Source organism: Camelina sativa, chromosome 7 (assembly GCF_030686135.1).
Source record: "Camelina sativa cultivar CO46 ecotype springtype chromosome 7, ASM3068613v1".
Classification (NCBI taxonomy): Eukaryota; Viridiplantae; Streptophyta; class Magnoliopsida; order Brassicales; family Brassicaceae; genus Camelina; species Camelina sativa.
Genome location: NC_141886.1, coordinates 3082590 through 3149217, shown reverse-complemented (window position 1 = coordinate 3149217; position 66628 = coordinate 3082590). Strand labels below are relative to the sequence as shown.

Below are 66628 nucleotides of genomic sequence, written 5' to 3'. Positions count from 1 at the left end.
TACTTCTGATCATCACATCAAGATTCTTGATTACGCTGGTGATACCCCGGTAGAGATCATCGAAGAAAACCCTTATTTGAATCATCCGTTTAACTATGATCCGAAACCGTGGGAATTCATTTGGAAGAGGAGATTAGCGATCACGACTTCAGGAGATGTTCTAATCATTCTGAGCTTAAAAGGATTCCTTGAGTACGAAGAGAAACGTTTGTTCTACATCTTTAAGATGAATCTACAAGGCAAGGAATGGGAACGAGTAGATTCTCTGGGCAATGAGATATTGGTTTTTGGTGATGGGATCACATTGGCAGTAGCATCAGGTAAAGAAGAGATTCGTGGAGGAGACATCTATTTCGTTCCTGATGATGTTTGGCCGCCTCAGGCCAACCTTCAAAATAGTACCGGTGCTTTTGATCTTGCAACAACCAATATAGGATGGACTCTACCTCTACCTTATTGTTACATTTCCAGCATTCGCTTTCGCTGGATTGTTCCAGGGATCTTATAAGAATGTATCAACCGCGGTTTCTTTTTAGTTTCCAATTTTATTTCTATTTATTTATTTCATTACTCTTTGATGTCTTGCTTACATACATCCACAACTTTAATTAGTTAAGCAGAGTTTTCAAGAATCATAGTATCTATGTGAATTTTGCATCTCTTCATTCTAGTTGAAGTAGTCAAGAATCGTTTATTTTGTTCTGACTTCACCAGAGGTGGATTATGTTCTTATTGGAATTTTATTATGAAAGTACTTGCTAAGCAAAACTTTTAAAGAACGTAAATTCAAAAATTTGAGCAAGGTTGACTTCATCTATCTATCTGCTGACTTATGGTGTTGTTGGCTGATCAGGGTTGTTCATGAACTCTAGGCTGCTGTCTCACAATAGGAGTAATCAACTTCAACTTCCAAACTGTGTATTCAAATCCATAAAAACCCCAAAATCAATATTAAAAAATGAAAAATGATTGTCAGCTACTTGAAGTATAAGCCAACACATGGCCACACTCCTGCGGCAAATCATTCATCTACTAACCTAAGCCATGTGCTTGTCTACCAAAACATCAGTTCTAGTCATAAAATATTGTAGTCATAAAACACAAGGATATTTTGATCAACATTTGAAAATAGAAAGTTACAAAGAGAACAAAAAATATTGCATTGTAGTATCTCTCTATTTCGGACCAATTTGTGATGGTCCATGGAGTTGATTATTCTTTCTCACGTTAAGTCGAGATTGCTCATGACCGAGTTTCAACCACTCACGTTTATGCTATACACCTTAGATATCACAATTATACCATAGACTATATAGTATATGCGTGTATCAGGATTATTTTGAGTTTGGCTTAAAAAATTATGGGATCGAAACAAAAAAAACGGTGTTAATATAGTTGATAGAGGTCCCAAAGGACAATTCTTGGGTGAACCACTCTTATTCACCCCTTTAAATTAAGGAAACAAATCTTAATTAAGAAAATAAATTATGTAGATTCATCAATTTTAAAATTATTAATTTAAATATTATATTACATTTTTAATTATTACATCTAAACCCTAACATTTTATAAACTCAAACCGACATATGATTTTGTTTAATTGTAAAATCTAAACCCTAACCACTCTTTTATAAACCCAAACCGACATATAATTTTGTTTAATTGTAAAATCTAAACCCTAAATATTCTTGTATAAACCCAAACCGACATATAATTTTGTTTAGTTGTAAAATCTAAATCCTAAACACTCTTTTGTAGACCCAAACCGACATATAGTTTCATTTAATTGTAAAATTTAAACCCTAACCACTTTTTTGTAAACCCAAACCGATATATAATTTTGTTTAATTATAAAATCTAAATCGTAACCATTCTTTATAAACCTAAACCGATATAAAAATTTTAAAATTACAAATTTAAACCTTTTTTTTTTTTGGCAAACAAATTACAAATTTAAACTATAATCCTCTTTTATAACCCAAACCAACATAATTTCCTTAATAAAAGATTTACATAATTTGTTTCCTTAATTTATATTATCTTTTTATTTTGATTTTGATTTTTTTTTAATATGATATGACATGACATATTGTTGTATTCTGATTGGTTAATTAAGAGAGGGTGAATGATAGTTGTTCACCCCTAGGGTGAACCCAGGAAATAACTTACAAACAATACACGTTTCAAAAGAAGGACAATTCTTGGATTCACTCCTAGGGGTGAACATTTCTTATTCACCCCCTCTTACTTAAAGAAACAAATTATTGATTAAGGAAACAAATTCTGTATATCAATTAATTTTCAAATTATTAATTCTAAACATTATATTATAGTTTTAAATTATAACATCTAAACCCAAATCACTCTTTTTATAAACCGAAATTAAAATTTAAACCCTAACCACTATTTTATAAACTCAAACCGACATATAATTTTGCTTAATTTTAAAATATAAACCCTAACCACTCTTTGTAAAGCCAAACCGACATATAATTTTGCTTAATTTTAAAATCTAAACCCTAACCACTATTTTATAAACCCAAACCGAAATATAATTTTGCTTAATTTTAAAATCTAAACCCTAACCACTCTTTTGTAAACCCAAACCGACATATAATTTTGCTTAATTTTAAAATCTAAACTCTAACCACTCTTTTGTAAACCCAAACCGACTTATAATTTTTCTTAATTTTAAAATCTAAACCCTAACCACTCTTTTATAAACCCAAACCGAAATTTAATTTCGTTTAATTGTAAAATCTAAACCCTAAACTCTAACCACTTTTTTGTAAATCCAAACCGACATATAATTTCATTTAATTATAAAATATATCCCCGAAACTCTAACCACTCTTTTGTAAACCCAAAACGACATATAATTTTGTTTAATTGTAACAACTAAACCCTAACCACTATTTTGTAAACCAAAATCGTCATATGATTTCGTTTAATTGTAAAATATAAACTCTACTTTATAAATCTAAACCAACATCATTTCATTAATAAAAAATCTACAGAATTGGTTTTCTTAACTTGTTTTGTCTTTTTTTTTTTTTTTAATTTTGATTTATTTTATAAATATGATATAACATGAGAGTTTGTTGTATTTTGATTGGTTAATTAAGAGAGTGTAAATAATAGTGGTTCACCCCTAGGGGTGAACCCAAGAATTTTTCTCAAAGGAATTCTCCTCATATTTGATTTCCATACAATTAAAGATGTTTAAACACAAGGAAAAAAAGAACTTCAAAAGAACTTATAAACCGATTGTTCTCATCAATTCAGTGATAACAATATCATCATCAAATACGTTTTATTTAAAAGAGAGAATTACCCATGATAACCCACTTTTATTAATGATTAGCCATGGTAACCTCATTTTATTTTTATTGTTAGACTAACTTACTTTTTGTGTAATAGTTTTCATAACACCAAAACTATCCTTTGTCTTTTTCTTTCTAAAATAAAAATGTCAAATGATTTTCTTCGTAAAATTATTAAATTAAAATCTAATTTCTAATTATTTATGGAAATATATTAATTGTTTAAGATCTAATTTGGTATTAACATGAGTCAAAGAAACTTTCTTCATTCTCCATGTGCTCGCCGCTTCAAAACGTGAAACATCCTTCTCTTGTTCTCCATATACAGCAAATTCAATCACTACCAACGTAAGATCTCTTACTCCATCTCTTATGCCTTTTTCTTTATTGACTAATTTTAGTTGTTAAGTTAATTGGATTTTTGGGCTGGGTTATTTTTAATTATAAAATCCTATTCTCTGATTTCATTTCTAGAATTCTCTGATTTCGTTTCTATAATTCTCTGTTCTAGTTTAGATTAAAACTTCTATTAAACAATTCAATGCTCTGTTATCTGTTCTTATTTTCTGTTCAAGGGTATTTTACTTCTAGAATGACAAACTCTATCATGCTTTTTTCCTTATTGACTAGTTTTAGTTGTTCAAGTTAATTGGATTTCTGGACTGGGTTATTGTTAATTATTAACCTCTATCCTCCGATTTCGTTTATAGAATCCTCTGTTCTTGTTTAGATTAAAACTTCTATTAAACAATTGAATTCTCTGTTTTCTGTTTTCTGTTCTTGGGGGTTTTACTTCTTTTACTTCTAGAATGACAAACTCAATCCAGCTAAATTCTTACACTTTTATCTATGGATATATTCTATTCTACTTTTCACTTTATCTGATTATTTATTAATTTTATGGATGTTTTACAGGATGGAGGCACAAACAAACATCAATTTAGGATTTCCTTTGCGTTTGTTTTCACTTGGTTATGAACCAAAACCCAAGAAAAGCATCAATTATCACAGTAAAACTGACTTTTTGGAAGATGTGGAAAGTGCAGTTGGAAAAGAAGTGTGGAACAACATCCGTGAATCCCCTCTTGGAGTCATCGTACGGTTTGTTGATAATAAATTCACATGGTCTTCTAAGGTTGTTGAAAATCTTCTTGCAAAACAACTTGTATGCAAGAAAAAATATGAGATTTGGTGTTTGTTTGGTGATAAACCAGCTCGATTCTCTTTGTCGGAGTTCGAAGAGATCACAGCTTTGGATTGTGCACCTTTTCTAGATGATTGCGAGGTTGACGTAGAAGCTAAACTGCATAAAGAATTGTGGAAAAAGTTGAAAATCAAAGGAAAGACGAATCCCTGCAAAAATGATTTGAGAAGAGTGTGTGAAGATGTTGCTACTTGGTCAGATGACGACGACAAAACTCGGTTTGCATACTTATCTATTGCATCTGTGATTTTAGGCTATGATGATAAGAAGCGGCTTAGTTCTCCAATAGCTCGGATGGTTTTTGATTTGCCCAAGTTCAAAAAATATCCCTGGGGTAGAATGGTTTTCAAACAGCTTATTGAGTCTGTGAAACGAATCGATTATAACGCGCAATCATACACGATACATGGATTTACACAAGCGCTTCAAATATGGGCTTACATAATTGTTCCTGGTCTCGGAACAAAGATTGGTCGCCCATCACATGTTGATGGCCCTCCCCTTCTAAAGTTCAAAGGTACAAAGGGGAAAAGTAACATTGATATCCATACCATTGTAGTTAATGATGAGGTATGTATATTGTTACTTGTGTTTTTTGTCTTGATTTAATCTATCATAGCTTGAGACAAATTTTATTATTGGTTCTGATTTAATTTGTCTCATCTTGAGAAACATTAATATGTGTTTTACTTTGAATTGCAGAATAATATCAAAAAAGTTATAGTCAAACATTTAACTTCTGCTGTTTGGGAGGATGTTGTTGTTGACAAGGAAATTGATGCTCTTCTTGAAGCCATATGCAAAGAAGGAAGTTTGCAAACTGTTACTTGGGTGAAAGATGGTTCGACTGATTTACAATTGGAAGAGAATATAAAGGAAGAATTATGTGGAAAGGCTGAAGAGGAAAACAGATCAGACGATGATACAAAGATATCATTGAAACGTAAAAGAGAGGTGGATACAATGTCTATGAAGAAGACATTGGATTCAAGAGCATCAATTATTTCTAGTGAATCTGTTGAAACATTACAGTTGAGGATCGACCAACAAACAAAAAAGATTGAGGTGCTTGACGCTCAATTAGAGGCTATGAAAAACCAGCAACAAATCATTGAATTGATGCGCTTAAGAGTTGATCTTCTCGAGAAAGAAATAACATTGTTAAGTGAGAAGTTAAAGACTAATGAGGTAAGTCATAGTAATAAGAATCTTGTTTTGATATATTTTTCTGTTCTTTAATATGAAAATTTTAACACCGCGTAGGTGTTATTTTTCATGGATTACTATTTAATATTTAATTTCATGGTTCTTGTATATGTAGGTTTTAAAAGAATACAAGCTAAGAGATTTTAGCGACGATGAAGAAACTCATGTGGGTGAAATGCATGCTAACTTAGATGTACTAAATGGTACAAGATAAAAAGTGGTCAATTCAGATGAAGAGAGTATAGTGGATGGACGAGACCCAAAAAAAAACTGCAACGAGCAGCCGCAACAATCTTCTCGGGTAAAGATATTTCAACCCACTGCTTCTAATATAGAGACATTTAAACAGATGAAAATCGGTAAGACAATCAAAATCATGGAAACGAACCATGATACTAAAATTGTGCGAGAGAAGAGTAAAAGGGAGACGAAGCCGGGGCCGTCTCTACTAACACCATATCGAGGTACGCAACCTGCTGTAGGTATCACAAAAACAGAAAACCAGTCAGTGGCAATTGTTGGACATGGATATGATCCATTTGCACTCGTGGATGATCAAAAAGTTAAAGTTTTAGACGATTGGTTACGATTGGACAAGTATGTTGTTTATCTATGTGACTGTCATGTTACTAATGTAGTGATTCTTTTGCATTTGTTTTAATAAGTAAACGTTTGTTACCTTGTAGTGAATACCCTATTGGCTCCCAGCAAAGTGGCGTGGAGTTTTTTCATCTTCTGCGAACTCCTCAAAAGTGGCTAAATGAAGAGGTTATTATTGCATTCAATAATAACGTGTTTCAGTTTTTTCCAAGTATATTATGCTTTCTTATGATAATCTATTATGTCCTTTTTTTAACAGCATATTAACAGTGGCATGAACTTGTTGCGATTAAGATTAATGAAGAATCCAGAAGTGTTTAGAAGTGAAGGATTGCTTTTACAGATGCTTATTTCACAACAATTTGGTCCAAAAGTTACAAGGATTTTCTAGAGTCAAAAGCACTTCCTATTTTTCCTAACGGAGCATTTGAATACGTTAGTGGGGAATTACCTGCATTTGCTAAAACAGGAAAGAAATGGAGGACAAAGGTGGATGATATTTATGGTGTTCTCCATGTCAATAAAAACCATTGGGTAGGACTGTTCATTTCTATCCCGAATCGCTATGTTGATGTCTTTGATTGTGGGTATAAAGGTAGTACGAATGAAGATATTGTCACAGCGGTGAAGCCAATAGCTCATATGTTACCACATTTACTTCGAGCAGCTGCATCATCAATAGAAAAGGCAAAACTGAGTGTCGAGCAATACAAAATCCGACGGCCGCGGACCAAGATTCCCCAAATGCATAAAGTGGGTGACTGTGGAATATATGCTATAAAGTTTGTCGAATGCCATGCATTAAACGCTGAGTTTACGCAGCCTCTATCTGATACAAGCATCAAAATGGTTAGAGAGAAGCTTGCAGCTGAGATTTTTGACGAGACAGAGCAAGATGGTCGAACAGTCTCTAACCCAATCCCAATTGGAACAAATGACCATGAGTGATTATATCTCTATTGATTTTTCATTTATTTTGACTAGTTATGGCTGCTTCATTTCTATCACAATATTCATATATTTTGTGCGTTTCAGATTTTTACAGACTTTAAATTTACATTTCAAATGATGATTATGCTTTTCAATGATGCTTTGAACAGTCTTCCATATCTAATAATCAAATTTAAGCAGGACATTCATGTGCCTCTATAAAGAACAACAAAAAGAAATTTAAGCAGGACATGCATGTGCAAGATACATAAACGACTCAATATATATAAAATAAGAGAGTATTACTTGTAAGTTGTAACAACACGTGTGGTAGCCACCACATGCAACTTCATATGAATATGACACTTCACTAAATTAAATGAAGAAAATAATCTGAAAACCAAAGCATAATTCTCAAAAACAATATGTTAAAGTACCTGAAGAAAATAATAATTAAATGTTATTGCAAGTTGCACGATTATGTCCAGCCATTTTACATTGTGAACATGTATGATGTTTATGTAACTTCTGGGTTGATGATTTCTCACATAACTTCTTATTCTTCTTCTTTTTTTTGAATAGTTTTTTACCCATCGCCTTTTCAAGTGCAAAAAGGTATCTTGACTTCTTTGGTCTACCAGCACCACGAATTTCCTCCGGTGGAAGACATCTTTTGTTTGCTATATCAAGCGGAGACTCCAATTCAACATCTTCTGGATTAATAGACTCAACATATGCATTGTACCAATAGATTTTTGTGTAGTAACGATGTATGAGTGTTTCTTCGGATAGATTGGGACGCTTCATAGCAGCAGCAAGAGCGTGTTCACATGGAATCTTATCAATATTATAAACGCGACAAGTGCAACGCATCTATTACAAGTGGAAAAAGGATTTTAGTAAATTAAGTCTTAACATATATGAATTACGAAAAGAAAAAAAAAGGTACCTGTTGTAGATCAACGACACAAGCAAGATCACCGCCAGTGACATGGCTACGATGAGCATCTATGTGTTGCACATAAAGAGTATTGGCAATAACAGTTCTTATTTTCAATGTTTTTTCAACTTTCGGAGTGAACAGAGTTGGTTGTGACATAGCGCGCTCCCGACGTCTCATAAACCACTTTGAAATCAACTTTCGTAACTCATCTAATAAACAAGCAATAGGATATTCACGTGCATTTAAAAGAACTTTATTCATAGACTCGGCGATGTTGCTTGTCATTATACCATACCTATTTCCTGGAAAATTTGCTCGAGACCACAAACGAACATCAACCTTCTCCAAATATGTCGCAAGCTCAGGCTTTTGAATTCGAATGTCATTGAATATCGTAGTGAACTCAGAAACTCTGTAAGCTCTCATGGCTCTTTTTACCAAGATCAATAAACTACTACCTTTGTAATTCTTGAGAAGATTTTGATGGAGATGATATGTACATATTCCCCGATGAGCTAATGGAAACACCTTGCTAATTGTTTTACCAATCGATTTGTGTCTATCAGAAATCAAAACCAGCTCTTGATGGTCGGGGCATATTGTACGTAACTGAGTTAGAAACCACTCCCATGCAACATCATTTTCAGAATCTACAATTCCAAAAGCTAGGGGGAATATCTTACCATTTCCATCTTGCCCAACAGCTACAAGCAAAACACCCAAGAACTTTCCTTTCAAATGAGTCCCATCCACCACAATCACATTTCTTATAAACTGAAAACCATTGATACATGCACCAAATGCAATGAATAAATACTTAAATCTATCTTCTTCATCGCATTCAAGTTCGGTAATTGTACCTGGATTTGCTGCCTTAATTCTATGCAGAAAAGAAGGCAAATCAGCATACCCACTCTCCCATGTACCTCTTACCATCTCACGTGCCTGCACTAATGCTTTGTATGCTTTCCAGTAATCAATGTCAATACCATACATTGCCTTCATCACATCCATTATATGCATAGGTCTTATTCCTACACTAATTTTGCCAAATACAACTCTCCAAAGCATTTTGATGTTGCTTGTCGATGACGAGAACACCTTTTAGTAACAGGACATGTATGAATATCTATGTACTTTCGTACCTTAAACTGAGAAGATCTTCTAATCGTTGATGCACGGATCCTCCAAGAACAACCAGGGACATAACAATTCAGCACTAGCAAAGTTTTTGTAGACTTGATGGTTGTATAATCAAAATTCTGAAAAATTGTGATCATACGTAACTTAAACTGCAACTCTTCCTTACTATCATATATTTGCCCTACCCATATACGCTCAAGAGTCTGTGCAGTGGTGTTTAGACCTTCTAAACCTCGAATCATTTGCTTTTCGATCTTACCACTAAAAGACATATCTGAAGAAGACGCTTCATTACCATCAATTGAACGACAATAATATTCGTCTTCGTCGAATTCAGCAAATGTAAGACTTTTTTTCTCATCACCACCACATCCAGCAATTATACCACTTTTGACCTCTTCGTCACAGACATTGTATTGTAAACAACTTTCGACTTCCTCTTCACCACATCCATCAAGAGTGCCACTTTTTTCCTCATCTATACAATATCCATCAAGAGTACCACTTTTTTCTTCATGTTCACCACCCTCATCAATGGTGCCACTTGTTTCATCATTGTTTTTAGTTTCCTGTAAAATAAAAGAATTTGATTAGTAAAGTGAATCAAGAATGATGGAGCATGAAAAGAAATACTAACAAACAAGTCTGCTAAAATTAATATTAGAAGTCTCCCAAAACACAGAATACCATCCACAAACTAACTACAAGTCGGCAGACTAACTTGACAAAATCTATTTAAGAAGTCTACCAAAAATGCGAAGAATTCACCGAAGTCTACATGTATCTCCGCAGACTAACTATAAGTCTAACAAAATATTTTTTTGAAGTCTACCAAAAATACGAAGATTTCACCGAAGTCTATGAATCTCCGCAGACTAACTATAAGTCTGACAAAATATATTTAAGAAGTCTACCAAAAATGTGAAGACTTCACCGAAGTCTATATATCTCCGCAGACTAATTATAAGTCTGGCAAAATATATTTTTGAAATCTACCAAAAAAGAGAAGACTTCACCGAAGTCTATGAATCTCCGCAGACTAACTATAAGTCTGACAACATATATTTTTGAAATCTACTAAAAAATAGAAGACTTCACCGAAGTCTATGAATCTCCGTAGACTAACTATAAGTCTGACAAAATATATTTTTGAAATCTACCAAAAAAGAGAAGACTTCACCGAAGTCTATGAATCTCCGCAGGCTAACTATAAGTCTGGCAAAATATATTTTTGAAATCTACCAAAAAAGAGAAGACTTCACCGAAGTCTATGAATCTCCGCAGACTAACTATAAGTCTGACAACATATATTTTTGAAATCTACTAAAAAATAGAAGACTTCACCGAAGTCTATGAATCTCCGTAGACTAACTATAAGTCTGACAAAATATATTTTTGAAATCTACTAAAAAAGAGAAGACTTCACCGAAGTCTATGAATCTCCATAGACTAACTATAAGTCTGACAAAATATAATTTTGAAATCTACTAAAAAAGAGAAGACTTCACCGAAGTCTATGAATCTCCGTAGACTAGCTACTAAATCTGCTGATTATCTATAGACTTAATAGTAAATTTGATGATAAATCCAAATCTACCAAAAAACGCAGACTTTGGAAGAGCTCATCTTCACGAAGTCAGCCAAAACATGGCAGACTAATTAAACTTTTCATATTCCACATCAATAAAACTTCTAGAAGAGTTACCTCCATCTCGATGATCGTTGAATACTGGAGATTAAGGTTACAGTTGCGTTTGTTATTCACCATTGATTGTATTCAAAAATCCTACAAACCAAAATCTTATTAATTAAAATTCTCATACAATATGCAATATAACACTGAATCATAGTCAAACTAATTTTTTAATACAAACAGAAGGTTTAGTGACATGGTCGAAGATGAACAGAAGCTTACCGTTTCCACTTCAATGATTAACCAATGGTTTTGATGTACTTAAAATTGTAGAAGATGAACAGTGGATATCATGGTCGAAGGTTGAAAATGACTGACTATGTCAAATGTTTCATCTTTTTAAAAAATATTTTCTTTTTCATTTGATTCACTTATTAAATTGTTTTCTTTATTAATTTCATTTTCCTAATATTTCCTAATTTAAATTTTGTTTTCAAATAATATTCTGAACATTTAATGTAATATTTTATATGTGATTATTACAATATTTATGTAGTTAGGAAGGAAAATGAATAATATGTGAAGGGATAATATGGTAAAAATATACTTTACAAATCTTTTAAAATCTTAATAGGTTAGTTTAGTTGTTTCTAATAAATTCTAGGTTATTATAGCAAATCTCTCTAAAATAATTAATACATGAATTTTTGTAGATTGATTTTTCTTTTTCTCTGCAATTATCCCAAAAGATAGATAGATAGATAAAAGACATCTCTTTGACCAAAAAAAAAGAAAAAAAAAAAAGATAAAAAAAAGATAAAAGACATCTCAAAATCATTAAAGATTTGAAAGCTCTCTGGGCCTATGAGTAGTTTAGTTGGCCGTAAGGTGGGTGACTGTGCTCAATGGTATGTATCCAATATAATTAGGCTCACTAGCAATTAGCCCAATTCCTCATTAAAAAAAAAATTATGTTATCCATTCTAATTGTAAGGATACAGTTTCATAGTCAGGATCTGAAGTTTGTTGCAGTCTAGGGCAGAGCGGTTTAGGGCTGGGCATTCAGCTAACCCGCATTCGGGTCGGGTAAACAGGTTTAAAAAAATAGAATTTATTAGGTATTTTTAGATATATGGGTTCGGTTCGGTTTGGCTACTATCGGATTCAGGTCGGTTTGGGTTACAAATTTTAGAACCCGATTAGTATCCGAACTACCGGGTACCCGAAAAAATGTAACTAAAATTAATTCAATTTAAACAAATTCAGTTAAATTTTGACTTATGTGACAAAATATTTTAGAGATTTTGATTATTTTTGATATTTAGCTATAAAACTAACAGAAATATTCAGAATTATAATCATAATTTTGGAGTAATTGCATTATATTAATGATAAATATTATAAATATGTTTATATGTTCGGGTTAAATGGGTACCCAAACGAGTACCGGGTATTACTCGACCCTAACCCGAACCCACGTGTATTAGAAAATAAAACTCAATAGAGTTTTATAGGCAAACCCATATCCAACTCGAACCCGGTTTTCCGAGTCGGGTTTCACATTGGATATTCGGGTACGGTTTTTATGCCCAGTCCTAATCGAGCCTTTTGGACGCCTCTGTTGTTAGCCGTACGATTAAAAGACAGGTGTACAAATTAGTATTCCAAAGACCCAAATATTAATGGATTCAATCCTATGTTTTAAAGATTTAAATGATTTGATTTTGATGATTTTAGATAACTTGTTATGATCTATTATATTGTAGAAAAATTCCAAATCTCATTTGAAACCATTATATTTAGACTTAACTAAGAAAATTCTCTAAAATATAAAGTTTTTTAAAATCTAATCCTCGTTTTTAAATAATAGATGGATTTTCAAGTTTAATTTTTTAAATCACAATTTAATAACATTGAATTTCTTAAGATTCTTTAAAATCTATGATTTAATAACATAGAATTTGTTATGTTTGATTGGATACATCCTCTAATAGTTCTCTCGTCTCTCCAAACCAAACCCTAAATTATTTTACACTCATATGAATTCTTTTTGTTTTACGTGGGACGACAATGTCTGAAAATCATGATTGGTCAGATCTTTGTCCGGATCTCTTGCGATCGATCTTCAAAATCTTAAACAATAAGGATTTTCATCGAACAAGGACCGTTTGCTCAAACTGGAATGTCGTGTCCGCAACATGTAAGCGAACTCTGTATCTATGGCGAATTCTATTGGGAAAGAACTCTAGTTTGTTATACGATCCCGAAGATGACGACAAGATCCGAGAATTCGAACATCCCGAACTCGACTTATCAGAGTATTCCAAAACCAAAACCTATTGTATCGCTGTCTCCAGCAACTGGCTCCTGGTGGCAGATCTTCGTATAAATTTCAATCTTTTGAACGTGTTTACTAAGGTAAAGATTCACCTCCCGCCTCTGGAGTTATCGTTTATTGGGATCGAACATGATGATGACGACTTAGAGGAGTGGGAGTATTACATCGATCGTGGGGACTTGGTATCAGGATTAGCTGTTGTGTGGATTAACGAGAGAACAAGGGATTATGTCGTCGCTTGGGCTTACAAACGAAACTTGTTGTTCACGTTCAAGAAAGGCGATGAAGCATGGCGAAGGAATATTCGAGGCACAAAGTGTAGTGATATGGCGTTTAAGGATAATAAGCTTTATGTGTTTACTCTTGAGCACTACATCAAGATTCTTGATTTCTCTGGAGATTCCCCGAGATAGTCACTCGAAAACCCTTATCTTAATCATCGGTTCAGCTTCGAGATGGCACGAACGGAAAGCATTTGGAAAAGGAGATTACTGGTCACGAACAAGGGAGAGGTTATGGTCATTCAGAGCTCTAGAGTGTGCAAAGACAAGTATGTGTTTCAAATCTTTAAGATGGATTTTGAGAGTGGGAAATGGGAAAGAGTAGACTCTCTTGGAGATGAGATGTTGATTTTTGGTCATGGAGTCACTGTAAGAACATCTGTCAATGATGGTGGTTCCATCTTTTTTGTTGGATACGATCTTTGGCTAGATCAAAAACATTGCGGTGTGTTCCATCTTGCGACAAGTACAGTCACATGGTCTGAACAAATAGGTGATGCTTACTCGGAGATTCCGCAGTGGTTTTTTCCTGGATATGCTTAAAGTATGTTGAAGGAACCGAATGGGAAAGAGTATATTCTTTAGATGATGATGAGATGTTGTTGGCTTTTGGTGAGGGGTTCATCCAACAGCAACAATTCTATCTATGTATTTCGTTGCTGCTGATGTTTGGTCGCCTGTGTCGAAGCCAACCTTTCAAAGTAGTACCGGTGTTTATGATCTTGCTACGACCAAAATAAGCTGGTCTCGGTTCGCTTTTTGCTTGTTCCAGGATCTGATAAGAAAATATAATTAACCTCGGATTCATTCGTTTACCCCTTACTCTTTCATGTTTTGTTTACATAAATCTACATTTGCGATTAAGCACAGTTTCAAGAATCAATAAATCAAATCTAGTTGAAGAAGTCAAGAATCTTTTCTTTTGCTCTGACTTCATCATAGGATGTACATTGGATTATGTTTAATGAATGAACTTGATAAGAACAAGTTTATCAAGAATTAAAATGACCTCAATGATTCTGTATTAACTTCAAATAATGTGATCAGATCATTTTCACTTCATCTATCTATCTATCTATCTGTCCACTTCTGCTGCTAATGGCTGAGGTTGTTCATGAACTCTAGGCTGTCTCACAATAGGAGAGATCAACTTCCACACTGTATAAAACCCATAAAAACCCAAACTCAGTATACAAATATGGCATTAACTTTACCTAATTGGTATAACTTATAAGGATTTGATTGCAAAGTGTTTGTTACTTAATTTCTCATTTAGAGAATCTGTTAGATCAAGAGCTGAAACCATTTTAGTTATACATTCTAACTTACGGTAAATCCCTGCAGCAAACCACTCGTTCACTATCTTCACCCATGTGCTTGTCCACCCAACATCAATGCTCCATCTATGTGTGTTACATAAATAATACAAAAATTTCACAGTCATGATTCTAAGTTTTGCTGTTTCAAATAGGAAGATGCAGATGGGAATTTTTCCTTACTCTCGAGATGAATGTGAAAGGTTCCAGCTGATAAACAACATAGCAAAGTACATTGCTCCTAAGGAGAACACAAGGTGGAAGAATCCATAGCTGTATGGTATATCTTCTTCTTCTTTAGCTTCATCTTTGCGGAACTCGAACTGTAATCAAGATTAAAATGTCTCTTGCACAAAAATATTGATTTTCAAGCTGAGATTATAAAAGTAAACTAACTTACCCTGAAGGATTCTGAATCGATCCCTGTTGAAAATGTTGCCATGACAATGGAGCCTATAGCTATAAGGAAACTCTGAACAAAGGCAAAAGAACAAAAAGAAACAAGTTAGATTAAATTTATAAGTAAGCAAGAACTCAAGAAGAGGATTTGAGCTCTTACCAGTATTGTAATCCAATCAGTATGACCGTTTTGAGTATGCGCATTGCATTTTGTATGTGAAGGTTCACTGATATAGAACATGTACTTTAGTAAATACTTTGAAGAACTAACCAAACCAAAAGTAATATATTTTTACCTTCTGATCGCAGACCAACATAGGAAGACAATGTAGGAAGCCATAATCCCGGAAGACAAAAGTCCTCTATTCTTCACCTTTAGTTCAAAGCATCAGCTATTCGAAGCAAATATCAATCATTGTGTTACCATCAAGCAAAAGTTAGGAAATGTACCTTTGAATGCAAGGACATAACCATCATAACGGTTAGAATAACAACAGTGCATGAGATGAAGAACATATTGAGGACACAAGCAGCATATAAGTAGTACATCACTGCTATCCCGCAAACAGAACCGATGTAGAATACTGTTGACATGGCCAATCCAAAGGAGCAGCTGCAGAGCAGAAAACACAGTATTAACTAACAAGTGATATATCAACATAGATACAACACTTTGTTTAAACTTGCTTACCTTTGCTTACTTTGGTCATGTGGCATCCAATAGTTATTCCACCAAGTGATGAATTCGATAACACTTACAAGTTGAAGACCAAGAAATATCCTGCAACCATAGAGAAATGGTATGTGAGAATCATGTGTTTCTCTAGAGAGCAGCTTAAAAGTTGATATTACCCTGCACCAACACGCGCGATCTCCCCTGTAAAGAAAACATCATTGTCGTGATCCAAAACCGATCAGATCAAATGGAAAAGATTATAGAGCTATAGTGAGATAGAAACATACCGTAGATTTGGATGTAAAGCTGAGGTATGAAGAAAGAAGCTACCATAGCTAAAACCAGCAAGAGAAACTTGAAGCTCCAGTAATTCGAGTGCCAACTATTTTGAAATTCGTGGAGTTTCGTTATGTTCCATGTTGACAGGAACATAACAAGGTAAAATATCTTAATTGTTAAGGGATACATAAAAGGGTACCTATATAAGTAATTACTCAAACGTTATGATTCTATCAGCAAAAGATTTCATTTCCTATAAGGATACGAAACATCCTAGACTCACGCGGAGTACTCCAAGCGTATGGAAACAATCACTTCCTTCAGGTCCGCAACTACGGACATCTGCATTTGATGAGAGAGTATATTTAAAATTCGAACATTTTAAATATATCTCAAAAGACTTATATGACTTTTACGTGGAAGCAAGGCTAGAGCTTTGTGTGCGTAGTCACGGATGAACCAAGCGCATAGGTTTATAATCAAGAAGATGGTTCCGTAGACATAACGAGCTCTCAAGGAGCTGTTTTTCTCTTGGTAGTAATAAAGACTCCTCTGTTCTATTTCCCTCATGAGTTCATCTAGATGAGCAGCCTCTAAATCACCATGACTGACCTGCAATGATGTCGTCCGTGTAGCAGCAGCTTCCGCTGATCCATTCATTGTCAAAACCTACAAGAAAAAATAAAATCGAATAACCAAGAAAAAATAGAAAATACTGCAAAATGTTGAGAACAACAGTGTTTATTTTGAATGCTACTTTGCACTATACAGAATTGAGAATCCTAAGGGCATCTTTATAGGGAGATCAATTTAGGGTGTTCTTAGAGTATAAATATTGTGAAAATAATGTAAGATCAGCAGTTAAGAACTTTTGTTAAGAAGTTTGTTATTGGGAGAACATGTTTAAGATCTTAAGATTTAATAATAGAATATTCTTAAACTTATTACAATTATCAAAATTTATATAATAACATTTTAATTGCAAACTTATAAAACTTTTACTAAAATTCAAAATACAATACCAAATTTTTATGAAACAACAAAAACATTAAAGATAAAAAAAAACATATTAATTAATTAAAGCACACAAACATTTTATTTAATTAATATATAGTTTACTGTCCAAATTTATTCCATATATTCTCAATCAGATCCTCTTTTAATTTGTGAAAAATTGTTTGCAAAAAATTGTATCCATTCACAGCTTGCCACGTCAGCTTAGAACTGAGCCAAGATCAGTTCTACATCAAGAACTAAAAAAAGTGTTCTAAGCCACTATTCATTATTTTTCTATTTTTTTTGGGCTAAGAACACTTCTCATGTTCTCCCTATAAAGATGGCCTAAGGGCATCATTAATGGGAGAACTTTTTTTTGTGTTCTTAGATTAAATATATAGTGAAAATAATGTTAGATCAGTTGTTAAGATCATAGGTAAAAAAAATGGGAGAACTAATTATGGTGTTCTTAGAATAAAGATATAGTGAAATAATATTCATAAACATTTTACAAATTATAAAAACTTATAAAATAATATTTAAATTGCTTACTTATATAAAAGCAATTGTATACTTATAAATTAATATAATATTCTTAAACATATTACAATTATAAAAACTTATAAATTAACATTTAAATTGCTTACTTATATAAAAGCAATTGTATACTTATAAATTAATATAATATTCTTAAACATATTACAATTATAAAAACTTATAAATTAACATTTAAATTGCATACTTATATAAATGAAATATTTTCTTTTTTTCCAAAAAATCTTGTCCAATCACATGAAGCCACGTCAAATAAGAATTGGGCTTAAATCAGTTCTACATAAAGAACTAAAAAAGTGTTCTAAGCCATTATTCATTATTTTTATAATTTTTTGGGGCTTAGAACACCTTTGTGTTCTCCCATTAATGATGGCCTAAGAAGTAAGAACCAAAGCTCTCTTGTCTAAAGTAACGAGTGATTAGATCTGAATTGATGATGACAAAGAACAAACTCTAAAATAAAAGGTATATTAAAACATTGGATTTTTTTCATGTCCAAAACAGAGCAAATTTTACCTTAAAAAAACAGTCCATATCACAGGACTAATAGATAAAGACAATTTGAAAGCGTTGAACTTTCATGAAAGTTTTTTTTTGACTGTTTTTATCCCAATTAGGCAATGTTGCTCATGTTTAGCGATTTTGTAAAGTGTAGTCAATAACATTATTATCATCCTCAAAAAAAAAAAAAAAGAGACATTTTTATTTCAGAAATACGAGACAATGATGTCTCTTCTAATGCAACACAATTCCGCCTAGCGATTGATAAAATCTCTAGAATCTAAAGGCAAAAGAACAAGAACATAAAAATTTTACATGTCAAAAATAGGAACTCCAAAACAGAGAATCAGATCCATAACCATTGTATCAGTAATTAAAGAAAAAGAATTTAAATTTCCGGTTAAAAAATCTGACCTTTTTTTTTTTTTTTGGCTCTGGTTGGAATTTTTGCTTATGTAAAACTAGACACAGAAGCTAGAGAATGAGAAGGACCAAGGAAAAAGAAGCTTGGGGAGATGAAGTGTGAGTTGAGTGTTCTCTGACACACGATAATCACGCAGAGAGTATAAAGAAGAAGCAGCGGTTCGAAACTCAAAAAGATTTTAAAATAAAAATAGACATGCTTTGGTGTGTGATTCCATGTAAACGATTTCATTGTTCTGACTTGTGCACTTCTGTTTATAGCCGTACGATTTAATGACCTCTCCTCTCCTATCTTCATTTGCTTTTTTTGTCCTTATTTTATCATATTTATCTCCAAAAATGTAGTAAAGAAATTTTGGAATGAATATTTTAAAAGAAATTTATTTCCGCTTGAGTGTTCGGTTTTATGTTTAATGATTTTTAGTCACATCACATGAAACTTGCTACTTGAGAACTTTGAATGTTTGTCAATTTAAACAATTAAATAAAAAGAAACAATTCCCCGAGCACGAGGAAATGGTTACAATGGACAGCCACGTCGTGTTTTTTTTTTTTTTTTGGTGGATTAATAAAACGAACAAATAACGTGGAACTTTCTTAAAGTAAAATCCGTGATTACTTGTGGTTTAACTACAAGTTTTGGAAGTGTGTTAATCCACAATACAAGACATTAAATTTTCTTGCCTACACAAGATTTAGTTTTCTCGTTAAGCTAATTCATCATCAACCTCTCCAAAATCTCCTTCATTCGCTAGCTCTCTATTTTAGTACTTTATTTATCCCAAAACAATTTGACTAGTGACTCGAACTACAAGTTTAAGAACATTCTTACAGTTTCATTTAATTTTTGTCATCTAGTTTAGTGGATTTATACTATTCTTACAGTATTCCATGATTACTTGTGTAGTTTATCTAGAAGTTATGGAAGTGTGTAGTGTATATAATGTGTAAATCAACCAAGACATTAAAATCAAATCATGGGACATGGAGAGTTTGACCAATTAATTGGCAAATCACTCTGTTCAATCCGAAAATTTATTAAAATTAACAATTACGTTTCCTTGATTATGGTTTAATTGCATGCTATAAGTAGGGCAGATTATGGGAATGGTATGGACAAATGACGTGAAGACAAAAAGAGTTTGGTTAATAATAATCTTGACCTTTATTCACCAAGCGTTTTTTGGGCCTTGATTTGCTTTCTTTTTGGAGAAATACTCTAAAATAGCATTAAAACAAGTTTTATGGACAATTATAGCACACATTCCAAAAATTTTGAAAAATAGCACTATTTAACACATAAAAATATTTCCAAAAATAACACTATTTAACATATAAAAAATATTTTTTTTTTAGGTTTGGGTTCTCAATTTCACATTTAGGGTATAGTTTTGAGGAGTAGGGTTTAGTATTTTAAATTTAGGATTTAATTTTGAATAACTAGGAATATAGCCCCCGCGATATCGTGGGGGAACTCATTTTAGTAAAATATTTATTACAAAAATTCTTTAATTAAATTTATTTATTAAACTATTGAGATTCTTAAACTATTTAATAAAAAATTCAAAAACATGCAATTTTTTGAAAAATTCTTTATATTTTATTTGAAAAAATATACTTTAAAAAATAATCTTACCACATATAATTAAATAAATAATTATCAATGCTACACAGTACACACATCAAATTAAACAAATTTTTAATATTAACTGCCATGAGATTACATTGCAGTTGTGTTATTTCGTTCGCTTTTATTTGTATTCTTTTGTTTGCATCTTTTCAATGTAACATTTTATCTGTGTTTTTTCGTAGTAACTTTTCGTAAATATTTTTTAATTTCTGAAAAAATGAATAAATGCAATCTACAGTTGTATCTTCTCTTCTTAACCTTACAGTAATATTTTTGTATACTTTATGAACCATTACAACTTGTTCTCTCGTTGTCAAATATGATATGTAAATGATTATATTTTTAAATTTCTTTCTTTTTGTTTTGTTTTAAAATGATAAAATTATGAATACATTGTATAAGACACTATAAATTTCTTAAATAATTATATAATAAATTAAAAATATTAATTGAGGACCATTCTTAATATGACATAATGCTTTGTTTAAATTCATTTAAATTAATTATTTTTAGTTTTATAGCATAACTCAAACATATTTCTATTTCCAAAATCAATTTTTACTTCATAAAAAATGAATATTAATATTACTATTCACTCAATCAGTAAGAAAATTACCAATCCTCTCAAATTTGAATATAACTAAACAGAAAATTATCACATATTTTATTTACTTGAATCAAAACTCAGTTATATATTCATATAAAAAATAATATATCTATTTTCATAAAGGCAGTATTGTAAATGAATATATAATACAAACAACTAACATTTTATTGATGAAACATATTTCTATATAAAACAACCTATAGTCATTAAACATTTTGGCAATTATAATAGATTATATCTATATATATATATAGTTAATCCAATATTGAATGTACTTACTACTTATTTTTCTCCGCCTAAGATGCTGGTTAATTATCCCGAGTCACACATAAATAAATAATATAATAAATATTAGATGGGAACAATAATAGTTAAAACTTATAACAATAATATTTAGGTGTATGATGTAGCATCACAATTTGTGCGTCTAAAGAAGATGATTGGCCAAGGACGATTGGGTTCATTGCTCTCACACGGTCCTCTTTTTTTTGGCAGTCAGAATCCAAAACTTTTTCAAACTTTTAAAATATTTCATATTCAGTATCTTTTGTTGTTAAGATTTCAATTTGAGTGTATTATGACTAGAACTAAATATACAAATTCCCTTAACCTATATAAAGTTGTAGATAAGTCTTTGTCGTCAAGATAGTTTATTGGACAATCATCTCAACCGTCAATTTTTCTGTTGATCACCGGTTTTCCATCTCCTAATAAACTGAATATTTCCAACAGTAGAACATATAATAGAACGAATTTTAATATTTTATTTTTATTTTTACCTTGATATTTCATAATCAAATATTTTTTTAAAGAAACAGAAATACAGAAATCCATATTGTTTTCTATAATACAATTAGTTTTCTAATCAAAAAGCATGGAGTAGACAAATATATGACAAAAAATACCAAACATATACGAGCCAATATGCTCTCATTTTCTGAAAAACCAACTTCAACCACATTTTTTAACAGCTAAAAACAAAAATTTCGGTTTGGATTCATACCAATAGAATAATAACCCTCGATGAATAGATGGTTAAAGAGAGTATCTTAATATTTCTTTAACGAAAACAAAAATTTATTTAAATATATTTTAGTATTGTAGACACAACCATAAATATCAAATTTATCAAAAAATTGCAACGGTTCATAAGATAAATCAAAAGTTTTAATGGTTCATTAAATAAACAAAATTTGTCGTGGTGTAATTAAAAGGTTGCAACAATTCATTTAAATATATTTTAGTTATTTAAAACTAATAAATAATAATTTATGAATAGTTTATCCAAGTAATGTGATCTTAAATATTAATTATATCAATATTGTAATGGTTCAATTAAATGGCTAAAATATATTTTTTAATATATTAAAATTAATAATTTATGAAGATGTATACCTAGAGACTGAATATAATTAAATATTACAATGATTAACAAAATATATCAAACTGTAATAAATTTTTCACAGTGATGAAACGTCATTTCTAACAAATTCTCTTTTAACTAATACAAATATAAAAAAATTTTGAATACAATGATGAGAAGTTATTTATATATAGATTTCTAAAGATGTGAACATTTGAATAGACACAACTGTTTGTAAAAGACACAACTCTATATTCAACAAACACAACTTTTGAGAGAGATGCAACTGTAAAAAAATTCTGTCAAAAATATAAAATTCTCTTTTAACTAATACAAATATAAAGAAAGTTTGAATACAATGATGAAAAGTTATTTATATATAGATTTCTAAAGATGTGAACATTTGAATAGACACAACTGTTTGTAAAAAACACAACTCTATATTCAACAGACGCAACTTTTTTGAGAGAAGCAACTGTAAAAAATTTCTGTCAAAAATATAAAATAAAGAAAATTTGAATACAATGAAGAGAAGTCACTTATATATAAATTTATAAAGATGTGAACATTTGAATAGACACAACTATTTGTAAGAGACACAACTCTATATTTAACAGAAGCAACTTTTTAGAGAGATGCAACCGTTGAAATTTTCTGTTAAAAAAATATATATACATATTTTACAAAAATGTACGACGAAAAATCGCAACTGTTGTTGGCATTTATTCAGATTGTTATTATTATATAGATTAATTGGTGCTATTTTTGGAATTTTAAAGATGTTATGCTAAATTTTGAAAAAAAACTTATTTTGATGCTATTTTTGAGAATCTCTCTTCTTTTTTCGGGTAACATAATTAAAGCATTAATAAATCTACTACTCACTTGATCCATCAGCTTTCTTTTTATCTACGGCTTTCGAATGAAAAACTCTTGTAGATTTTCTTGCAAGTAACCGGATATTGCCTCTCTCACGGCCGGTACGCTCGGATTCTCAAATCCTGGTGTCACTCATCAACGCCATGAAAGATACTACAGAGCTTCTATCTCTATTGCTTTTATGTAAGGCAGCCCCTGTGGCTCTGTCAAATTCCTCCTTACTTGGAGCGTAAGACTCTCTTTTAATTAATCAAGGTTCAAGGTTGTGTTTGCCCAAAAAAAAAAAAAAAGATTCACTAAACTTCTTAGATAAGATTCACAAAGGCTCTATCACACTTTACCTTAATTATCTCCTTAACCTTGTTTTCGATTACATTACTCCAAACAAAACATATTCACTTAAATTTAGAAGCATTGTATTAATTAGAAACAATCCAATTGCATCAATTTAAATATTTTATAGACAGAGTGAAAAATAGTACCATAATAAAAATACTAGTATCTAAGACCTCGCTCGGGCAAGTGATCTTAAATACTAATGAAATCCCATGTCTAAGAAAAGAGCCACAAGAGCCACAGCAGCGGTGGTAAGCAAAACATTTGGGGTTTCGAGTCGTCTTAGAGAATCGGCGCGTGATCTAGATATTGCAATCCATATGTCCTGGTTTGGGGAACAGAATCCGAACGTCGTCCAAGTGGGAGCAAATTCTCAACAAAGGGAGAAATAACACAAATGCCTCCGTGGACGATACGTACCTCGTCGGTCTGTGGATAATATTTGAACAGCCTCTTCTCATTGTCATGGAAGAAAAGATTCCCACGCTTAGAAACGGCGACTGGCCTAGTCCAAAACCACAACGGCATATTAGTTGAGCCCATCTCTCTAGGGAGTAAACGTATTATAGAGTAAGTGACACTCCATGTTTGTTCGTGAGCATCCATGCACCATATCTTAACATTCCAATGAGATCTCGTAGCATAGGTTAAAGTTAAGGCTAGACGGTCTTCAAGGTTCACTAGTTGGCCTCGGCCTGAATTTTCGTTAAATTCAGATGGAGGCGGTCTTGGGACATCACGAAACTCTTCCGTGTGAAGATCGAAAGCTAGTATCTTGAAACTAACGATAATTTGTAACCAGTAGATGGAGCCATCCACACAAGCGGACTTGTTACTATATCCCATATAGTAAGGAGGAGGCGTACTCAGTTTCCGCCATTCCCCAATGGTAACATCAAGAATCTCGCAGTAACAGTGTTGGTAATGGAAACTATCGAACAAAAACCTCACTACTTTATAGCTCCCACTGACTTTATCCCTTCCGAATCCCATCGTCCAACATCCAGGGAATACATCAACCTTTGCATCTGCGATTTTTTTTCCCCAATTAAACTCAAAAAAAAAAAATCAATTTTTTTTTTTTTTTTTTTTGCAGAAATCGATATTAAATTAAAATAAATAACAGATTATTACCGATGTGCTTCACGCTGTCGATTATGAGTGGATCTGGCCCGGAAGGGAATCTAAGGAATTCTCCGGTGGAAGGGTTCAAAATGTTGATCCAGCCAGGTACGGGGATGCAAAGCAGACCGTCACATGACAGCGACGGACGTGAGGCGACATCGCAGTGTAGATAGATCATCTCGATTCGTCCCCTTCGAACCGTTTCCGGTCTCCAGCCGCCATGATTTTCAGCTTCTTTGGAACTTTCTTCGAATTCATACGCCTCTCCGCGAAAGTCCTCGACTCCAGTGTTGATCTCCATTTTTTTGATAAGGTCTTGAATCTGAGGATTGATTTCAGTGGCAGTTCAAGCAAGATTTCTTCCACTAGATCGTCGGGAACTTGGCACATCATCGTCGGTTTAGGGTTTTTTTTTCCGAGAATATAAAATTCACTAGATTTTTTTTATCCGATGGTTTAATATAAAGTTTGGTTTTAAAAGTTAGTAATTTAGGTGTGATAGGTGTTGATTTTAATGATTAGAAATTTTGCCATGTATTATACAAAAACTTTGTTTGAGTATAAAGTTTGGTAATTTACTTGATTCTATCTATCAATTTTAATTATTAGAAATTTTGTCATGTGTTATACAAAAATTTTGTTTCAACAAATTTTAAAATTAATAAGATAATTATAAGAAATAAACATTTAAACAATTTTATTAAATATAAAAAGATAATTCTTATATGTATGTAAAAAAAGATAATACTCTTTCTAATTTTAAATTACTAATTCTATAAGAAAATTAATTAAGGAAATGATATAATTAATTTATATAATACCATAATTAATTAAATTATACTATCAATTATTAGTTGTAAAAAAAGTATTTTAGATATTCACCATTATGTAAATAAATAAATTGTTGTTACAGTTTTTTCAAATACACCACCATTAAACTTGTTATATTTTGAAAGCTATTTGCAATTTTATGAACTATATTAATTATCTTTTCTCTCTTTTTCTTTCTGTTTGTCAAAATTTAACTATGAGATCAAACTTTTAAAATATCTTATTATATAAAGTTGGTTTTGAAAGTTAGTCAATAATAAGATTTTGACATGTGTCAAGTTTATATCAATCTGAGATTTTGACATATGTAAAAGTTAATATTTAATAGAAAATATTTGAGATTATAACAAAAAAAACATAATATTTTGTTTTAAACAATATTAATAATATAAAAAAAGAATTATTAAAAAATTACAAAATTACAAAAGTCGTTTAAAAAAAATATAAAGAGATTATATATTTCATCAAATTCGAAATTATAACATTTATTTTAACTTTAAGTTATAATTCTACCAAAAAAAAATAGAAATGAGATTAAGGAAAATATACAGTTAATTATTAATTCTAAATTTTGTAAATACTCACTTCTATATAAACATATATCGTTTCATATTTTTCATCGAACAAAATAATTTATTCACAAATATTGCTTTCAACTTTGTTCTATTGGTAAAACTTTTTTAATGGAAAAGTAATTTTTTCTTATTTTTTTAAACCAAAATTTTATCCTATTTTATCCTTTTTCAGTTTTTAATAGATAAGATTAATATGTTGACCCAAAAAAAAGATTAATATATGCGTTTTCTTTTTCTAATACTGTATTTCTAAATTTAATGTAGTATTTTTAGATTGTTTATTTATTTTATCTTTTCATCTTTGAATTATTTGAGATTTATATATTATTCTGCTTTTAATTTTCTATTATTTTTATATTTATGTCAAATTAACTTTTTTGGTTGGTCATAGACCCTTTTTGTGCAAACATAATTGTTACCATTCATTCAATCCCAAAGGTAGATAAGAAATAGAAGCTCATCAACCTATTGGTTAGATAAAATAGGTTAATCAAACACAAGCTTACAACAAACATAGATAGATAGAAAAAACCTAAATTATTGTTGATAAATCCATAAGAGTTCGGAGACGGTGACACACCCTGGTTTACGGATAAGTTTAAAAGAATTGATTTGGCCACCTATGTCACCAAAGTGTACTTATCTTTTCGATCAAGGGTCCTAAGAGAACTTCAGAGTTAAGCCTGCTTGAGCTGGAGTAGTTTCAGGATGGGTGACCTTTCAGAAAGTGATTGTCGAAACTGTGCGAGTGAGGACAAAACAAAAAGAAAGATCATATGGTGATTTGTAGGGTCGGTAAACAAGTATTTAAAAGCCTTGCGGACTTAACAGACCGGCCGTCGGATATGGATGGGCTATGAATAGACATAGGGTCCACTAAGGAAGGTGGCCCGTGGACATGGGCTCACTAAGCAAGGTGGCAGTCAGAGCCTTACGGAGACAAGAGCTACATCATAGTGTGAAAAACACTTCCATGAATACATTGGAAAATTTAATATTAGTTACAATCAAAAGATTTTGGGACGTTAGAAAATGGTCTTTAGTTTCGTTGGTTGTTGGATCAAGCTATTTTGAGATAGCTAAAAGACGTGAACATGTTTTCTCCACACATGAGGAGGACATAGCCGAGGTTCTCTCTATTGTAGAGGTTGGATGCAAGGTTATCTCCCCAAAAGAGGAAAGTGGAGGAGGTTGGATGCAAGGTTATCTCCCCGAGGAGAGAAGGTGGAGCCAAGGTTCTTTTCATGGTGAGGGAAGTTAGACGCAAGATTCTCTCCATAGGGAGGAGGGCGGAGCCGAGGTTCTCTCAATAGTTGGTTATACACTATTGTGATGATACATTATTGATTAGTATACTATATAATATATTTTTAGTTCAAAATTTTTTTTGAGCCAATAATTTTAGTAATTAAAAACACTATGCAAAAGTGAAAGTAAAAAGACATATAATAGTTTGCTTAATGTGTTCATACAAACATTTTCTAGGTGGTGGTAAAGAATATATTTGTAATATATTGTATATTTAGGTGTAAAAAATATGCTTTTAATGGTAACATACATAAAATTTTGTAAATGGATATAATTCTGTATATTATAGCAAACATAAACCTTATAAATAACGGCATGACTGCTTTATTCTTTCAACGGTTTTGGTCCTCTTTGAAAGGGGATTTGGTGTCTTTGGTTCAGGGATTTTTTAGGACGGATCGTTTCGATCCTCGTTTAAATGAGACAAATATTTGTCTTATTCCCAAGGTTGATAGACCACAGCGGATGACGGAGTTTCGACCGATCAGTCTTTGTAATGTCAGTTATAAGATTATATCTAAAATCTTGTGTTTCCGGTTAAAACGGTTTCTACCTCTTTTGGTCTCTGAAACTCAGTTGGCCTTTGTTTCTGGTCGTTTAATAACTGATAATGTTCTGGTCGCTCAGGAGATGTTTCATGGACTAAACACCAATCAGAGGTGTTAGACGGAGTTTCTAGCTCTCAAAACGGATATGAGCAAGGCATACGATCGAGTAGAATGGGATTTCTTGGAGGCGGTTTTGGTCAAATTCGGTTTTACCAGGAAATGGATCTCGTGGATTATGTGGTGTGTCTCTTCTGTGTCATACCAAATTCTATTGAATGGTCAACCCAGGGGTTCCATCCTCCCTCATAGGGGTCTTCGTCAGGGGGATCCCCTGTTGCCGTATCTGTTCATTCTTTGCACTGAGGTTTTGATAGCTAATATCAAGAAGGCAGAACGGGAAGAGAAAATAACGGGTATCAAAAATGCCCGTGATAGTCCTACTATTTCGCACTTGCTGTTTGTTGATGACAGTCTTTTCTTCTGCAAAGCAGAGGCAACCGAGTGTAGTAAAGTAATGGAAATAATAGGGGATTATGGGAAAGCCTCAGGACAAGAGGTCAATCTGGATAAATCTTCTATTATGTTTGGGAAAAAAGTCCCTTCCGATTTACGACCTCAATTAGAAACCATTATGGGTATTTCTAAAGAAGGCGGCATGGGCTCGTATTTGGGTATCCCTGAGAGCCTTCAAGGTTCGAAAACCAAGGTGTTTACTTATGTTAAGGATCGATTAGATGACCGAGTAAACGGTTGGTCTGCAAAGCTTCTTTCGAAAGGGGGCAAGGAGATTATGATTAAATCGGTGGCAACAGCACTTCCTACCCATGTTATGTCATGTTATAAGCTCCCGCAGGAGCTGACTTCCCGATTGACGAGTGCTATATCTACCTTCTGGTGGAAGTTGAATGATAAGGCTCGTGGCATGCACTGGGTAGCTTGGGATAAAATGTGTAAAGATAAATGTGAAGGGGGTATAGGTTTCCGAGCTCTTGAACAATTTAATGATGCAATGCTGGCAAAACAGTACTGGCGTCTTATCCATTATCCGAATTCCCTAATGGCTCGAGTAATGCGTGGTAGGTACTTCAGGAACAAACACCCTCTTTCGGCTAAAAAACCATATAACCCTTCCTTTGCTTGGCGGAGTATCTACTCAACTAAGGTATTAGTGGAGCAGGGTGCGAGATGGGCGGTAGGCTCTGGCTGCTCCATCTCAGTGTGGCGGGATCCGTGGTTACCGGATACTCGTCCAAGACCAGCTAATGGTCGAGGTCGACTATTGCTTCCAAGTTTGATGGTTAATCATTTAATTAATCCATCTACGAAGGATTGGCATTTACCTATTCTGGAGGAGTTTTTTGATCCGGAGGATATTCCGATTATTCGAAGTATTGCGGTCAGCAAAGTTTTTAAACCAGACTCTTTAGTTTGGCATTTTACTAAATCAGGGAAGTACTCCGTGAAGTCTGGTTATCGGTTAGCACGGGAACTAATCTCGAAAGTGGAAATTGGACCTATGTGCATGGCTCTTCGCGCCCATGCGTGGAAATTTAAGGTTCCCTCCAAGGTTCAACATTTTTTCTGGCAGGTCGCTTCTGGAACTCTTCCTGTATTAGAACGGCTTGCACACCGTGACGTCCGATGTGATATTCAGTGTAAGCAGTGTGGTTTGGAATCGGAAACCATTAACCACGCTCTTTTTAAATGTCCGCGATCAATGAGTATTTGGGAGTTGTCTCCTTTATCACTAGAAGCCGAAGGTTTTCCATATGCATCAATCTATGCGAATCTGGATTTTATTTATTGGCGGGCGGCAGGGCAGTCCGGGATTTCTGATATTTCTATTTATCTCCCTTGGATATTTTGGTCGATATGGAAAGATAAGAATAAAAAGGTTTCTCAGGGTTTAGAGGCAGAACCGACAGAGATTTTAAATCAGGCAACAAATGACAGATTATTGTGGGCTGAGGCCAAATCTCTCTCTGATAGTTTTTTAAATCCCCAGACTTCTTTGGAAATTAGGGAGCCGTATATCCGTTGTCAATTTGATGGTTCATGGAAAAATTCGGATGTTTTACAGGGTTTGGGGTGGTGGTTTTGTGATGGGGATGATTCAACGATTCTTTTGGGAGCTCGGAGTCAGCGACGTGTCCTTACCCCCTTACATGCGGAACTACAAGCCTTGCTCTGGGCCATGGAGTCTATTTTGGATGCAAGAGTGGATTGTCAAGCTTTTGAGACGGATTGTGCAGAGCTTATCGCGATGGTGCAGAAGCCCGACGATTGGCCAGCCTTTACGATTTTACTGGAGGACTTCTCTATTCTCAGATCTTCTTTCCCTTTCTTCACTCTGGACAGGATCCCTCGTGAGTCTAACGCAAGAGCAGATTGTTTAGCCCGGTCTTCAAGGACTTTAGTTTCTGAAATTTCTTTTGTAAATTATTTCCCTCCGGTTTGGGCGACCAATCTCGGAGTTCTCTTGTAATTTTAAATGTGTGGTTGGAAAAAAAAAAAAACTTATAAATAACATACAACAAATTTTCATATGTTTTAGTAAAATTTAATTTAATTTACAAAACTTTAACTCGCACAACAACAAGTCTTTATCTAGTATATATATATATATATATATATATATATATTTACGTAAATTAGAGCATATATTTACATATTATGCATATATATATATATATATATATATATATTTTCTTGGAAGTAAATTTACCTTTAAATTCATAAAAATTAATAAACGTCTATGATATTGTTACTTGTTCAATTATGAGATAATATTAGTATTCAGTTTTTTTCTTTGAGAAATATGTTTCACTAATTTTTAATTGCTTTTAATATTATGTAATATATAACTTTGATGCATACCAATTATGTATATACCAATTATTTTTGGAACCAAATATAAATCAAATATATATATTTTTGTTATTTAGACATCTAAATTAAGAGTTTATGATGTTTTACAATAACTAGTGTACAAAATTTTAATGAAAATCAGTAAATTTTCTTTCAAAATTATGTTTTTATGTGTTTACCGTAATTTTAAAGACAGTACTATAGTTTTATATTTTATTTGATATTTGTTTTTAACATAAACAGAATTATTTATATATTTGTATTTTATTATTAATTTAATAAAATAAATCTAAAACTAGTCCCCGATTAATTTCCGTTTAATCTCCGATTTTCTCGCTAGGCGCTAGGCCCATCCCGACCGCCTGACTAGCGCCTAGCGATTTCTAAAACAGGGGATACAATACATATATTTTTTTGATTTGAATATTGTAAATGCTATTTATTGGGATTGAGTACATAGGATTATGATGTAATAATATACAATAAAATTGTATTGCAAAATGGAGTGCGTAAACTATAAATCCGATTTAAAAATATATATATATTTGGAATATAACTTAAAATTCTACATACTTTTTTTATATCCCCGTTAATATATATCCCTGTTAATATGCGGACCTAATCTAGTGCTAAAATAAAAGACACGTACTAATCTTATTATCTCAATATCTGTATTTGTTTTAGACTAAAGGGTCCGTGGATTAAATTAAAATTCACTTTGGATCTAATTTCTATGACTAATCCCTTTTGTCACTTCTCTAACTATTGTGTTAATAAAGATGTAATTAAAAGGGTTCGGTAATAGTTGGCAAGAACTGGAAATCTCTAATCTGAAGAATTCTTGAAAAAGTTGACTAAAAAAGACTTCATGAACCAAGAAAAAAAAAATCTTTTTTTCTCCAAAATATTTTATAAATCGATTTTAAAATCATGGAGAAGTCTCAAGGTCTCTCTTTTTCTCTAGTCTCTACCAATCATATGATAAAGAATGTGCCTTGTGATGATGAAACAATCGTAGCATCTCACAACAGATTACACAAAGAAACCTTAGCTTAAGATTTATAGTTCTTCTCAGAAACCCATTCCTCCCATACCGCCCATGCCACCCATACCGCCGCCGCCACCCATACCCGGAGACGCCTCCTCTTTCGTTGGAATCTCAGTCACAACTGCTTCCGTTGTCGTCAACAAAGACGAGACACTAACCAATATAATAAACAACGGAGAAACATTAGCAAAAACATTGCAATAAACTACAAAATTTGGAAGACAAATTCTCAATCTTTGTTACCTTGCAGCATCAACCAATGCGGTTCTGATCACTTTCAAAGGATCGATAATACCAGACTTCACCATGTCAACATATTCTCCTGATAAAGTAAATGCGAAAAGAGACTAGTTCATATTTTGGAGTATAGGGAGATAACAAGGTGGACCAAGAACTATAGAAAGTGAATTCTCTAATGCATATAAGAGTGGACCAAGAACTATAGGAAGTGAATTCTCTAATGCATATAAGAGTGTAACCTTTGGCAGCATCATAACCGAGGTCAGGATTATCTTGCTCCAAAAGCTTGCCTACGATAACTGCACCCTCGACTCCAGCATTGGAAGCAATCGTGTAAACAGGTGTCTACATCAAAGAAAGATTTTGTGTGTAAGATTCTAGAGGCTGTTTATGATAGCGAGGATGAACAATGTGATCAGAAAAACACCTTGAGAGCGTTTTGAATGATTTGAACACCAATTTTCTGATCAAAGTTAGCTGTGGAAAGCTTCTCAAGTTCTTTTGAAGCATACAAAAGAGCAACACCACCACCTGTAATACACACAAAGTAATGTAATTCTCATGAAATTCTATTTTTTCACGAACTCAACCAAACTTTGTTTTAGAGATTTAAGAATAGTTTTTTACCTGGAACAATACCCTCTTCTACAGCTGCTTTAGTGGCATTTAGAGCATCCGTTACTCTATCTTTCTTCTCGCTAACTTCTGCCTCACTCGCTCCACCAATCTAAAAACCAATGGGAGTAATATCGAAGTTAGTCACTTAGTCATAAACTAATAATGCATAAATAGCCTCTTATTTTGATGTTCACAAGAGGTGTATATTACCTTTAGTACAGCAACACCACCCGAAAGCTTGGCCAACCTTTCTTGCAACTTCTCCTTGTCATAATCAGACGTGCTCGCTTCAACCATGGATCGAATCTGTGTGATTTTTTAAATTATAAAACAAATTAAACATTCTTACCAGTTGGAAAAAGGGTAAAGGTTTATAACACTGAACCAATACATATTAAAAGCGAAATGCACACTAACCTGCTCACATCGTTCCCCAATTGCTGTCTTGTCACCAGCCCCATCGAGAAAAACAGTATCATCTTTGGATACAGTTATCTGGTAACAAATGAAAATCAAGTTATATAAATGTATCCGAAGGTACAAGGGAGAAAGAGAGGTAGCAGAAGTAATTGGACCAAACGAACCTTCTTGCAGTTTCCGAACATACTGAGGTCAATGTTGTCGAGATTCATACCTAACTCCTCTGTTATAACCTACAAACAGAAACACCAATGACACATTATAGCTCATGCAATTAGTGTGGGTGTGCTTATCTCGGCAGATAATAAAGAAAATGAAAAATGGGCATGCCTGGGCGCCAGTGAGGGCAGCTAGATCGTGTAAATTGGCCTTTCGGTTCTCTCCAAAACCAGGGGCCTTCACAGCACAGACCTATAACGCAATACCATTATATTTAAATTTTCGGTAAGACTTTGCAAGACAAAGGCATACAACAAAAGGCTGAAAAGAAAAACCTTGATTCCAGCACGAAGTTTGTTCAGAATTAGGGTGGCAAGAGCATCACTCTCCACATCCTCAGCAACAATCACTAGCGGTCTTTGCTTCTGAAAAAGGGCAGAGAAAATATATTTCGATCTTTAGATACAAAGTACTTGATGAATATCAGACACTATTGACAATCAAGAAATGGCCAAACTGTTTATACCTTGAGGGCCAATTCTAAGACTTTCACCATAGCGTTTATATTGGAAATTTTCTTCTCGTGGATAAGAATGAGAGGATCTTCTAGTTCCTGCAAACCATATCCATTCAGAAAAAATCAAATGAGAAGTTCCTTAAATTGATAAACCAACAAGGTGGGAATCCTTACACATTTTTGGGTCTTCGGGTTTGTTATGAAGTAAGGGGAGATGTATCCTCTGTCAATCTTCATACCCTCAACAACTTCCAGCTCATTAAACAAGGTCTTGCCATCCTGAATCAAGAGAGGATAACGTAAGTCACCTTAATGAATAAGCAAAATAACCAAAATAATTTTAACATTTAGGGATCAAATTCAACTCACTTGAATTGTGATCACTCCCTCTTTGCCGACAGTTTCCATAGCCTTGGCAATCAGTTCACCAATTTCTCTATCTCCGTTAGCTGATATTGTTCCAACTTGGGCGATTTCCTCAGAAGTGCTAATCATACGTGCTCGACTCTGCAAGTTTGTCACAACAGTATCAACTGCCAGTTTGATACCACGTCTTAGGTCCATAGCATTCATTCCAGCGGCAACTGATTTACAACCTTCCGTGAAGATAGCTCGAGTAAGGACTGTAGCACATGTTGTTCCTGTAAAGCATACCATATTTTTTATTTTGTCAGATGGAATAACAACGATTAGTACAAGTAGATAGGAGACTAATAACCCAATTACGAAATACAGAATAAAAACGTTTAAATTACAATGAAAGGGAACACTTACCATCACCAGCTACGTCATTTGTGGCGTTAGCAACCTGTTTGACAAGACTGGCACCAACGTTCTTAACTCTGTCTTTGAACTCAATGCTCTTGGCAACAGTCACACCATCTTTTGTCACCTTCGGTGCACCCCAGCTTTGTTCAATAATGACATTACGACCCTTCAAAATAAAAAAAGGGTTATAGACTGCTGTGTCAGAGACTGTGGGATAACTAAATAGAAAACTCTTGATAGATTCACGCACAATATAAATCTCTCTGAACAGAAACTATATGAAGCATAAATTTGAGATTACCTTGGGACCCATAGTGACTTTAACTGCATCAGCAAGATCCTCGACACCCTTAAGCATCATAGCCCGAGCTTCAACACCAAACCTAATGTCTTTTGCTGCATAATTCCTAGTGGAATTGAGCCTGCTTCCAATCTAACAAACACACATAATGCACATCAATCTCGATGCATACCCACAAACGACTAAAAAAACCAGCATAACCAAAAAATACAAAATGAAGAATACGAACCTGGCTTGTACACTTGCTGGCAATCCTGCTCAACCAAAGTAAGATAAATCCCATCAATAGAATCTTTCAGAAATATACATAAAAAGGAAGATGATATTGTCTCCGTGGGCAGAGAAAGATTCAATTCAATTCGATTTATGCTTAGCATGTTGATCAAAATTCACAAAAAAATCAGAACTAAGAACAAATATATATATGTATATATATATATATATCTCTACCAATCCGATCTCCGAGGAACCGATCAGAAACAAAAATCAAAAGTAAAAGCAGCATTCAAATTAAAAAGCCGAGTAGATCTACCTAGCTTTTGAAGCAACGTTGGTGAGTAGCCGATACATGGTGATTAGACTCAACCGAGAAGATTACAATTTTGCTTCAAACAGAACAGATCCAAGTAAAGAAGCTAAATTGACAAATTCTTCACACGCAGAAGAGGAGAAATGAAGCAGATCGTCGAAGATTCTAGTAGCAGTAGGGTTTAGGGTTTTGCGTTTTCTCCAAGGCCATTTTGCTTGGTTGAGTTTTAAGGCCCTCCGATTTGGATCCGGTTCGCGTTTTGACCCGGTCTGTTTATAATATGGGCCTTATAGAGCCCAGTTCGTTATTTTAAATGAAGTCATCAAACAAAAAAAAGTCTTTTTTTCCGTTATGTATTCATTTCTGATTGTGTTCCTCAGAATCCCTAGAACACTTCGATTAACGAATCAAAGATCGATTTGGGAGATCAAATCAGTGTTCGATCGAGGTTGAAGAAGATGACGGAGGCGATGATAAGGAACAAGCCAGGAATGGCGAGTGTGAAGGATATGCCGTTGCTTCAGGATGGTCCACCACCGGGTGGGTTCGCGCCGGTCAGATATGCTCGCCGGATCTCCAACACGGGACCAAGCGCCATGGCTATTTTCCTTACCTTTTCAGGTGCTTTTGCTTGGGGGATGTACCAAGTCGGTCAGGGCAACAAAATTCGCAGGTAAAATCAGAATCGAGATGTGTGATTTAGCTCCCTCACATTTTCACTTTTTTTACTCTATTGGAATTTAGGTTGGTTAGGTTGTTCTTTTTTATGAAGATATGAGTAATTTGTGACTGAATCTAGAGATATTTCTGGGTACTAATAACCTCAGATGCTTTTCAAGTTGTGTAGTTAGTCTTAAACCGGGTACTAATGACCCATGTTATAGCTAATTAACGATCCCTTTTGAGCTGTGGTGAAGAAAGCAATCAGATTTAAATATAATAGTACTTGTTTCTTGGAGTTTGGTGATTACTGATTAGATGGTCACATTCTGAGTTATCAGATTGATTATTGTTAGTTATCTCATCTATGGATAGAATCTCAAATGCATAATTATGAAAATGAGCACAATGTATCAACACAAAAGCTTTAATTGAGATTGATGTGATGATAGGGCGTTGAAGGAAGAGAAATACGCTGCACGTAGAGCAATTCTACCTATTCTTCAAGCAGAAGAAGATGAAAGGTATAGAAAAAAAGAACTTCAGTTTCTTATCCAGTATTCAACTAAGAAATTAAACAACCGTTGTGGTACAAACTCCAACATTGAATCTCCAATATATTATGGATTGTAAATAGGTTTGTATCTGAGTGGAAGAAGTATCTAGAGTATGAGGCTGATGTGATGAAGGATGTTCCTGGATGGAAAGTCGGTGAAAATGTGTATAACTCGGGTCGTTGGATGCCTCCGGCTACTGGAGAGCTTCGTCCTGATGTCTGGTAATTATCAATGGCTCCTTTTGATGATGATGAATGAATGTTGTCTAAGCTTTATTATCTTGGAACCTTGATGTTTGTTATTGATGTTTGTTATCTCTTTTTTTTTTCCCCATCGTATAATAAGAGAAATGATACATACACAGTTCATGTAATGGGTGGTACTGAGGAACATTTTCTGTCAATGACGAAATCAGTTTCAGTCACATATCTTTGTTCTTACATTAATCAAGTTTTTAAGTTGATATATCTACAAATATAAGCACAAGTAATCAAACACATTTACCAACAAAAGATAAGTTGAAATGTAAACAAAAAACGTTAAATACATGGAAAAGAGCCACATCCTCCTTACAACAAAAGTAACCCCAAACACACTTCACAGTTATTTCCTTTTTGGGATTTCTTACACGGAGTGGGCTTATCTATATGGTTTTCACATCACAAAACACTAATCCATCCTCCTTTTTCTCGTATATATATTTGTATATGTAAATAGTAAAAATCAAAAGTGTGAAATACAACGACGGTGACGAGCAGCAACAGTTTTGATCTGTTGCTTAGTTTCTTCTTTCCAGCGATTAGCAATATCATGAGCCACACTCATCGCATCAAGCGAAGCACCTGAGAGTCCTCTTCTCGTGAACCCAACTGCATACAATCCAGCCTCCCCTTTCCACCCTTTTGGAAACGGGTCTTTCTCTATCCCAATCTCTGCCAAGTCGTTGTCCTTCACAAACATTAAACCAACGACCAAACAGCATATTAGTATTTACCAAACTTCCCTTAACTGTCACTAACGGTATTTAACCGTTCAAATGTTTTGATCTAAGATAAATGTTTTTGTCTGTACCTTGAGCCATGAAGGCACATTGCTTTTGTAACCAGTAGCAAGAACAACGGAATCAATCTCGAGGACTCGACCATCCACGAGTTTGACCTTTCCCCGACCAAACTTTGCTATTCCCGCTACTATTTTGATCTTTCCTGATTTGATTTTTGAAAAGGCTCCGATGTCTAGCACTGGAGTTTTACCTGCGGTGTTCTTTAACTCAAACGGTCCAATTTTAGGCCTCTTAAGCCCGTACTTATCGGTGTTCCCCAGAAGTAACCTTGTCAGAACGAGCAGAGTCCTGTCCACGAGCCAAACCGGCATCCATTTCATCATTGTTAGACCTAACTCGAACGTCGATTTCCCAAGAATCTCTCTCGGTAACACATGAACCTGATCGATCAGATAAAAAAACAGAGTATAATAACTATCAGATGCTCTGTTTTAGAACAGAGGAACTACTAAGTAAGAATCAGGTGCTCTGTTTTTCGTAACTTGGTGAGTATAATATACTGAAATTTTTACTTACAGAGCTACGAACGACCATTGATGGGCTTGCATCGTGGTTGGATAGGTCGAGAGAGACTTCCATGCCGGAGTTTCCACATCCGACTACCAGAATTCGTTTTCCACGGTACCTCTCGCCGGATTTATAATCACCAGCATGAAGAACATCACCACCAAAATCTTCTAAACCCTCAAACTCTGGCACCACTTTCTCAGCATTCTCTCCCGTCGCCACCACGAGCCACCTGCAAATATACTCGAACTCACAGTAACCGAGAAGCTCGCTTCTCAAAACAGTCTGGACCCGCCACAGTCCAAACCTCTTGTCATATTTAGCTGACTGGACAGTCTCATTGAACTTGGGGCGGAGATCAAAGTGTGTTGCGTAGGACTCAAGGTACTCAATAAACTGGAACTTCGTTGGATACTCCGGGAAATCCTCAGGGAAGGGTAAATTTGGTAATTGACAGAACTGCTTGGGGAGATGAAGCTTGAGACGATCATAGGTTCTGTTTTGCCACAGAGAGGCTATGCAGTTAGCTCGCTCGAGGATTATAAACGGAACTTCTTGGCGTTTCAGGTCGGCGGCGACAGCTAGGCCTGATGGGCCAGCACCGACGATGACCGGCCCATTCACCCAGATGCAACGACGGGAGAAAATGTCCTCAGGCTGAAGCAGAGTTGAGATGTTCACACAAGTTGTGTTATTGTTATTACTCATTCTATCGGGAGCTTTTTCAATGTTATTTGTACTTACTTTTAGGGCAAGAAAAGATGTAATGATGGTAGATGGGGATTTGGTTTGTGTCTTGTTTGGATTGAGGAGAAAGGGTTTAAATAGGGAAGAGCTTTAAGCAATTTAGAATGTTGTTTTTGGAAAATGATTTCTCAAGAATTTCAAATGATTATTCTACTCATTTAATTTAACTTCTCAATCTTCAAATGATTGGCTTGCAGCGGCATTTATTGATTAATTTAAGCTAATATAGAAATAGATCAAAAACACTTGAAGTTGACACTTATAGAAAAGTGTTTTGCCTAATTATATATGGGTTGTGTTAAATTCGACCAAAATATGTGTCCTAAGGATTTATGTTTAGAACAGTCAGATAAAAAAAAAATTCAGCAATTGTAAAAAGATGGCTAAGGAGAAGGTGGTTAAAGATTTGCGGAATAAAAATTGCGGTTGAACTAAAACTCGTGATTAAATTATAATTATGATTGATAACAAGTAGTTGAGTAAAAACTTTGTTGTTTAATTTTTTTTCATCTTTTAAACTCTTTAAGAAGATAACATAATTTTTTTTTTTTTAAGATGACAGAAAATAACAAATTAATTTTAAAAATTTAATCGTACGTTTTATTGTAAACTCTCGTATTTTTACATGGTTTACGACTCATCTTGTTTAACTTTCTAACCGCCTTTTTCAACCACTTTATTCAGACTACTTGTTTTATCCATCTGTTCAGATCACTCGTTCGATTGGTAACCAAACAACCGCTTGAATTTCACACTACCAATCAAAGCTTATATTTTTTATAAAAAAAAATACCTGCTGAAAAATGAAGCAATCATATGTATAACTTATTTGTAAATTTCATGAGAAACTCTAATCCGTTAATTGAGCACAGGGAGCAGATATTCTAAAAAAGAGACAGTATAATGAAAGGTCTATTTGGGTTTTCTATTCCTTCTTAATGAAAATGACATCTACTTATTATGATTCGAATTAAACCTAAAACCGAGGGTTTTAATTAATCCGGTCATTAGACGCAAAGTGTTTGGCAAAAACGTCAGTAGTAAAGTTTTTATTGGTTAAAATATCATACTCTTAAGTCTTAAGTCAAAACATTTTTTTTCCTGTTATAAGATAAACTGTTAATCTTATAAATTTGGAATGTTTTAATAAAATCTACATCGATCTATGCACAAACCAAATCTAGGGTTAGATACGCATGAAGTTGAAAGGGAAATATGAGATATATTCATGTGCTGGACTGTAAAATTTGGGTCATCATGTTTTCATGTTTAATCAATTTGGTCAATTCCTCTTTCCCTGTTGTTGTTGAAATTAGTCAGTGCCTCTTTTATTGCAGCGATAAAATGTCAGTGCATATTGGTTCAATAATTTGACACAATAATTCCTCTTTCTATTATTGTTTTCTTTGTAAATTAATGTGATTAGCATTTTTGATTTACCGTCCAAACAAACTATATGTATATTTGAGTATGTGTGTGTGAAAATATGAATTGGAATCCACACGTAACAAGAAAAAAAAAATGTCCCCCCAAGGTCAGTGAAACTTGATACTAGAGATTAGAGAGTTTTATTTGCATGTCCAAGAGTTGTATTTAAAATCCCAACTTTTTTTATCACGCTCGTCTAGTAATAAAATTGAATTTTCTTCGTAAAGTTACCAACGCATTAGTAAATTATGTTGAGTTTTATTTTTCTTTTATTTTTTTTTTTTTTATGTTGAAAGTTTAATGATAGTAAAGAACACAAATATGTTTTATACAGGAGATCGATCTCCCAATACACGTAAATCCTTGTTTTCAATGTTTTCTGAGTATCTTTTTGTATCCATCATAACTTATTCTTAGGATTCACAGATTGAGTATAATTTTCTCCGATCTATATAAAGTATTCACATCGATAATATGGAATCGTGTTGTGTAATCATCATGATTTAGGAAAACAAGATTTATTCAGGAAACCTCGATCGAGAGAGTGATAGATGTACATATAGTGGAGTTGAATCGGGCAAAGATTTTTCTCACCAAAATCTAGAGTGCCTTTTTAAGTTTAATATAAGGAAAATGTGTGTAGATGCATGCATATGACGTGTCTTGCCTTGATAATAGTTTTAGACTTTTAGTTTCATAGATGAACTTTAGATGTTGATAATTATGAAATTTATGGCTCCTGGGATGAAGAGATTATTTATCCTATCGATGGAGTAGTTGAATTTTTTTTGAAGTAATTAAAATTAAAATAGATTAATACTATCGACTAAAAACAAAGCTACGTACTAACAACCTAGATTTCATAAAACTACCGCATATATACTAAAGTCGTTTCTGCTTTATTAGTAAAACTTGTGATCGTTCTGCGTTCTATATATAAACAACTTATAATATACTACTCAATTAAGCAAAATAATACAATCGTAGAATGAATCCATGCAGTTGAAAATAATCTTGATTTAGTCGTTACTTCCACTGTCCTATGTTTAGTATTTTTCACACGTATTCAAACAAAGAATATATATATAATTGATTTATTTTTTATTTTTTTCTGATGATTTTTTTTTTGTTCATCTCGTACATATATGATGATTCATTTTTCTGACATTTTCTCTATTTTCTATTTTCTCATTTTTCTAGTATTAAAAATATTTACAACAAAAAAAGAAATCTATAAAAAATTAATTTACCTAGGACAGAGGGAGTACAAAAAGTAAAAATCTATAAATATTTTGTTTTTATTTGAATAAAGATGTAATTATAGTACTTGTATCTGCAGTCAATAATTCAAGTATTAACTTTCCATGAAACGACCAAATTAACCACTTATCATCATCATATACAAACACTCAGACGAATATATTGGCCAATTATTGAACACACTGAAATGAACAATTATATTATATATATATATATATATATAACCAAAACAAAAACAACCAACTCTAATATTATTATCAAAAAATAATATTATAACAATAATAACAAAAAAACAAACAACAATTTTTTCCGTCCAAAGTATTACACTTTTTACTATATATCTTACGAGCCGAAGGTCACGAGTTTTACGTCTTACGAGGAGAGTTAACCATGGTTGACAAAAACAAAGAAAAACAAACAGTAAATGGATCAATTATTGCTAAAATGGAATTTTCAAAATATTTGTATATATGTCCATTATTGTTTTATTTTCTGACAATAATCAACCAGATTCTGCTATAGTCAGCTTTTCTTAGTTAGGTATCTAGAATCTTTTGATTAAATAAACCTAGTTAATTAAGAGAGCCAAACCCCATGTTACTGTTTTCAGTTTAGCTCATTATAAGCACAACCTGATTTCAACCACTAGTATAACAAAATATGTATTTTCTTTATATCTCTACTGATTTTATGCTTCGAATACCATAAAATGGGGTCACATGAAAATATTCTGAAACTAGCATTTCTCTTCATTTCTTTCTGTGGATTACGGCTTGTTTGACTAACATATTATTGAATTGTTGCAAATTAGTTAGCCTTCGAAATCATAATCTTCGTTATATGTGTATATATAGTTAAGGCGTATACTCAAACTTTACTCTAGGCTGCTGCGTGATCATAAAAATCCAAGAAATTGGTGATACAATGATAAGAAACCTTTTATGAGTATCTTAAACACTAAAATATTAATATTTAACTGAGTTTATTTATGAAACTAAACTTATTTTTAAAGAAAATATACACAAATGAAAAAAAAGTGTTATTACTTATTCGAGGTTCTTATTTAATATTATTACATATATATATATATATATATTTAATACTAGTAGGAAGTATTTAAACTCCCCTTGGAGAAGAAGATGATCTAACTAGCTAAATTGATATTGTAATCTTTATAGGTGTTTTAATATTGGAGTGGGTCTAATTTTTCCATTTAGACATCGTAGAAGGATCATTAACAATTGTGAAACTCTGTCGACCTCTATTGTAAAATTAATTGGTAATAAAAAAAAAATGAATATAATAATATATTTACTTATATTATGAATCTTGTAAGATTTTACTTCTAAATGCTGAAAACATTAATCTGATCGACTAATCAATACAGAACACTGATATTTGAAGACGATAGAATATATTTCTATATTAAGAGAATTTTCAATTTTGTATTTGAGTGCAAATTATTAAAAGAAGTTATATACATATACTAGATTAGGATCCGTGCTCTAGCACGGATTAAATTTCTTTTTATTTATATTGTAATTTTTATATAAAATATAATTTATATAATTGTTTTTAAAAATTGTTGTGAATAAAACATTATGCAATAAAATCATATAATAAATATGAGAATTTGAATTTCTTTTGAGATTTCTTATGACTGTTTTGCAGATTAGCCTAAATTTTTTTAAATTTGTTCAAATCAATCATAATAAATATTATTTCTGTTATTTTGATATATAGTTGCTAGTATAATCGAAAATCACTCTTAATCCGTGGAAGAGTGAATAATTTTTGAAATTTTATTGCCTATATATGGTTAATTAAATATTCTGTGGAGATTTTTTTTTTTTTGAATATTCTTGTTAGAAGATTTGAAATCGAAATTTAACTAATAGTTAATCTTATAACTCAATATTATATAGTCTATAAGAAATATTGTGTACTTTCGATTAATTATATAGGGGATATATTATCTAAAATAGTGAAGATCGTACACACATATAGAGAAAGGACCATAGTCACGTAGTCACCATATGATAAGATACGATATTTTTGATTTTTGATTAACAAGAAAAGGATAATATAGTTTTTAACTACTGTTCCATTTGTGACGACGTCGGCTAATAATACTATGAGGAAATCTATATTATGAAAGTTGCTTAACTCTCTCCATATGACATATCAGCAATAGAGAGAGTGACACATATCAACCAAAATTAAAAGCTCCTTAATTTAAAGCAAACATATTTAAAATTAAAAAAGAATTTAAAACATTTTTCATGTCATTTATTCTTTTTCATATCACAAACAATTTCAATATTTATATAAAAAATCTAGAGAGGCTTAGAACATGTTGATTTCTTCTTTAAATAAGTAAATGCATCACCAAAAGATAAAAGTGTATCGAGAATAAAACCAAATATTTGTTTCGTCCTCTTAGAGTAAACCATGAAGATATGAACATATGGTTTAGACGCTAGAATTTTCTCAACAATTTTAAAGGGTTGTAGCAGTGACGGGGAATTTGGTCAATATTGTACAGAAATTTATGAAAGTGTCTCCTTAGAAAAATAAATTTTTATATATGAAAAAGATCAGAGTTTTGTTTACTATCGAATGAAAGATAGTTAAATCAATAATATAATGTTGGTTGAGGAAAATACAGAGAAAAAAAGAAAAAGAAAATTAAATTAAATTCTAGAGTTATATTCAAGAAATTGAATAGCTAGCAGGAAGGAAAATTGTCTATCTTAATTATAACCATTAAAGAGTTAACCAAGCTGCATGAAAATCTTTTTAATAAAAGAAAATTTGAGAGTCCCATGGTATTTAGTTGAGAAGCTTAAATACAAATATATCTAAATACCTAAGTTTTAGACAAGAATTGTAAGATGTTTAAATGTTTTTATCTACCAATCAAATGTGCAAATGAAAATTTTTTTGATAAAAGAGAATTTGAGAGTCCAATGGTATTTAGTTAAGAAGCTTAAATACAAATATATTTAAATATCTAAGTTTTAGACAAGAATTGTAGGATGTTTAAACGTTTTTATCTACCAATCAAATGTGCAAATGATATGATTATTTTATTTCCTACAAAAAATATGCTAATAGTTTTCGTCTACAAAAATTACTTTAGAATAAGATTTAGCTTTAAACAAAATTTAGTATTCTTTGCCTCCTCACAAAAAAATATTAGTTTTGTCTGTTTATATATAATTTTTAATCTTTGAAATGTGAAAATATAAGAAGCAAAAAAATTATTACAATAAATGTATATATATAGATATAAACAAATCCGCATGTAGTACGGGTATTCATCTAGTCAGAATTAAAAGAAAAACACTTGGTTCACAATATTTGTTATTGGACAAACACATTTTGTGTATATATATGTAATGCATCAATGCATGCATGTATATTATGTAATGGTTAGAAAAGGGACAAAAAGAAATAGAGTAGACTAGAGGGATGATAAATGCAAACAAACCTCCATAACTGTAATAACTGAAAGGGTATGGGAAGACCCATGTGATCAGATTCACATGTTTCTCTTTGTTTGATTCGCTCTCCCTCCGATCCTTCTCATTGTCACAGACTAGTGACTCAAACTCATCAGGTGTTTTTTTTCACCAATTGTTAATAACTAATTTTTTTTTTTTTTTTTCAACAAAAAAATCAACTCATATGAGCCAATTGAAAGGAAAAGAATCTACAAACAAAGCATAAGACAGATACGTACGCGCTTGGTGTGCCACTGAATCCGGACTTACATTTTCATTTCTTGAAATTAGAGACAAAGAAAAAGAAAAAACTCTTCCTTGTCTGTCTTGATATTGTCGAGGTAGGTCTTGAAGGTCGGCCAATCTTGAGGAGAAGACACCATATTCACCAAGTCTGAGCAATCTGTATAAAAAGCCACATCCCTATAGACTGAAAGATCTTTAAGATCTTGAGAAAAGCTAGATGAAGAAGATAATGGTGAAAACCTTTCTTCAACTTAAGAAACGAAGGATTACAGCTACACTCATTTTATATAGACAGTAAGCATAAAGGATAATTGATGAATTGTCATAAACCGACATATGACTAGTTGCAGAAGGCATCTTGTGATAAGAGACACTCATAACAGTTGTTCAGCTTGATTAGGGGAACAGGTTTGACCGTGTTGTTCAGCTTGATTTGGGGAGCAGTACTTGCGTCACAGTTCTGCAGAGATCCTCTGTCTTGATGCAAAGTTTGTGGGACAAACTTAGTGGGCTCTGATTTGGTTGTAAGGCCCACTTCTCTTCCCTTGTTGAGCTCAACTATAGCAGGCCCATTACTGGTTTGAGTAATGCAGAGCAAAACCTCTGTTGTAGTTTGGTTTTGTCTCATATAGACATGTCCAATCATGCACCGCATCACCTAGACAAAGGCTTCAACTTCCGCATGTAATGGAGAAAGACTTCGTCGGAAATTGGCGGCTCCCCTCGTCGTTACTACGTCCAAAGAGGACGAACACGTCCATCCTGCACCTGCAAAGGCATCACCTGCTTTCCACGAACCATCTACAAAACACCGATACCTGGCAAAGACACCATGAAGGTGTCTTATGCCCCCCGACACTGGCGCTCCAAAGGCACTCAGAATGGTGAAAGATTCCTCATCCACATCCTCGGTCTGTGCCTGTAACCACGTAGACGCCTCCCCTAACGCTACCCTAAAGACATCATTCGGTTTTTCCATTTGATTCTAAAAACTCTATCATTCCTCGCCTTCCATATGTACCACATAATCCAAGGGAAAGCTGCTATCTGAGAACCCGGATTTGAAGATCCTAGAAAATGATCCACATTGGCATACAGAGAATCCGTGGGGAAGGATACTGATCCGATAGGCACCTGAGCTAGAGCCCAAGCCTGACGTGCTGGTGGATACCAAAAAATAGCATGATTGATTGTTTCCTCATCATCCCCGCATCTTGCACATCCAGAATCACAATCAGTACCTCTCCGTCGCAAATTTGAGGTGACGAAATACACCCTGATAAAACTTGCCACATAAAATGCCGAATTTTTGGAGGATAGGACACCCTCCAGACCCCCGCTAGAAGAGGAGTAATATCAGACCCATACCGAATGACCTGAGAAGTATGTTGGTTCGCTAAGCGTTCCGTATCATACCCTGATTTCACTGTATCTTTCCCGGTTTTCGTAAAATGCCAACCTAGTGAGTCTTCCGACTGAGAGCTACCCAACGGTAAAGCCACTATCAATGTAACATCGTCCGGAACAAAATGCTCATGGAGAATATCCACATGCCAAGAATTTGTCTGGCGATCGATTAAATGAGAAATTTTTAAAGAAGGGTCCTTAAAAGGTCCCTTGCACAACGCTGGTCTTGGGAATTGAGCCGGTATCCATGGATCAGTCCATATAGAAATGGATTCACCATAACAAACCCGTTTAATAAGCCCTTTGTGTACCAAAGATCTAGCTGAAACTATAATCCGCCACCCATAAGATGGAGAGTATGAACGTATCGGATCCATAGGATTCAAATTCCGGTAATACCTGCCCTTGAAAATCCGAGCAAAAAGAGACTCTGGTGCCTCTATCAGGCGCCACAATTGTTTAGCCAACAAAGCTGAATTAAAATCATCAACATTTCTAAAACCCAATCCACCCAACTGTCTACTACCACATAACTTCTTCTAGGCTAACCAATGTATCCCCCCATATTGGCCTGAACTCCACCAAAACTTCGCCACTGCACTAGTGAGTTTGGACGTAACCGTTTTTGGCAACCGAAAACATGACATAACAAAAGTCGGTACCGCAGTAGCAACGGACTTTATCATCACTTCTTTTCCTCCTCGGGAAAGTTGTTTTGCTGTCCAACCATTTGTGCGGCTCTGAATTCTATCTCGAACAAAGGAGAATTTTTTTGTCTTTGACCCTCCTAAACTCTCAGGTAATCCTAGATAAGAACCCATCCCTCCCAGGTTTGTTATTCCAAGGACCTGCTGCACCTCACTCTTCACCCCTTCAGCGATTGTGTGCCCAAACTGAACCGAAGACTTGTCAAAATTTATTTGTTGTCCCGACACTGCCTCATAACTCTTTAAGATGTCCAAGATAGCACCACACTGATCCTTATCTGCCTTGCAGAAAAATAGGCTATCATTCGCAAACAGCAAGTGCGTAATCGGCGGACATTTATTCGCGACCTTGATCCCTGTTATCCGCTTATCCCACTTAGCCTTACGAATATTCGCAATTAACACCTCCGTGCAGAGGATAAACAAATAGGGAGATAGCGGATCTCCCTGCCGAAACTCTCTCTCCGGGACTATCAAACCATTAAGTTGACCATTCAGCAGAACTTTATATTCAACCGAAGAAACACAAAACAAGATCCAAGATACCCATTTGTCCGCAAAACTCATCTTCCTGAGTAATGCCTCAATAAAACTCTACTCGACCCTATCATACGCCTTGCTCATATTTGTTTTTATAGCCATAAATTTTTTTTTACAGGATGGATTTGTCCTGAGGCCATGAAATATCTCCTGCGCAGTCAGAATGTTATCAGAAATTAGATGGAACAAAAACTAATTGTGTTTCCAAAATAAGTCATGGTAACACTGTTTCCGAAATTAAAAGGTGTTAATAACTAACTTAACTATATAAAAGTTACAAAAATATATATATATAGCAAAGCTTTAAATAGTTTTAAAATACGACAATTGTATTTAATAAAATATCAAAAAGTACTATAAAAATATGTGGTTTTGAGTCACTAACTCATTATCTAGGTTGTCGTTGTTCCATTTCATTTTGACTGATTGTTTTGAAATTTAACTCTAGGAAAGTGCATCCAAACTTAAACAATATCGCAAAGCCAATCATGAATATGTGACCCATTATGGGACTAAAGGTGTCGCCAAATCTCTCAAAAACTAAGGTTACAAAAACTGATTTCTAATGTTTGTTCTACAGAGAAAAGTTTCTTTCCCTATGATGAGTAAATTATTTTGCCTTTGGCTTTAACCTAACCACCACCCTGAACACAATGAACGTGTATAAGAATCAAATTAAAAGAAGAGAACGAGCCCTACACTTGAGCTCGAAATTCCCTCTTAAAGCCTGCCTAGACGACGAAACCGATCGATCAAAAGATTATACACCCGTAAAACTATGCAAAGGACTACTATACAATTTCATTGCAACATATCTAGTCGGACTCAAATAAGTCTCAGTCCTTCAGAAAGTGGAAGTTAGGGTTATCAATGAGTTCCACAGCTGGTTTTATATTGGCAAAGTCTTTTTCTTGCATACAGTTGGAGATTTCATCGGCTTCAAAGGGGATGCTGAGTTTCAAAAACACAATATTCAAGAGGTTATGGTGATGATGTTATGACCAATTTAGAGAAAGTTATTAGTATTCTGAAATACCTGGAATTATTGTCTAACAAGAACGAACGACTGTCTTCGTCTTCATCTGTAATTAGAAGTTTCAAGTTGGAAATCACCTGCACCCCAGATATATGAAGTGAATATAGAGGTTTGGGAAAATGTATTTTGGTTTATTTGAGAAATGTTCAGAGCAAACATACGTCTGGAGATACATTCTGATACTCGTGATCATCAATTTTGCAGAGGGTAGATATTCTATACAATTGCTGAGTACTAAGAGCCTGGAAAGTGAAATAGAGATAGAAATATCAGAAGCATTTTTCAGGCATGTTTTATAATATTATTAAACAAATCCGAAGCAGAGAGTAGTTACTGGGCAGAGGTTAGTTGTAAGATCATCATATGTAATTGTGGACTTCTGTTCTGTAACCTGGAAGAGGAATCCGATGATATATTCAGGAAAAAAAAAAGAGAGAGAGAGGAAAACGTGTTGTAGTGTTAATTAAAGTTGCTGTAATTTGGTTCATAGGAAACAGACCAGGAGCATCACGGCTTGTCTTGTGTGTTTGAGTTCATCCCATGAAGATCCTATATACTGCATTCAGGAGAATTTAATTGACAAGTGAAATCAAGTGATTAAGAGTTTGAAACCGTTCCATTCAATCAAAACAACTAACGTACCTCTTCAGTTGCCTGGCTACACCATGACTCGAGTTCATTTAACCAGGCATTCACTTTCTTGCCCATGATGAATGTGCAGCATTCACGTTCCATAAGGCTGCATTAGTTACATTACAGTTTTATGTTTATTGGCTGATGGTGGATTAGGTGATTTTTACTCCGTTAAGGTTGATGGGGGAATGTAAATAGTTTACCTATTAAAGAGTTGAACGTTGATGTCTTGGAATGTTTGGCTGAAAATCTTTTGAGCAAGAAACAGAGGAACCTGAAAGAAGTAGTTTGTCAGAGTAAAAATTTAGGAGTCAAGAGAAGCAAACACAATCTTGAATCCTAGAATACAAAAAAAGTTCTTACGTAATTTTTCTTCAATGTTCCAAGAAGCCGATTTAAAAGATTTATGACGTCTTGCCAAGTTTCCGTGGGTGAATTCTCTTCAGATGGCTTTGCCGTTGAATTCTCTGCGGATGGACTTGCCTGTGGAATCTCTTCGGATAGCTTTACTTGTGAATTCTCTTCGGATAGCTTTGCCTGTGAGTTCTCTTCAGATGGTTTTTCTTGTGACTTATCTTCAGATGGCTTTGCTGGTGAATTATCTTCAGACAGCTTTGCCAGTGGATTATCTTCAGATGGCTTTTCTGGTGAGTTCTGTTCAGATGACTCAGCAGATAAAGTCTCTGCAGAGGACTCATGTGATAAATCTTTCAGTCCCTGAGCCATTAGTTGAGGACTTATAAGTGAGATGACATTGTCTTGCAGAGATCATGATCCTAACATTTTGATTTATTTTGATGGAAACCATAAATAGGTTTACCTGAATACAGGACGAAAGCACGGGTGCTAGTTCTCTCTTCACATTCTCTTGAAATATTCCATATATAGTTTCAATGTAGGCTGTAAGCTGCTGCTTGAAAAGTAAAGCAGGATATCGAGCATCTACTTGTTGCACTACGTCACCTGAAAGGCTGGCCGAAGAGGTTGAACGGAAACCCTAAAACATATAGAAGTGAAATCTTTAAGCCTTATGGCCATTAGTATGCTTAAGGTATTCTTAGAGTCGATAAACAGGATTTGTTTGTTACCTGTGTCATCCTCCCAAAAAATGAAGTTGGCTGAGGAGGTTTCTTCGGACTTGCACCGGTTGTACTATGGGATTTCAAGCTTCTTTGAAGCAAAAACAGCAGCGTAGATGTATTTGTTAGCCAATAAGCCAAATTGTTATCATCTTCTGGGTTCTGAAAGTAGACAGAACGCAAAGCATGATGACATAAAGTCAACTTTCAATCTAACTCAATTCTAAGCCGTCTCGGGAAAATTATGAAACGATACTTAAGCTTTCATGTTTCATATTTTTTGATTATCTAATAAAGTAGTTTTCACATGTTTCCATTAATACTTTGACCATAAAATATTACAAAGAGACTTATATGTAAACTTCAGGTTACCTCTATAGCTGAACCAAAAATAGGAACAATACGGTCAAAGGCACTAGTTTTCTCTGCTTCGAATAGTTTCCAGTGTATGAGACATTTGTATATTGTTAATGCTGCAACAGGCTTTCCATGGCTGAAACCGACATTTTGTGATACACATTTGAGAAGGACGTCAACATATTCCTGCATCATAACAACGTGACAAAATTAATCAACTAATGCAAACAAGTATCACAATATTATGACTCAAATTTTCGTTAGGCACATACATGAGGTTGTTGTTCAATCTGAGATCGTCTGAAAGACATTGCCCCAAACCTTCTTGATGGTATAGGAGCAAGTGATGCCTGTAAGAAAGAATTTTCTATCACAAGGCTCTAGTAACAAAAAATTGCGAAGATTATTAACTGTATACAAGAACAGTTCATTTAGTTTTTCACGTACATGATGTCCGTTCTCCACTGGCTGCAAGAGGTACGCGGAAAAAAGAGGTCAAGAATTTTCTTGAGAAAGAATATATATAAGAGGAATTTACATAGATAAATCTTACTGGGGGTCTGGAAAATGACACCTGGGGTGACATTTTCTGGGAAGCTGAATTAAACAATGCTTGCTTCCGAAGAATTTTATCTTCTGCTTCCATGTCAGAGACCTTTTCCTCGAGCCTAAACATAATAGTAAATAAGTAATGCATTCGTAGTAGCTGTTGCAAAAGAAAACATCGAGCGAAGAAAAGATAAAAGATTGAAACTTAGGTCAAAAAGAGAATGCAAATCGACAACCTTTGCATAGTTGTTTTTAACTCGATTAGTTTTGTCTCTGCGTCTACAACCTGCTTAAGCCTTTCTTCACAAAGTCTATTTGCTTCCTCGTACTTCTTCTCTGTTTCGTTTATTTTCTTTTCCAACAAATTTACCATATCCTGTGGAATTTCAATAAATTTAATAGAGACATAAGTGTCACATAACCCATTATTTTTCTTGTAGAAAGATACATTTTTTTTGGAACACTTACAGATAAGTCTTTGTTTTCAGCAGCCAGCTTGTTGGTCCTTTCGTTATCAACCGAAACATCTTCTGCCAATCTCTCTTCTTTCAGCATGTGTGTCTCTTCCTTTTGCTCGTTTGATGAATCATTCCCATCGTTTTCATTAGTTTCATTCTCTAATGAACTCACAAGTGCCTGAGAAGTATCATACATCATATCAATGAGAAAAACAAACTTAAAAACACTAAAAAGACGATAGTAGAACTACATCCCTATAACTTTACCTTGAGACGTTCATTTTCTGCTGCAAGCTTACTCAACATCTCATAATCAGATGAAGCACTCTCTTTCAACTGATCTGAGATATTTGAGCTTGTTACGTCATCCTTTCTGTCTAATGCATTGATCTTCTTCTCCAGTGTACTGACCAGTTCCTACGAAATGTTGTTCTTGATAAGATATGAATTGTCTATAGAAAACATAGAAATCTCAAATGAACCTCTCTTGCCACGAAGCTGGATCGTCTATCAATTGTCAATATCAAAAGATCATCCTACCTTCAATTTTTGATTTTCAGCTTCGAGTTTGATGATTACACCTTGGTCAATGACGGGAACCTCCTGTTTTACCCTCTCTTCACTTAGCTTACTTGTTTCTTCATGATTGGTCCCGGATTCATCAATTTTCCTTTGCAACGAGCTCACCAAATCCTTAGAAGTTAGAAGGAAAATGAATAAGACAGAGCAACCACGAACATTTCTTAAATATGTATAAATCTGTAACCTTCAACCCATAAACGGAAGATTAAGATTACCAAGGAACGAAAGGTTCTTATCTAATATCTTTATGACCTTACCTTGAGCTGTTCATTTTCTGCAGCAAGATCATTCGTCATCTCCAACTCCTTAGCAAGTTCTTCAAATTCGAGTTGCATGTCTTGTAAGGCAGACTCCAACTTCAAAATCTCCTCACTTTTGGTTTCTTGAGTTTCCCCGAGCTCAATTTCCATGTCATTTAAAGCTAACCGCAACTCTTCGACTTCTTGAGTTTTGGTTTCGTTAAGCTCCATCTGCATCAGTAATAAAATCAGATGCCTCACACAGAAAAGAGACAGCAACAAGATCTAGTATTATGGTTTAAGAATATATCAATATTCACTGTGGCAAGTTGTGTGTGATGTGTACCCTCATTTGTTTCTCGAGCTCTAAGCATAAAGTGAGTTCTTCCACTTCCTTTTCCAGCTTAGTTTTAGCGTCTTGAAGGGCTCCTGTTTCCTTAGCAGCCTGGAAGACAAAGACATCTCAGAAATCTCCGCATACATATGATTCAGTGAATAAATTCAATTAAACTGATTATATCACTTCAGAATTAGAATTATCATCAATTTGAGTTCCCAATAGAGGACCTTAGGAGATACGAAAATACTGACAGAATATTCCAATCCACGATTATAAAAGTTTCCAACATCTTGATCATACTGATGATTCATATACATCTCATCGATAGTCGACCGCATATATTAGTTTTAAAGAAACTAAGAGCTCCCATTGTTAGTTAGGAAAGAATGTCACCATTTTAAGCTTCCGTAGTTCTCGGCGTGCAACTTTCACTCTCCAGCCACATTGAGTGGTAATAGCTGCTTTCTTCGTTCTCAAATACCGCCGTCGACACAAACATCTTCTGATTTGACTCTGTGGAATCAGTAACTTACATGTTATTGATACTCGAATAAATTCAAGTATCTGACAACTTTAGTTACGAAAACGGAGAGATCTTAATCATCAACAAGAGGTTTTGAAACTTGCTTGAATAATGATTGCCGCTTGTCTCTTCTTCCTGTATCGAAATTCAACTCGAGCATCCATTGCACGCAACCCAGTCTGAATAGAAATAGCTGAAACACACAACTTTTTAAAGGCTGTCTGACATATATATGTCCGCGCCTGCTTCTGAATTCTCACAGAAGCAGCTTCTTTTCTCTTGTCCTCAAACTGAACGCGTGCAATACGTCCTGTAATCAGTTGGGCGAAGCTTAATAAGACATGAAACTATATTTGAAGCCAACAATCTACTCGACCTGGAATCGCATACAACATGAATTACCTCTACAAAAGGCTTGGATTTCAGTTGAAGCGGACTGCAACAGCAGATATTTTTTGCGAGATTGATACGTACGGACTTTCCTCTGTATAATCCTTGCTGAATAGCCAAGAACTTCCGCTCGGTGAGCATCCAATTCTGCCATCTGACCTGCCCTAAGAAACACCTTTGTCTTCCCTATCTGTGATTTTCAAAATAAATGTAACAACCGAATTCGTCAAACCTCTCATGGCATATGAACAAGGAGAAAAGCCATATAAGAGTCTTGTGCAGTGTAACCATTAAACATATCCGAAGTGGCATTGCAAGTACCCTTATATCTTTTTTGGAAATCACAATATAAAAGCAGAAATCCAGAAACTGTGAGATAAAAATATGAAAGCGCACCTGAAAACCTTTAAGGTCAACTTTTGCTAGTAGCTTTTTGCAAGCGTCGACTTCGTCAAAGCTATAAACATAAAGACCAGAGGGAAAAGGTCTATGAGTCTAATACCTTGACGTCTATTTACCATTAAAGTAAGGATTAGATAGCAGAATTTAAGCATTGGTAAATCTACCTTCTAGCCGTAGCCTCTGGAGCCAAAATCCGGAACCTGGTTAAAAATTCATTGAAAGGCTTCCTAGTAGGATATCCAGCACAACTAATCCTAATGGCTTCCATGACACCCTGAGGTCAGAAAGGGATGTTTCACAAAATCATGTAAAGGACGAATAATTTTTGCAGTTGCAAAAATCGCATAAGGTTCTATGAAACATTAAGCTTACCCCACACCTAAGTTGATGTAGAACATTAGCGTTCTCAAAAATTTCTGGCTTAAGAACGTTGTTTGGTTTAACACAACGTATATAGTGTGGCTCAGTGGTGTTCAACGTCTCAAGCAGAGATTGTAGTTGTTGCTGTATTTTTAGTACACGGTGAGAATCAATGTATAACATATAAGCAGAATTTGATGAATTTAACATTATTGTCAGACCTTGAACTGAGAGCCTATCGATGAGAACTTTGATGTTTTGGAGGATTCCTCTCGCGGTTTTGGGAACAACGATGAGACAAAGGAACACTCTGAAGAGTTCATGAGAGATTGATGTTCTCCAACAACATAATCTTTGTTCTTGTCCAAAAACAACTCAGTCTGATAGGTGACCTGAAATTCAACAAGAACATACATAGCCATCACACCAAGTTTACGTTTTTTCCATCACTTCAAGACAAGCATTTCAAGCACACACTTCTGAGGTAATTAAATCACTAACATCACCAGCGTAATGGCAAATGGTAAAGTCAGTACGAGCCAATTTTGGCTTGGTAAAACGCTTGTGGTTATTAAATGTCTGGTATAGCTTTTGCGCAAGTGTATCATGTGTTGATCTTGGAAACATACTGTAGAGGCAAACACAAACTCAGCAAATTATTAAGGAAATATAGATGAAATATATCGAGGTTTTGAAACACAAACTCACCAAGCCTCATCAAGAAGGGCAATAATGCCACCAGGTTTCTGACGTGAAATAATTGTGTATTAGGTACTGAAAATTGATAAAAATGTCTGCCGTAAAACGGATTAAAGGTTCCAACACCACTCACTGTTATACTACTTACCTTCTCTATAAGATCAAGGACATCCTGATTATCAATGAACTCTATGTAACTCCAGTCAATCTCTTCTTTAGTATATTCTTCTTGCTCCATCTTGAACACATGCTGTAGAAGAGAGGAACATTTGCATGAATATGGGTCAGCATATTTTTTTTAGATCATTCTAGAATTAAAACTTTGAAAAGAACATCAGTCTCCAACCTGGTTAAAATGCTGCTGCAGCTTCTCGTTTGTCAGGTTTATACAAAACTGTTCAAAACTGCAAAAAAAAAACATGTGAAAAAAGAAAAACAAGGTTGGAATTTTAACAAGAGCTTTAAAACTGCTATCAGGGAAATTTTAACAAGAACAACGTTGGAATAACTAATAACGATGTCTCAAAACACAAAAAAGAAAGAAAAAAAAAGTCTCTAGCTAAGTAACTAGGAAATTTTACATGAAACCATGCTTAGTGTTTTTGAAGAAGAATTAGCAACACAAGAAGCGTACCGGTTAAGCACCTGTTTGTCTTGAAACTCTCGAATCCATAAATATCCAGGACTCCAATTATGTATTTAGAACTTGGGTCTTGGCCAATGGAGTTATTGATCTTAGTCACAAGCCTGAGAGCAATAAATTTGTAACCTTTCAAAAATTTGAATCCCAAGAATGATAATAAGCCCTTCGGAAAGAGTCTGTTATTGTTAACCTACCAATCAAACAATTTAGAATAGACAATCTTGGCAAGAGCATCTCTGCTTAGTGCTGCACTACCGGGATCAAGAGGCTTTGTAATGCTTTCACCACGAGTCACCATCACCCTTTGGCATAAGGAGCTCTCTAGAGCTTTCTCATCACACCTACCATAAAAGAGCAATCCGGGTTTGAACTCCTCGACAAGAAATATGTTATCTGAGAACACAGAATAGTGAAGCATATACATGAAAAGTTCTGCAGCCACTTTTAGATGGAAGCGGGATTTATCGTCCTTAGGTTCTGCAGCATCTGACTCTTCACCCTTAGCAAACTCTATGTTTCCTAGATGAAGGATGGCAGCAACTATGCGGAAGATTGCATCCTACGACGATAAAATGTAAGAAGAGTTGTCCTCATTACTGATCATGTAAATGAATAACCAGAAAGTACCTGTTCTTCAGGACTAATCCCAACAACGTCCATAGCTTTCCTTGTTGCTAGGTATTCCTTGGAATCATCAAGTGCATCCAATGCATAGCAATTCGATTGATTTAGGTAGTGAAATGTGTCTGGTTTCCCTAACTTATACCGCTCAGTTTCCTAAAATCTCATAGCAGAAGCTAAATTTTGTCAGTATGAATCTCATACAAACATTGGACATGCTGAAACATTGGACCTAATGTACCCATAGAAGGGACCATGTTTACCTGTTCTGGCGCAGCGCAAAGCATGTAAAAGCAATGATAGTTTCTCTCAGGATCAGAAACTTGACAAACTCGTGACCTCTCCAGCAAATATGTTCTAATAGCAGCTCCTGAGATTCTTCCCATATGATTGAAATGAATCTCCACAAATTTACCAAAACGACTGCAATATGAGATTTGCTGATATAAGTCAACTTTTAACTTCAAGAAAATACATAAACTGGAAAAATCAAGAGATGTGAATGACATTTTACCTTGAATTATTGTTTCTGACGGTTTTTGCATTACCAAAAGCTTCTAAAACTGGGTTTGACTGCATAACAGGAACACAACACGAGAAGAATAAGAAGATATCTACAGAGGGAAACTCGGTGAGTCTATCTTTAGTAAGATAGTTAGAATGAAACAGTCTATCTACCTCCAAAACTTGCTGTTCTACAGATCGTCCTTCACTCTCAGCTTTTCCACCCATGTATGCAAGATATTGCATGAGCATCTTTGTGCTCTCTGTCTTCCCAGCACCGCTTTCTCCACTCACCAAGATCGCCTGGCTTACTCCCTCATTGATCATTTTTCTAAAATTTATATTCTTGATGATTGTCAGGCCCATACAAATGGTAGTGCGATATTAATTAGTAAAAGTTTCATCTAAGCAACAGAAGATTACCTATATGCAGAATCAGCAACTGCAAAAGGATGCGGGCTTAGCTCGCCAAAATCTGTGCCCTTATATTGCTCCATTATGTCATTTCCATATAGGTGGGGTAATCTTTTAAAGGGGTTAACAGCTATCAATATATTCCCGGTGTATGTCTGTAATTTATCAAGAACAAATTAGTTTGCTAAAGACACTTGAGAAAAAACCATATTGATGATATAGCTATAATTGGGCAGACAAGACAACCTTAAGATGATGTGGAATGATATGTGTAAACAAAAGAAGTCATTTTCAGGAAAGCAATGTTAGAAAAGCTAGTGATAGAATTCATGAGCGGGGGTGTAAAAATGAAAGAAGGGAAACTGACAAGAGTGACATGCTGAAGCATACATATATTTCATTAGCATTGAATCTGGATTTAAGATTGAGAAGAAGCCCTGGTTCATGCAAATACGCAAGCTTTGTCATGTCGTCGACGCCAAGTTCAGGAAACTCAGGATCCTTGGGGTAGACAGAATTAACCTTTGCCACAACCTACAATAAAATGCATCAAAAATAAGAAGAACATGTTATGCTCACAATAACCATCTCCATGTAGCCTGTAGAAAACAAAATCTTTCAATTCTACTAGTTGCTAATAATGTAGACTGTGTGGGTTGCTTATTGAGAGAAATGGGGGCAAACCATCTTGGATTGGCAATGGACTTTGATCTCTTCACCGTCAGATTCAACTACTTCTCCATCAATCCAGGCTTCATCAGTATCTTCCACCCAGACATGCGACCCAACAGCTACCTTTGCTGAAGCAGCCTGATCAAATCAAATTTCCATTAGCTGTTTTTTTTTTTTGGTTCTATTTACACACATTTTATAATATATGTCTTCATCTCTTGTACACTTAATAATAAGTAAACATTTCAACCAAATTTAAAGAGGATATAAAAATCAGCTTCAAAAATCAGCATAAGAAGATTTGAACAACACGGAGGGAGAAATCACAATGCAGGTGTTAGAGATGAGAGACTCGGTACCATTATCACGGCCAAATTAGGTCAGATATTCCTAGAAACGATCCCGAATGAAGAAGATTTCCAACGGGAGAAACATTAGAAAAAATCCCTGAGAACCCAATCAGATGGTGTTTCCACACCATCGATCCAAACACAATTATTTCACCAACGTTTTCTATCTCTCTCTCTCTCTCGAAGCTTCAAAATCTCTGGTCGACGTTAAAAAAAAAAAAGCGAAAAATTAAAGCTACATTCACGTTTCGCAGAAGAAATTTCGAATTTCCCAGAAGATAAAAGAGGCCTAAAACCCTTTGGCTTTTCCGTTTCCAGTGATTCGCTGTAGATTTTTTCGCAGGAACCTTGAGAAATTTTCTCGCGTTTTCCCTCGGAATTTTCTCTCCTGGTTTTGTTTGTTTGATGCTCTTCCTCCTCTGTCTCTCTCTTCTCTCTCTCCCTCCCTGGTTTCTGGAAAAAGGAAGAGAGAAGAGAGAAACCAGGTAGGCGTGTCACGTCAGACATTTAACGTTTCGATTCCAAAAGTACCCCTACACTTGAAACCGGAAATCGATTCGAACATTTATCCTCCTGAACCGATTCGGGTTTACGGTATTCGATTCTCAATGGAGGAGATGATGACAACGTGGCGCAAGTTGAGTGTTCCATTTACAATTGAGGAGAATATTTTCGTCACTGCTCTTTCTCTTCGCCAGATAGACGTTAATGGCGGATAGAGGAGGAGCTCTTCAGCTTCTTCTTCTTCGTCGTCCATTATCACCGCGGATGTCTATTCTCCTTAGCTTATCAAACATCCACTTATGGCGATTCCAAAACCCTATGTTATCCCCCTCCGATTCTCATCATCATCTCTATTTCTCTTCTTCCTCACGACGCTCTACAGTAGATTCGGTGAAGATAGTTCCTCTAAATCGCTGGAGATTCAGATATAAAATATGCGCCGCCGCGGATGAAGGTAGGGGGTACCGTTTGTCGGAAAGAAGGAAAAGGGGAAGGAAACGACGGGAGCTTTGGGAGCAACTCTTTGAGGATAATGTTGAAGATGACGAAGACGATGATGCTGGTGCTGATGGTAAATTTGACCTGTGGAAGATCTTAGAGGAAATAATAGATAATGTTTGGATTTTAAAGGTAAATTTTCTTAGTTGCCACAACATTTGAATTTGGCTGGTTAAACTGGAGAATCTACTACTGTTATTGTTCACTGGTAATGGGTTATGGAGTGAATCTGAACTAGTTTTGATTTCAAATGAGATGGATACTTGAAAATGTTCATACTTTAGTGTGGTATTAGTTAGTACATTTTAACAAACCAAGATTGTGTCTTTCTGCTCAAATCTAAGAGAAATGTTTTGGCTTGTTGTTGATTTATACATGCATTATATTTTGGTTTGGATTGGCTTGTTGTTGATCTTTTATTGTGTTTGGTATTTGGGTATTTGTTCCACTTTGTTGTAGGCGTTAAGATCGTATGGATATCTCCTCCCGTTCATCATCTTGTCGCTATTTTTCAGCACCGGACCTAAGGCTTTCCTCGTGTCACTAGCCGTAGCCATTGGGCCATCATTGTTATTCTATGCGTTCCAGAAGTTGATTGGTTGGGATAAACGTAGAAGAACATCAATGGCAAATCAGTTTGGGACAGAGGAGGAAGACGAAGAAATAGTGGAGAAGAGAAGGAGCAGGGTTCAATACAACCCATCAATGGTTAGAAACAATGTTAACGGCCGTGAAGTTAACCGTAGTTCAGCTGAAATGGCTTCTAACTTCGGTGGGTGGGATGAGTTAGACGGGCGTTCGACAGTTCCCGAGCAGTCAACAACAAGCAAACCGAAGAGGAAGAGAGTAAGAAGAAGAAGAGAAAATGCAGCACAACCATTGTTGTTAAGATTGTTGGTGTCTTTGTTTCCTTTCTTAAGCACTTACACAAACATGCTCAAGTGAACATTTCTCTTAAACCGAGAAAACAATCCAAGTTGTTGTTCAAATCAAATCAAACCGAACCGGAATTGGTTAAAAATAGAGAATAATTATGAACCGTTTAAAAAAAAATAGGCAATGTTATATTATATGTGCCTCAATTTCAGTTTCAGGCTTTCACCATTTTCCATGACTTTCCTCTTATCAAGATCATTAATTTCTCTCACTCTCGTCAGACCTTCTTGTTCGATTTCCATGGCGAATCCAACGATGAACGCTAAAGCTCGTCTCAGAGGCGTCGTATTCGATATGGACGGAACCCTGACGGTTCCGGTCATAGATTTCGGAGCAATGTATAGAGCTGTTCTTGGTGAAGATGCGTACAAGCGAATCAAAGCAGAGAGCCCTACTGGAATTGATATCTTGCATCATATTGAGTCTTGGAGTCCTGATAAACAGCAGAAAGCTTATGAAATCATTGCCGATTATGAGAAGCAGGGTATAGATAAGCTCCAAATCATGCCTGGTACGGATTCTTCCTCTTTTAGTAATTTTGATTTTTTTTTTTGAGTTTGTGTATTGTGCAGTGCAAGTTTTAATCTTTAGTATAAAAAAATTAAGACTTTTTTTTCTCAGAAGTGGGATAAAGATTGAGAATTTGGTAAATTTGTAGAGTTACAGTTGAGAAAAGATCGCAATTTTAAGGTGAATTTTGATGTGTTAGTCTATAAAGGTTTGACTTTTATTTTGAGAACTTTAATTCACCACATCACAATTTGTGTTCTTTCTCCTGGTCATTGACTTTATGCACTTGTAAATCTAGATATCATCTGATGAAGTAAGACTGTGTTTCCTCGGTGATTAGAGATTTAATTCTCTCTTCTGATATGCCATAACTTATGTTGCAGGTGCTGCTGAACTATGTGGCTTTCTTGATTCCAAAAAGATAAAGTCGGTTTTCAGATACTTTCTGTCTATGATTTTCGTTTACTTTTGGGTCCTGATAACCATACTCAATGCTAAGAAGATAACTAACTGTTGTTACATTTTGTATATACTTTATAGGAGGGGGCTGATTACACGCAATGTTCAGAAAGCCATCGATATCTTCCATCAACGTTATGAGGTAAGCATGCTGAATCTCCAACTCAAATACTAGGGATGAAAACATTTTGACAAATCGGTCTAACCAGCTGCCTGATCAGTTTTTTACTGGTTTGCTTTGTATATCAGAGAGATGAAATCTGTGGCAGTTCCTTACATTTATGTTTCATTGTATAGGTTATCTTTTCTCCAGCACTAGGCAGAGAGTTTCGTCCATATAAACCAAACCCAGACCCGCTGTTACATATATGTTCTACATGGGGCATCCAACCTAATGAAGTCATGATGGTTGGTGACAGCTTAAAAGATGATGTGAGTGACAGAAACGATAACAAGTCTTAGGTTAAACCTTCTGCATAGCATATCTTAAGCAATGCCCGCGTTTAATCCCATGAAAGAAGCTTAAACACGGATCTTCTTGTGCCATTGCTTAAGGGTTTTCTATGTGGAAAGGATGTGTACCAACTCTCAGACTATTTCTTCACATTTTGAGTGAAGATTAGAACTGGTAATTAATCTTTCTTCACTCACTTCTGTAGATCGCATGTGGAAAACGAGCTGGAGCCTTCACTTGCTTGCTAGATGAAACTGGAAGGTATGGACCAGATGACTTTTCTGTCTCCGGTCTGCAACCTGATTTTAAGGTTGATTCCTTGTCCAAAATTCAGAATATATTGGAGACGAACTTCGACCTGAACCCATAGTTTTCTTTTCTCCACGTTATTCAACTTGTAGTCAGTCTCAGTGACCAAAGTAGTTTTCTAGAGTTTATAATAACTGGCTATCTTAAGTTGCACAATTGTGTCCCTGCGCTGTCATCTACGGAACGTGTGTGTGAGTGTAAACACTGTTGTCTGTTAAATCCAAAATTTCAGTTTATTTATATGATCTGATTTTTAAAGATTCTACAATCGCAGGTAAGCCAATAATATTATTCTTTTTCATCCAGTGTGAAATGTCATCTTGCTATGTGAAAAAAGACTTCTCAATCGCTACTAGTGTTTCTAAAAGGAACCAAAGAACACATAGATCTTCGTGAAGGTCCCAGTGGGGTCTTGTTGCTTCCCTAGAGTCCGGTTAGCACAGTAAGATCATGGCAAATGTCTGTGTAAAATGATACAAACAAACAGTTCTATTTGACGGTAAGCTAATGCCATATTCCCAAAATAATGGCGATTACAAATAAGATCAACAAGGTAAAGTTGCCTCCGGGAAGAACCCATGACCTGCAAAATCAGAAGATTTTGGTTTCAAATGAAGAAACAGAGAATGTTTTTGTGTAAAAGTCTGGTCAAGTTACCTAAGTTTCTTTCTAGACTGTTGAATATAAACCATTGCAGGAGGCAGGACACCAAAGAGGAAACAGTTTGCATAAACACCAGCAAAATCCAGAGCTCTCGAGAACGTTGAGGGATAGAATGTTGCAATCAGAGCTGGAACTCCAAGGACAAATAGCATCACTACTGCTTCAAATCCATCACGAGCTCTAGCTGGTTCACTGTATAAGACTCTCCCATTAGTTCCCTTATTACCCTCCTTCGATGAGAAACTTACTGACCCAGTTCCTCCATTTCCATTCCCATTTGATTGCTTAGACACAAGCTTCCATGTATCAAGGAGCTGTTTCGGGAAGCTAACAGAGTATCCAATTAAACTGGTAGCTAAGGCTGAGAAAGCAAAGCCTTGAACAGCAGATAAAGCAGAAGGGTTGACAGATAGAAGAAGAGAGATTGGGTCAATGGATGAAGAAGGTACAGCAGGCACAGTGATCCTTGCAAGCCCCAAAACAATTAGATTCCATGACAAGACCATAGCCAATGGCACAACACCACCTACAAGAATGGCTCTCCTAGCATCTGAAACCGAATCCCCTGCGAGATTGCATATGAAGGGAGTGATGACATGAAACCCTAGTGTCAGTACCATGACAGGAACCGCGGGTAAAACGGTGGAGACTTTCCAACATGATTGACCAAACGAGGCTAACACATTGGACCTAGCCACAGATAAGCCAATGGCCACAAGTGAAGTTATAGAGAAGAGCATGAGGAAGCAGAGACCCCTGTTAGTGAAATCAATGGCATCGAAAGGGAAAAAACCAATCAAGATTCCGGAGACTAGAGGGACTATAGCATTGGCCAAGAATGGATTCAAGGAAGGAAACCACTGAGACAAAATAGAGCCAATACCCGAGACACAAGCAACCACCAAAGAGAAACTCAGTGAAGCATACACAAAAGCAACGAAAACCCCAAATTTGTTCCCAAAGGATTTGGTTGCAAGTCTTGTGAAGCTAATCTCTGCTGCATTGTCTTCTTCCATGGCTGCAAAGCTAAGCTCAGCCACGAGAAGTATAGAGGAAATGACGTACACCCAAGAACAAAGTAAAGCAATGGTCGATGGGATTGAACCGGATCTGATAGTTGCAGCTGGGAGGCCGAGCATTCCAGGACCAACGGCGGTTCCGATGATCAAACTAACGGCAGCCCAGAAACTCTTTCCTTTTTTAGCTTCGTGGGTAATCTCCAAACCATCCATTTGCTGTAAAGTTTCCGACTTTGCATCAAGGGCAAGCTCAGAAGAAATGGTCGTTGACCGAGGTTCATCATGGTTTCTGCATTTGAAAACTAAACGTGAGTAGAGAGAGCCATTCAGGGAAATGTGCTTCCGATGAACTATTGTATACTGCGTCGGAGGCGAACTCCGAGAGTGGCAGACGGAAGACTTGGGAATACTCCGGCGAGGAGAGAGTGTACGAGAAAGGGCATTTTGGGGGAAAAGAAGAGATTTTGAAACTGTGGGAGATGCAGAGATGGGATCTAGAGAATGCTGGCGCAAAGGAAGAGCCATTGATGCCATGTACGAGAGATTCTCTGTCAAATTGGACCTGATACTATGGAATCTTAATGGCTCTGTGTGGGAAGAAGATACCTCCTTTAGTTTTTATTCGTTAGATAAGGCTTTGTGTAATAAACCAAGACATGTGTGGGATTTGGTATAATGAAAAGGATTAAATTGGTCTAGTCATTAGATTGATCACCCATCAGATAATACTAAAAAAGGTAAGAACCCAACTACTAACACTCTCTCTGATATCAAAATGAAAAAAATACTATTATACCTACCATTTCATGTTAAAAGAAATGCACAAAAGCAGAGAGAATGACTAAAACATGATTTCAAAATCAAAGTATGTCAGTAAAACAACAAAACTTTAGAAGCAGCAGCAGCAGCAGATTTGGCTTTCTCGTTGTTCAGTTCAACTTTGAAATTGCAACAAAGTCACCTCCATATTGTTAACTCGTTCCTCCAATTCATCCGGAGACCACCTGCAATATTGCTTTCTTCCTCTCCAAGGAAAGGAAGAACAAGCTTAGGCACTACTCATGATTTGGTAATAGTTTCATGTGCAATGTAACTGAAATAGACTGGTATTGTATAAATTTGTTATATCATGTAATCTTATTATAGTCATCATAAAATATAGTAGTACAATGTGTCGTAAAGATTGTTGGAAACAAAAGAGTACTAATGTGACACTAACACATGTCCAATTATATACGTGTCGAAACAACATGAAATTGCCAGACATGATATTCTCGAAATAAGTCAAATAAGTCACAATCGAATTCAGAGAGAGGGGTCATAATTACGAGGAGTTTACGAAAGAATGGGAGCCACCAGAATCTTTAAAAAAACCAAGGACACTCCATCAAGTGTGTTTCATGAAATTAAAGTTAACGAACACTAAGATCATGTCCATTGGTAGAGACTCAAATGAGTCTCTCATCAATATAATATTAGTTTTTTTAATGCTGAGAAATTTGAGAATTTTTTTTTTTAATTCTGGGTCTTTTGGTGAGAAACTCATCTCGTTAATATAATATTATCATTTTTAATACAATTTAATATTTTAATATAATTTTATTTGTGCATTTATTCTGTTATTTTGTTTTTGAATTTTATCTTAAGTTATAAAATTTTCTAATAATATATTTTAAACATATTAAATTACTTATTAAATATATTTATTTTTCTTAATTAGTTATATTTTAAAATCATATATTATACTACAAATAATAAAATTATAAATACTAATATTACAATATATTTATATACAAAAGCATTATATTCTCTTTAAATTAAGCATAAAAACCTAATACTTAATTACTCTAATATGTGCTAATTAATACACACTAATAATAAACTATGTTTGTCTAATGATAAACATAATAAACTATGTTTGTCTAATGATACACACTTGTGATTGTTTTTCTTTCTTCTTAATAGTAATTAACTTGTGATTGGCTTCACGTTCTTATTATTTAAAACAGAAATCCAACAAAATTTTAAAAGAGTCTTCTCATTAAACTAAACATACGATAATTAAGAAGATCTACAAAATTTGGTGGAAAAAGAAATGGATTGTTTGAATCCATAAGTGATTGATGAAAGAAAGAAAGAAGAATGTCCTTTAACAAAAAAAAAAAAAAGAAAAAAAAGAAAGAGAAACAGAGAAAGAAAGAAAGAAACAGAGGAAGGAGGAAAGAAACAAAAATTATGGTGAAGAGATGAAGAAATGAGACATATATATAGAAAAAATTATAAATTATATATATATATATATATTTATATTTTAAAAATCTCATAATTATTTACAAAATATTAATATATTTTTTAACTCTCATACTTTTGCAATTATACTT

General features: G+C 34.5%; 13 protein-coding genes and 3 pseudogenes across 21 annotated transcripts; 7 read left to right on the top strand and 9 right to left on the bottom strand.

Annotated features, from left to right (window-relative positions):
• LOC104704237 (putative F-box protein At2g33200 pseudogene) overlaps positions 1-508 on the top strand; it is a 1682-nt pseudogene extending 1174 nt beyond the window's left edge.
• A 3731-nt stretch (positions 509-4239) lies between these two features.
• On the top strand, positions 4240-7281 carry LOC147940779 (uncharacterized). Its single transcript, XM_087458266.1, has 6 exons — positions 4240-5097; positions 5230-5715; positions 5849-5899; positions 5948-6330; positions 6420-6544; positions 6677-7281. Exons 1-6 carry the CDS (start codon positions 4240-4242, stop codon positions 7279-7281), a joined length of 2508 nt encoding a protein of 835 aa, XP_087314392.1.
• A 175-nt stretch (positions 7282-7456) lies between these two features.
• Positions 7457-9220, bottom strand: LOC104753999 (uncharacterized). Its single transcript, XM_087458264.1, has 3 exons — positions 8213-9220; positions 7854-8136; positions 7457-7479 (listed from the first exon to the last, which is right to left on the bottom strand). The coding sequence occupies exons 1-3, from the start codon at positions 9218-9220 to the stop codon at positions 7457-7459; spliced, it is 1314 nt and encodes a 437-aa protein (XP_087314390.1).
• Positions 8213-11423, bottom strand: LOC147940778 (uncharacterized). Its single transcript, XM_087456593.1, has 3 exons — positions 11265-11423; positions 11055-11135; positions 8213-9918 (listed from the first exon to the last, which is right to left on the bottom strand). The coding sequence occupies exons 2-3, from the start codon at positions 11115-11117 to the stop codon at positions 9241-9243; spliced, it is 741 nt and encodes a 246-aa protein (XP_087312719.1). The 5' UTR covers positions 11118-11135; positions 11265-11423; the 3' UTR covers positions 8213-9240.
• Positions 11424-13052: 1629 nt separating this feature from the next.
• On the top strand, positions 13053-13733 carry LOC104704235 (putative F-box protein At2g33200 pseudogene; annotated as a pseudogene).
• A 728-nt stretch (positions 13734-14461) lies between these two features.
• On the bottom strand, positions 14462-18970 carry LOC104700132 (uncharacterized). 2 transcript variants are annotated; one of them, XM_087456680.1, is made up of 13 exons: positions 18738-18970; positions 16688-16940; positions 16537-16613; positions 16280-16439; positions 16169-16193; positions 16008-16097; positions 15767-15929; positions 15613-15689; positions 15477-15543; positions 15318-15389; positions 15101-15240; positions 14931-15004; positions 14462-14759 (listed from the first exon to the last, which is right to left on the bottom strand). In XM_087456680.1, the coding sequence occupies exons 2-13, from the start codon at positions 16929-16931 to the stop codon at positions 14677-14679; spliced, it is 1272 nt and encodes a 423-aa protein (XP_087312806.1). In that variant the 5' UTR covers positions 16932-16940; positions 18738-18970; the 3' UTR covers positions 14462-14676. The 2 variants fall into 2 exon arrangements, with proteins under 2 accessions (XP_087312806.1, XP_087312805.1); XM_087456679.1 differs by having other exon boundaries at positions 14919-15004; positions 18738-18907.
• Positions 18971-23619: 4649 nt separating this feature from the next.
• On the bottom strand, positions 23620-25181 carry LOC104700131 (F-box/kelch-repeat protein At2g43270-like; annotated as a pseudogene). The gene is made up of 2 exons (XR_015560884.1): positions 24696-25181; positions 23620-24589 (listed from the first exon to the last, which is right to left on the bottom strand). The product of XR_015560884.1 is annotated as an F-box/kelch-repeat protein At2g43270-like (transcript).
• A 2912-nt stretch (positions 25182-28093) lies between these two features.
• Positions 28094-30433, top strand: LOC147940777 (uncharacterized). The gene has a single exon (XM_087458263.1). It carries the CDS (start codon positions 28094-28096, stop codon positions 30431-30433), a length of 2340 nt encoding a protein of 779 aa, XP_087314389.1.
• Positions 30434-31795: 1362 nt separating this feature from the next.
• Positions 31796-35797, bottom strand: LOC104700130 (chaperonin CPN60-like 1, mitochondrial). Its single transcript, XM_010415599.3, has 17 exons — positions 35420-35797; positions 35117-35141; positions 34888-35019; positions 34593-34752; positions 34188-34459; positions 33993-34097; positions 33828-33914; positions 33637-33726; positions 33473-33553; positions 33307-33375; positions 33140-33217; positions 32933-33028; positions 32732-32831; positions 32532-32635; positions 32344-32449; positions 32108-32186; positions 31796-32017 (listed from the first exon to the last, which is right to left on the bottom strand). Exons 1-17 carry the CDS (start codon positions 35455-35457, stop codon positions 31888-31890), a joined length of 1752 nt encoding a protein of 583 aa, XP_010413901.1. The 5' UTR covers positions 35458-35797; the 3' UTR covers positions 31796-31887.
• A 12-nt stretch (positions 35798-35809) lies between these two features.
• Positions 35810-37057, top strand: LOC104700129 (NADH dehydrogenase [ubiquinone] 1 alpha subcomplex subunit 13-B). The gene is made up of 3 exons (XM_010415598.3): positions 35810-36089; positions 36529-36600; positions 36714-37057. The coding sequence occupies exons 1-3, from the start codon at positions 35875-35877 to the stop codon at positions 36856-36858; spliced, it is 432 nt and encodes a 143-aa protein (XP_010413900.1). The 5' UTR covers positions 35810-35874; the 3' UTR covers positions 36859-37057.
• A 75-nt stretch (positions 37058-37132) lies between these two features.
• Positions 37133-38990, bottom strand: LOC104700128 (putative indole-3-pyruvate monooxygenase YUCCA7). The gene is made up of 3 exons (XM_087456678.1): positions 38213-38990; positions 37705-38076; positions 37133-37581 (listed from the first exon to the last, which is right to left on the bottom strand). Exons 1-3 carry the CDS (start codon positions 38909-38911, stop codon positions 37357-37359), a joined length of 1296 nt encoding a protein of 431 aa, XP_087312804.1. The 5' UTR covers positions 38912-38990; the 3' UTR covers positions 37133-37356.
• A 7058-nt stretch (positions 38991-46048) lies between these two features.
• On the bottom strand, positions 46049-48071 carry LOC147940776 (uncharacterized). The gene is made up of 4 exons (XM_087458262.1): positions 47347-48071; positions 46759-47196; positions 46412-46666; positions 46049-46343 (listed from the first exon to the last, which is right to left on the bottom strand). Exons 1-4 carry the CDS (start codon positions 48069-48071, stop codon positions 46049-46051), a joined length of 1713 nt encoding a protein of 570 aa, XP_087314388.1.
• A 445-nt stretch (positions 48072-48516) lies between these two features.
• Positions 48517-59350, bottom strand: LOC104700127 (myosin-10). Of its 7 annotated transcripts, none has more exons than XR_015561713.1 (42): positions 58905-59343; positions 58558-58683; positions 58264-58407; positions 57883-58028; positions 57634-57790; positions 57470-57528; positions 57219-57378; positions 56962-57111; positions 56757-56893; positions 56529-56675; positions 56337-56438; positions 56038-56095; positions 55840-55941; positions 55701-55738; positions 55494-55620; positions 55214-55384; positions 55005-55136; positions 54797-54906; positions 54627-54687; positions 54243-54420; positions 53945-54150; positions 53711-53830; positions 53324-53422; positions 52996-53208; positions 52697-52849; positions 52424-52573; positions 52167-52334; positions 51935-52074; positions 51703-51817; positions 51597-51617; positions 51422-51499; positions 51165-51335; positions 50802-50883; positions 50534-50710; positions 50077-50430; positions 49917-49987; positions 49723-49819; positions 49580-49636; positions 49415-49471; positions 49242-49322; positions 49081-49157; positions 48517-48995 (listed from the first exon to the last, which is right to left on the bottom strand). XR_015561713.1 is itself a non-coding variant. In XM_087458008.1 (42 exons), exons 13-42 carry the CDS (start codon positions 55927-55929, stop codon positions 48881-48883), a joined length of 3780 nt encoding a protein of 1259 aa, XP_087314134.1. In that variant the 5' UTR covers positions 55930-55941; positions 56038-56095; positions 56326-56438; positions 56529-56675; positions 56757-56893; positions 56962-57111; positions 57219-57378; positions 57470-57528; positions 57634-57790; positions 57883-58028; positions 58264-58407; positions 58558-58683; positions 58905-59350; the 3' UTR covers positions 48517-48880. The 7 variants fall into 7 exon arrangements, 6 of the variants coding, with proteins under 6 accessions (XP_087314134.1, XP_087314133.1, XP_087314135.1 ...); XM_087458008.1 differs by having other exon boundaries at positions 50802-50954; positions 56326-56438; positions 58905-59350; XM_087458007.1 differs by having other exon boundaries at positions 50802-50954; positions 58905-59347.
• Positions 59351-59548: 198 nt separating this feature from the next.
• LOC104700125 (uncharacterized) lies at positions 59549-60918 on the top strand. The gene is made up of 2 exons (XM_010415595.3): positions 59549-60029; positions 60357-60918. The coding sequence occupies exons 1-2, from the start codon at positions 59604-59606 to the stop codon at positions 60840-60842; spliced, it is 912 nt and encodes a 303-aa protein (XP_010413897.1). The 5' UTR covers positions 59549-59603; the 3' UTR covers positions 60843-60918.
• A 38-nt stretch (positions 60919-60956) lies between these two features.
• On the top strand, positions 60957-62805 carry LOC104700123 (haloacid dehalogenase-like hydrolase domain-containing protein At2g33255). The gene is made up of 5 exons (XM_010415593.3): positions 60957-61344; positions 61727-61769; positions 61884-61944; positions 62100-62234; positions 62462-62805. Exons 1-5 carry the CDS (start codon positions 60957-60959, stop codon positions 62624-62626), a joined length of 792 nt encoding a protein of 263 aa, XP_010413895.3. The 3' UTR covers positions 62627-62805.
• On the bottom strand, positions 62780-65362 carry LOC104700124 (uncharacterized). The gene is made up of 2 exons (XM_010415594.3): positions 63223-65362; positions 62780-63148 (listed from the first exon to the last, which is right to left on the bottom strand). Exons 1-2 carry the CDS (start codon positions 64779-64781, stop codon positions 63070-63072), a joined length of 1638 nt encoding a protein of 545 aa, XP_010413896.1. The 5' UTR covers positions 64782-65362; the 3' UTR covers positions 62780-63069.
• Between the last annotated feature and the right edge of the window lie 1266 nt (positions 65363-66628).

Coding starts and splice junctions, on each gene's coding strand:
- LOC147940779 (XM_087458266.1), top strand. CDS start 4,240: ATGGAGGCACAAACAAACATCAATTTAGGATTTCCTTTGCGTTTGTTT. Junction 5,098..5,229: donor CCATTGTAGTTAATGATGAG/GTATGTATATTG, acceptor TTTGAATTGCAG/AATAATATCAAAAAAGTTAT. Junction 6,331..6,419: donor GATTGGTTACGATTGGACAA/GTATGTTGTTTA, acceptor GTTACCTTGTAG/TGAATACCCTATTGGCTCCC.
- LOC104753999 (XM_087458264.1), bottom strand. CDS start 9,220: ATGGATGTGATGAAGGCAATGTATGGTATTGACATTGATTACTGGAAA. Junction 8,137..8,212: donor GTGTCGTTGATCTACAACAG/GTACCTTTTTTT, acceptor CACTTGTAATAG/ATGCGTTGCACTTGTCGCGT. Junction 7,480..7,853: donor TGCACTTGAAAAGGCGATGG/GTAAAAAACTAT, acceptor TGTTCTTTATAG/AGGCACATGAATGTCCTGCT.
- LOC147940778 (XM_087456593.1), bottom strand. CDS start 11,117: ATGGTGAATAACAAACGCAACTGTAACCTTAATCTCCAGTATTCAACG. Junction 9,919..11,054: donor CAACGATCATCGAGATGGAG/GTAACTCTTCTA, acceptor TTTATTTTACAG/GAAACTAAAAACAATGATGA.
- LOC104700132 (XM_087456679.1), bottom strand. CDS start 16,931: ATGAATGGATCAGCGGAAGCTGCTGCTACACGGACGACATCATTGCAG. Junction 16,614..16,687: donor AGCTCTAGCCTTGCTTCCAC/GTAAAAGTCATA, acceptor CATCAAATGCAG/ATGTCCGTAGTTGCGGACCT. Junction 15,390..15,476: donor CTGATTGGATTACAATACTG/GTAAGAGCTCAA, acceptor GCCTTTGTTCAG/AGTTTCCTTATAGCTATAGG.
- LOC147940777 (XM_087458263.1), top strand. CDS start 28,094: ATGAGCAAGGCATACGATCGAGTAGAATGGGATTTCTTGGAGGCGGTT.
- LOC104700130 (XM_010415599.3), bottom strand. CDS start 35,457: ATGTATCGGCTACTCACCAACGTTGCTTCAAAAGCTAG. Junction 33,915..33,992: donor ACCCGAAGACCCAAAAATGT/GTAAGGATTCCC, acceptor TATGGTTTGCAG/GAACTAGAAGATCCTCTCAT. Junction 33,218..33,306: donor TGTTCGGAAACTGCAAGAAG/GTTCGTTTGGTC, acceptor ATTTGTTACCAG/ATAACTGTATCCAAAGATGA.
- LOC104700129 (XM_010415598.3), top strand. CDS start 35,875: ATGACGGAGGCGATGATAAGGAACAAGCCAGGAATGGCGAGTGTGAAG. Junction 36,090..36,528: donor CAGGGCAACAAAATTCGCAG/GTAAAATCAGAA, acceptor ATGTGATGATAG/GGCGTTGAAGGAAGAGAAAT. Junction 36,601..36,713: donor CAAGCAGAAGAAGATGAAAG/GTATAGAAAAAA, acceptor GATTGTAAATAG/GTTTGTATCTGAGTGGAAGA.
- LOC104700128 (XM_087456678.1), bottom strand. CDS start 38,911: ATGAGTAATAACAATAACACAACTTGTGTGAACATCTCAACTCTGCTT. Junction 38,077..38,212: donor CAATGGTCGTTCGTAGCTCT/GTAAGTAAAAAT, acceptor CTGATCGATCAG/GTTCATGTGTTACCGAGAGA. Junction 37,582..37,704: donor ATGTGCCTTCATGGCTCAAG/GTACAGACAAAA, acceptor ATGTTTGTGAAG/GACAACGACTTGGCAGAGAT.
- LOC147940776 (XM_087458262.1), bottom strand. CDS start 48,071: ATGAGTTTTGCGGACAAATGGGTATCTTGGATCTTGTTTTGTGTTTCT. Junction 47,197..47,346: donor CAATATGGGGGGATACATTG/GTTAGCCTAGAA, acceptor TTTCAAGGGCAG/GTATTACCGGAATTTGAATC. Junction 46,667..46,758: donor CATACTTCTCAGGTCATTCG/GTATGGGTCTGA, acceptor AAGTTTTATCAG/GGTGTATTTCGTCACCTCAA.
- LOC104700127 (XM_087458012.1), bottom strand. CDS start 59,026: ATGGTGTGGAAACACCATCTGATTGGGTTCTCAGGGATTTTTTCTAAT. Junction 58,029..58,263: donor TCAATGCTAATGAAATATAT/GTATGCTTCAGC, acceptor GATAAATTACAG/ACATACACCGGGAATATATT. Junction 54,907..55,004: donor TACATCAACTTAGGTGTGGG/GTAAGCTTAATG, acceptor TTCTGACCTCAG/GGTGTCATGGAAGCCATTAG.
- LOC104700125 (XM_010415595.3), top strand. CDS start 59,604: ATGGCGGATAGAGGAGGAGCTCTTCAGCTTCTTCTTCTTCGTCGTCCA. Junction 60,030..60,356: donor ATAATGTTTGGATTTTAAAG/GTAAATTTTCTT, acceptor ACTTTGTTGTAG/GCGTTAAGATCGTATGGATA.
- LOC104700123 (XM_010415593.3), top strand. CDS start 60,957: ATGTTATATTATATGTGCCTCAATTTCAGTTTCAGGCTTTCACCATTT. Junction 61,770..61,883: donor CTTGATTCCAAAAAGATAAA/GTCGGTTTTCAG, acceptor TATACTTTATAG/GAGGGGGCTGATTACACGCA. Junction 62,235..62,461: donor GTGACAGCTTAAAAGATGAT/GTGAGTGACAGA, acceptor TCACTTCTGTAG/ATCGCATGTGGAAAACGAGC.
- LOC104700124 (XM_010415594.3), bottom strand. CDS start 64,781: ATGGCATCAATGGCTCTTCCTTTGCGCCAGCATTCTCTAGATCCCATC. Junction 63,149..63,222: donor CAGTCTAGAAAGAAACTTAG/GTAACTTGACCA, acceptor CTGATTTTGCAG/GTCATGGGTTCTTCCCGGAG.